This window comes from Oxyura jamaicensis, chromosome 4 (assembly GCF_011077185.1).
Source record: "Oxyura jamaicensis isolate SHBP4307 breed ruddy duck chromosome 4, BPBGC_Ojam_1.0, whole genome shotgun sequence".
NCBI classification, from domain to species: Eukaryota; Metazoa; Chordata; class Aves; order Anseriformes; family Anatidae; genus Oxyura; species Oxyura jamaicensis.
The window spans coordinates 12,291,047-12,363,135 of record NC_048896.1 but is presented as its reverse complement, the minus strand read 5'-3'; the positions used below and the strand labels follow the sequence as shown (position 1 = coordinate 12,363,135).

Genomic DNA, 72,089 nt, shown 5'->3' with positions numbered 1-72,089 from the left:
TATCCGAAGGTGAAATCATATTCACCATTCCTCCTATTTCCACAATTGTAGCTTCAGCTAAGGAAACTCTCCCCAGCCAATCCTGTAACACACACTCACGCTATTTACTCACAATTTTGATAAAATATTAAGTAGGAGGTAGATACTAATTACAGAAGCTGGCTTCCTTTTTTTTTTTTTTTAAAAAAAAAAAAAAAAAAAAAAACTGCCTCATACTAGAACTGTTTTCCCTAAATGAGGTCTGTGGGGGAAAAGTGTAATTTAAGGTACATGCACAAAATCCTGAGCTAGACAAAGGAGCATTTTATAATCAGAAAACCATTCCACAAATGCAAAGGTCACCTTACATAAAACTGAGCAAAACTGAAAAGAAGTCATCTGATAAATCAAATACAGGAGCAGATTTTTTTTTTTTTTCCTGTTTCTCATAGAAATACACACACACACAAATGCCTTACGGCCAGTGTCTGAAAGTAAAAAAGCAATCAGGTGCAACAGTTAAATCCAGAGGAGTTTCCCATTTCAAGTCAAGCTCACTGCAGGGAAAACAGAGCAAACTAATTATGATGTAAATCCACAGTGAATGATGCTGAAATAGTATGCAATGTAAACAATAATTTTGAAATTCCCAGTTTACATCAGCACTGATCTGTTTTATACACTCCAGAAGTATAACTCAGAAATTATATTTTTGCACTAATGAGAGACTTCTACTTTTTAATCAAAGAATAAATTGAAGCATTTTCAAAAGCATGCCAGCCTCATTAATTAGTTCCATTAAAATGTAAAAGATGACTACATACATTTGCTTCACTTCGGGCTTGCAGCTCTTTACCTTAAATATCCTATCATGTATTATTACAGGCATGCCTGGAAATAACATCTATTATTAATATTCCTTGATGTTTCTCATTAGAAGATTCTGTTTTCAATTGTTTAGAATTTATCAAAATTGTAACTATTCGGGATAAAGCTTTCACAGTGGGCATTTCAGAGATATTTCAGCCGAAGTGTTTCTGCCTTTTCAAGGAAGTGATAGGGAATGTAAAGTATTTGTGGCAAGAAGTTCTAGCAATTGCTTCCTGAACATAAAAAAACTAAATTTATCCATTAAAAAAAAAACCACAACCCACAAAAAAAAGGAAAAGGTTTGAAATCTAAGAGAAGGGTCCTTCTCACTCACCCTATGAAAATCCATAGGCTGTTATAATCCATCCTGCTTTTCACAAACCAATGTATTCAAAGGTGGGCTAAGTCTTTAAGCTTTATTCCTTGATTGCATGAACCTGAAATGAAGAACGAGGATGGGAATAATGCGCATCACCCACCCAGATACGACTTCCACTGCAGGCTCCCTCTCCTACCAGGTTAGGATTTCCATTTACTCCTGAGAAAGCTCCTGTCTCCCTGTTCAGGAGAACAGCTTCTCTTAGCTGAAGTGAAGGAGATCTCTGTGGATTTAGGCATTTCAGTACTTTCAACCTACTGATACTTCCAGCAGGTATTAGGACAATGCCTTAGGACAAAATTGCTACATATTCCGCTCTCTTTTCAAAAGCTATAAAATCACCTTAACAAATATCCTTACACAATTTTCTGAAATATCTTTGGATGGCCACACTTATCACTCAAAAGTGAGAAAATGCTAAATTTAAGCTTGCTTCTGCAACCATAAGTTATTTCTCTTTTTGTAAGAATTACCCTAGTCTTGCTATTTTTCCCACAGGGCCAATTTCATCCAGTGCACAGCAGGAGTCACGTTCACTAAATGAGCAACGATTCAATAATTTCTCCTTCTGTCACTGTTCATTACTGGTCTAGAGCCTTATTTTTTTGCATATTATTTAGACCAACTTCTAAAACCAGTGTTGTTTCTTTGTGTTTGCCAGTGCAGTATCGGACCATTTCCAATACACTAATTGACTTATTTTCACAGTTTCCCTGCAAGATGAGGGGGTTTATTATTCTCATGTAGAAATGGCAAACTAAGGCATAGAGTCCTATTGTGTGTGTGGCATAAGCTAAAAGAGGAGTTGTACAGTATAAGCCAAGTGAATAGTGCAGGGGACAAAAAGAAATAGCCCACTATGTTAAACTACTGATCACACTCAGAAATCGGGGAATTGAATCCGTGTCTAATTCTGCATTTCCATACAGAATTAATTGAACCTGCAGAGATCCAGGCCCCACTGTCTGCATACAAGTTGCCAGTAGCACTGGTGCACCAAGGCTAACAGTCTGGTTTGCAAAGCTCTACCAGCTTGTGAGGACACATGCTCGCATGGGAAATGTACTGGTGTTATGAAGGGGCAGAACACAGAAAGTTGCACAAGATCTGCTACAGCCTGAAAGGCAGCAGTCCGTCGGCAAACACAGGCTGAGCAGTTTGCAAATCAAGTCCTCAGTGGAGCTTCCAACCAAACAAGTGCCAGCATGGCTTGATCAAAATGCCCAGCAGCTTGCTTGAGTTCTTCTATGTGTACTTTTCAACTAAGGTCACTTCTGGAGGCCACCCTGGCTGCTCAGGACAAGCCTTGCTCCAGCTCCAGAGCCCCCTCCCGGCCCATGCAGGCACGCGTGCTGCAGGCAGGGCTGGAGCAGCTGTGCTTTTCACGAGAAAGGCAATTCCATTAAACTAACAGCTGTGAATGGAGCAAGAATTTACTTTGCTCTGACTTTATTTTCTGTGATTCTATCTACTTATCTTTACTGAACAGAGCAATTTGAGTCTGATTTTATTGTCTCATTGGTCAGACTAACAGGTGTCCCAACTGCACGAGTCACCACAGGACACTTCTCCACTGAAACTGAAAGAACAGCTTCAGACGTTTTTTGGTGCTGTATCAATGAAAGGGAATCTTCAGAGAGCATAAATCAGCAGCGCAATGTTTGTTTATTCCAGTATTAGCACCAGACGTTAATTGGTAAGAGTGGCAAACCCAACCCATTGTTAGTGTAAGTGTAGAAAGAGTCTAAAAATGGAATCTCCATGAGCATACAAACACTCTCCTTGTGATACTAAGCCCTAGTCTGTGTGGGCTGACAGTACCATCACATGTACCACATGCTGACAGCTGAGTTAAGAAGTGTAACACTACGATACAGAGGTGTCAAGATTGCTGAAATTAATGCTGGGATGCGTGGTGTTTAGCTTGTTGACTCAGCTGACTTAGGTGTGTTAGATGAGTGGTATCATATGACAGTAAAGGCACTGCAATTTAGCATAAAGTAAAGCTATTTCTTTTGGGAAAGACTTCTGATGCTTTCTTAGAAAATGTATATTTTATACCAGTTCAGGAAACTGATATCTTCAGCTAAAAGACAAGCATATGTCTGTTATTACAGATGGAGAAAATGTCACAGAGATGGAGGTACTCAGGAGAACGGCCAAGTGAATGATTTAGGATGCTGAATTATGATTCTCTACTCCATCCGCCCACTCCAACCTAAAGGCACTGAGCCTTCGAAGACAAAGGCTTTTAACTGTTGCAATAAGTGGTATCTTTTTAGAGCTCAGTCATTGTCACCGAGCTGAGATGAGTAGGGACCAGACCGTATGATTTGGGAGAAAACCCTGAACCTCTTTGTCAAAAGAGTACAAGTCTACTGCTTGATCAGAGAGACTGCTCAGCACATACAATCGAGGATATGGTTTCACATTGAGCCATTCCAATGCCATCCAGCAGAGGCAAGAGTAGCTCTCTACCACACAGCTTATCAAATCAAGCCTTGCAATGGCTTTACAGACTCTATTAAGATTAATGGCAAAAGGACCTTGATACCTGAAGAGCTCTTAACAGAATATTCCTCTTTCTTCCCTTCTGACAAATTAGATCAGTCTGATGTGAGAGATTACTAGAGCATCTTGATGTCAGTAAACACGCTCAAGTAACAAATCTGTTGCTTTGAACCACATAGTAAATACAAAATTGTCTTCTAGTGAAATTGTTTCACTATAGATGACTCAAAATTTGTAGAGGAGGAGAGTGTAATCTCCTGTCTTACCCAAAGAACTGTGAAATGCTTTGCATTTGGTTTGCCTCACAGACCTCTTGAGATCAGCCCAAGTCTTGGGAGAACAAGAGAAAGCCTTGGACATCCACGACACTGATCTTACTGAGTTACTGGCATGAATAGCACAGCTTCCTGTGGAAATAGTTTTCTTCCCTTCCAAGAACACTAAATTCTCACTGACTAAACCTTAGAGTAGGCCATCTTTTAATGACATTAGCATAAATGCTGACCCTACTGCAATGAACTCCGGTATTTCCTCATCAAATTGTGAATAGATCCATGCAGATGACGACTTTCCTCAGAACACCCATGTTTCAGAAGAGCCTGCTGGGAGCTGAATCACCTCGGGCTGAGCAAGAAACTGAATGCAAATCTCTCAGTCTAGGTATGTGCTCTGCCCACTGACTGTTGTGTAAACCCCTCTACCTTGATGCCATCCTTCTGGGTTTGTTTTCAAAGAGAAGAAAGCAAAAAACAACCCACTATCAGACTTCTTCGCCACCCACTGGTCTCCAAACAGCCCACCCAACATATATAGAGTCTATTTACAGAGTCTTTCCCTGAGTCCCAGAGGTATTAATGTAACCGTATTAAGTTTTTTGCTCATTCAGTAGGTGTTGCAAGCTCTGCAATTCATTACTGCTTCAAAGCAAGAACCTTACAACCTGATCTTGTATGCACTGGAGCTGACGACAGTATTCCCATTAGCCACTAAAGAACTAAGACATTGCACAAATCCCATATTAAGGGTCTCCATGGAAGAGGATTCAACTGGCTCAACCAAGATTTTTTTGCAAAAATGCAAGCCATAAGAGGCATGCTTTGCTACTGTCTATCAGGAGATTGTACCCCATTTACTAAATACAAACCATGAGGGCTTTAGCAAAACTGGATTTTATTTTCCCCCAAATTACTACTTTTATCACTTATTATCCAAAGAAAACATTTTCCACTGAGTAACTCTCAGAACTGCCTCCAGAAAATGTTCTTCTGGCATTCAATTTCTCAGGATCAGCTTGAGTCAAGAATGTAACCACCTAAGGAAAAGATGAGTAGGGCCCTCCTCTTACCAAAGTCAGAAGGTTACTTAGCCTGACCAGGTGTATCAGAAGTGATAACAAACTCGTAAAAACCACATTAATATAGGGCAGATTTTTGTTGTTGTTATTGTTAACCTGACATGAAGGTGATTCATTTCTTCTCTTTACGGTTAAAAACACTATATACCTTTCTAGCTATTTCAACCTATATCTATATATCCCTATCTATCTGTATTTACGCTCTACTTATATTTTTCTTCTTGGTTTTGAAATATTCCATTGGGCTACCAGTTATAGACAAAGGAAAATTAACAAAGCGTCTCAAGTCCCTTAGCCAGCCACGTGTTTTAGCTTATCATAAAATACCTGCAGAAAGATACTTGTGTACCTGGCTCTACAACAGTCACATTTTGGTTTTAAGTGCATGTAATCTCCAGACAAAGAAATCTGAGGTTGTCAGTCATTACATTCATGTTACCTGAACATCTTGCTTTTTACTAGAGTTTCCATGCACAAGCAGTATCAACATCTGTTTCAAGGATCTCTGCTGGAATTGGAGCTTCACACAGCCAAATTGCCTATGCTTCCACTGAGGAAACGGCTATTTATTTTATGCAGCCATCTGGGCTCTAAATAGCATGTTTTGTCATTTGTGGTCTTGTTTTCCAGGGTCTCTTGTAGGAAATTTGATTCCTTCATAACTTATTTCTTCCGTAAATGACATTTTTTAGTAATCAAAGTTGAGAATAGATGTTTCATAAAAGGCTTACACCATCAGTGTCAATTCATAAGTATTTTGGGTCTAGAGCCAAATGCCAATTGCAACAGCTTTGATGATCTACATTTCGCTGCACCCTCCCCGCCTCCCCCCGTGGAATCATACAGAAAAATTGTTCTTACAAAACCCTCTCCCAGTTAGATAAGTGACTTGTTATTGCAGAGTTTAATAATTCAGGATGATACTGGTGAGTCATTCACACGGTCTGAACACAGACCCTTGGAGTCTCGAAGCCCTCACCCCTTCTCTTTAAAGAAAGGAACCAATGGTAATGGCTAACAGCAAAAACATACCTACAAACCTTTACCTACAAGAGAAAGGACATGACTATACTATTTTTTCTCAGATTACGATAAAAATGCAAATGTTTCCTCCCACACCCCTTCCCCCAATATCATATTTTCTCAGATTTTTTCCTCAGTTGATTTTAGTCTCTACACATTGTTATCTGGGAAGTATCAGGGACCTTGGCAGGCCTCTTACAGAGATGGTAAGATCCCAAACCACAGATGAGAACAGCTGAGTTTCCTTATCCCTGTTTGCCACACTCACAAACTTGTTTGCGTTTTGCCATGGAGCTCACAGACTCATTCAAGGGAACCAGGAGTTGAAGCCCAGGCACCCTCAGTTCTGCTCATAGCTCTCCTGACACAGAACCAACATTCCCCTCTTACCCACAAGAGTCCTCTGTAACGTAGACCTAATGCTCCACCTTTCCATGCGAGGAAACCAAGAAAGCCATCCTTCCAGGTATGCTGACACCACAATAATCCATCCTCTGCATATCCTTGTACACGTCTTGCCTGGCCACAGCCTCCAGCAAGAGAGGCTTTCTCACTCTTCCCCTCAAGAGTTAATTTTCTTCCCACTGTTACTTGCTCTGTCAGTCACACAAACAGGGTAACGCTAACCAAGCTGCCCTTCTCTTTCTGGGAAGGGATGAAAGGGTTAAGCAAGTAAGCCTATGTCACAAACCGTACCATACTAAAGACTATCGAGAAGCACACGGCTAAACCAGGCAATACCAGCTCACCCAGTTTACTCTCCTCCTTGTCACAGCCTAATAATAAAGCAGAAGAAAGCCCTATTTTATCCCCTCTTCGTCAGCTATGATGCATCCACTTCTACAGGCTAAACATAGGCTTCAAATTTTAGGAGACACAGAAGAACGTATTAGTACCAACTCCCTAGATCAATTTATTTTGTCCATTTACCTTGACCTTCACTTTCTGTTACTTGTCGTCCTTACAAACTCTACGCAATCCGTGCTGTTTCTGCTCTCAGGTGTTGTTTATCTTCCTTTCACTCAGGCCCAGTGGCCTAATCATTAGGTTTATCTGCTTCACCTGGATCAGCCACCAAATCCATGGTGCAATCTCAATCTCTTCCTGAAAAGTATTTCTTAAAATCTCTTCTTAAAAAAATAATATACATATATAGTATAAAGTATATATATATGTACACAATCAGCATACCTTCAAAGACGTGGTACCAAGCATTAATACAGAAAATCCAAAGCCTATTACATTTAAAAAGAATGAAAAAATGAGGTATATAATGAGTAACTTAAGAATGGAAGAGTTATCCAGAAATTCCACAGCATTCCATAATTCAGTAGTAACTTTTCCTGCAGCTGGCTCATGGTGCCCATTCCTCTGAAGAGCCACTGTTTCAAACTGTACACTTCCAATCTGTCAAACCACAACAGGCAAAGAAGGAGGAAGCTATCACAAACTCAGAGTATTGCATTAATAGTAGGTTTGCTTACAATGCTCTCAGCAGGTCCACAGGATTTGCACAGAGACAAACTTGTAAAGAGACAAAACCTTTTTCTGCCAGTTGTCTGAAAGGGAACCTTTTTCAGTGTTTGTCTGAATGAATCAAGAAATAATTATTCTTTCCTCTGAGGTTAAACTCAGCCAGATTGGCACACTTCTGTCCTTGCTCAGCAGTAGAAAATATGGGTAAAACATGTCTGCATGGCTCTTTGCCACTTTAGGAGCCTTGGCTGTAGGAAAAGCTTGACCTCTCTTTACTTTTGCCTGTGATGGAAAACACCGGTCTCTTAGGCACCGCAGTACTTTCATTTATCTGAAGTCACTGAGCTCAGGAAGGCAACGGCTAGGAGGAGGCCAGCATTCAGTGAGATGCAGAAAGTCGGATCAGACAATGTAGTTCACACATCAGAAGATAATTAACAGCTAGGTGAGCATGTGAAAGGCACATGTTGGAGGGCTATATGATGCCTGCCAGCACACTAGCTGGCTCAAGCAGGCTGTTCCCATTCACTGGGATACAGCAAATTCTCCTTAAGCTAGAATATACTGGAGGCAAGAGCTCTTTTTTATTTTTTTTTTATTTTTTATTTTTATTTTTTTGACAGGAGAGCACAATAAAAAATCTGGAGCCCCCAGAGACAGGTCTTCCAGGTAGCACTAGCTGAGCTCCAAAACCAGAAGTGGTGATGAAACAACAAAACAGCTGGAGTAGGTAAGTATTAGAGTTGTTACTCTAGTCACAAAGCTAGCTGCTAGGATCTGAACATCAGCCAGTGTGGAGATGGCAGTCATGTAAACACTCCCCTGGATAGTAAAGATATGCCCACAGAACAAGGAAAATTCAGTTGCTAGTTATACCCCTTGCTGCTGTTCCAAATAATTGCATATATGTGAGATTTGTTCTGTAACTACCATCACCTGTCAAGATGAACTACAGGTGAAGCTTTCAACTTACGTTAGCATTTTGTGCAGGCTTTGCAAATTTTAAGTGTGTCATTCAGTATTGGCTGCATGCTTCTTATTAGCAGTGTATCGAATAGAAAAACAATTGTTTAAAGGAAGAAATGAAAGTTTTTTGAAGTAAAAGAATAAGAAAGTTGTTGCAGCACATCACCGGAATTCCTTTGGGTTTATCTTTGCATTCTTAACAGTATTTATTATTTAATTGAGAGATTATAACATCTCATTTAGAGCCACTAGGTTCATTACGCGAATATGTGGTCAAGAGCTCTTTAATGTGCAGCATCACTACTACAGACCATGACGGCTGCTTTGGAGGTGTCAGCCTAGTTTGTCACAATCTATTTTAATCTGAAAAAAATCTCAATTACTTTGTAGCTGCCAATGGACAATTTAAACTGATTGCTCTGTGTCATAGCTGGGCACTGTTTGAACATGGGAGGTAAAGTACTAAAGCAACTATGAGGAACACACATGGCTGTCTTCAGATGGGTCACAGGAGAATCAAATTCAAAGTTAATAACAGAGATACTCGCCCTATGTTTTCAGAGGACAAACAATGAGAAGAGAGAGGATGGGTCACAGAGTATTGTTTAACTCTGTCCTCAGCTAGTTTAGAAAACTAGAAGGTTATGTTTGTAGTTAGCAGGCAGTAGCTGCTTGCTACTCAACCCTTCCCTGCTCAACTGCTGCTGGTGAGCCTGCTGGGAAAGAAAGTGCAGCCCAGCGCATCCATTGCAGCAACATGGTTGGATCTCACCAACACACTGAGAGTTTACATCGTGGTATCTCAACAGGAAAAACAATTATAGTGTGTCCTTTTCCCATGCTGTGGCCCTTTGACACTGCACTTTCCTTCTCCTCTGCCTTGTAAGTACAGATGAATGGTTTGCAAAGCTGGTTACGGGGCATAACTTTGGGCTTAAGACATGCACGGAGTTCAGAAAGCACATTTCTAGCTGTTCCTAAGCGCAGGCAAGAACACGTTCAGAAAACCAACCTCTGTCTCTCACTCTTTGCTCAAGACATGATTCTCTACAATCACGTCATTCAAACGGACTTTTGCTAAGTACTGAGAGAAAAGTGGCTTCCTTTGGCGAGGGGAGAATAATGCCTGTTGCTGCAAGCTATCCATCATCTTAAAGTCTAAGATATACTAAAGCTCCCTAAATTTTTATTCCCAACAGAGCCAGTGTTTTCTTGACAGGCATTCCTCCCGTGTCAAAACCTACTTCCCAGCACAGTTTTGCAGATATCCACTTGCCTGCTAGGGTGGACAATAAATAAATGTCCATCATGTCTTTAATGTCTTTATTTGAGAAAGATTTTCTTGTTGTGCCACCTTGTCTTTTTTTTCTAGGGGGGTGGAGGCTTGGTGGGTGATGGTGGGGGGAGCACGGTTGTGGAAAGATCCCCTTCCCCCCAGCCAGGAAATACCCATTTCGAGGTAAGACCTTAAAATGGATGATTTTGAAAGTTTTCTCTACTGCCATGCTGTTCTGCTCCTGCATTCCTGCGGTGCCAACAGATGAAGTTGTAAGCCTGCTCGCCTCCCTGCATCTAATCCTGATACTACTCAGCAGCAGGGAAGGTGGGCAAATGTTCACTAGCAGTTGTTGGCAAAGAAACACAGCAGGATTTAAACTGGATGACGCCACTGCATGTGTAAAACAACCATTTGAGCAAATGCTGCTATAGTAGCATCTTTAACCAGTAAAACAGAATTTGCTGTTAACCTTTTTCTTGCTAGCTGCACTGATGAGCTGTGATTAATTGTAGTTGTGCTGGTTTTGTTTATCGTGCAACTGTTGATAAAAAAAATGATTAATGTTTGTAGCATTTGATGTGACAGACTTTTATATGTGACCACAGTAACAAAAATAGATTTTAAAAGCCAAACTGGAACGAGATCCTGCTGCACTCTGGTAAAATGCTCCACATCGTTTTTCACATGGTTATTTTCCCCTTGATATTCCTTCTCTTCCTTTCTAGCTGGCACAGCCTAATCTTTAGTTGACATGCCCCCAGCCCAGATGTTTCACAGTTTAACCATAGTCATTTTATAGCATTCTAGGACTGTTGTGAAAGAGGGGAGCCAAAACAGTAATTTGCCATGCTTATCCACTGTTCAAGAGCTAGATCTCAGTCACCTACTGTGTCATCAAGATAACTGGTCAACACCAACCCAGTAAGTGCTTTTCCCCAGGCTCTCAGGTTTCCTTGCCTTTGACAGTTGTTCATACAGAGCAGCTTTGATAAGAGATCTCTCTCTTCAAGCTGAGATCTGCCATTCTTTAAAGCTACTGGTTTGGTATCTGAGAAATATAACTTGAGAACCTGAAATATCAGCTGCCAATGTGCACGGCACCCCATTTTAGGAATGAGAATTAAGTTTTTCCTGCCGTGCCTTGAAGAAGACCGATAAGGATGGATCGCATACCCAACTGCCATTCTTTTTTTATGTGCTTAGTTACTGCAATTCATAAGGCCACGTCTGACTGAAGAACTTGCCTTTCAGTAATGCTGCCACCTACCCGGTGCATCTCACTGAAGCAGGGATTTCCTCTTAGGAAGGGTATGTAAGAGCTTTTTGTGGAAGCGTGTTCCTTCCCCTGATCCCTGAGCTGTGCTGTAAGTCCTAAGCACAGGATGTTATCTGTCCTGTGAGTTGGTTTAGTTCCTCCACACCACATTTAGATCTTGCATATTCGCGCTAGATCTAGTACCTTAATTAATAAAATGGAAAAAGCTCAGAAAGCCAGTAAAAACCTCAACTAGAACCTGGGCAAAAGTGCAGTGCTAAATGGCAGGCCAAGTAGATGCCTCAGAAAATTAATTTCTACAGGAAAATTATTTTAATTATTTCACTTCAACTCAACTGATGGTCTACACAGTAAGTAGAATATTGAACGGCTCCAGCCTTATAGACTGAAAAATCAAATACTTGAAAAATCAAGGAGATAAGGGCGCTGTAGGAATACAACACGTGTAGCCATGCTGTCTTTTAGATGGCAGCTCTATATGGAATTGCCATTCACCTTCCCAACATCATCCAATTTTCAGCTGACTGCCAAACTCAAAAAGCTTCCAGGATCTGATGGTGGTTGGTGCTGCAGAGAAAAAGCTGTTGCAGAGTGAAGCTCTAAGGCACTTACCTGTTACACAGAACAGAACAAACACATCAGCTCAAAGATTTATCAGCTTGGATGGAAGATGTACGTAGGGCAGTGGATTCTGCAAGGAAGCAGTGCTGTAGGAAGCATGCCTTTTGTGAAAGAATTTGGAAGAAGTACAATGAATCTCAGAAGACTAGAATAGCACAGCTGTGGACAGTTTTTCCACTTTCATTTCATCTGAAACCATTTTTTTTTTCTAGTGTTTTGTGAGAACAAAAAAGTTTGGAGCAGAAAGATCAGAAGCAAAACTGAGTTGGACGGAGCTGCTCACTCCACCGGGACCTTAGAGGAGAACATGAAACACTCTTTCCAGGGAGACCTTTGCACTTTATTTTTGGTGTGCATCCAAGCCTAGTCCGGCAACGGATCAGAAGACTCCTATCATTTCAAAATTGCGTCCCTTACATGGAGACAAGCTGGAAAAATATTTTTGAGCAATGAAATATATTCTCCTGCTACACCTGCACTACCTGGCATTGCATGAATCCCAGTGAGGTGAAATACGTCTCAGACTTGAACCTCAAGCCTTAAAATATGAGTCAGGTTCCCCAATCACAGGGATTTTGTTTAAATAGATTTCTATTTGGCTTCGGATTTTTGAGCTTTACACAGTTCAAATCCATCCTCTCAATGTAACTCTCATGCCATAGAATTTAAGTTCAATTCTTATGACCTTGAAGGCTGTCTGAAGGTCAGATGGAGAGAAGTACCACAGTAGTTGCCTGTAGCATGATGCAGTCATTTCATACTGCTCTAATGCTTTCAAAAAATCAACTCAACTCCTTCTCTTCCTGTTACAGAACGCGGTTAAAGGTGTGGGTTAGGTTTCTGAGGGAAGGCTGAGGCATACCCTTTGTCATCAGACCTCTTGCAGGCGCTGGGCGATGCGCTAAAAGAGCTGTACTGCTGCTGAAGCCTTCTCATAGCTCCTATCTCTATGGTAGCAGCATCCACTCTTGGACATTGCTATTTTGCAGTAAGTCGGGTTGTTCAGCTTTGTATTTATTTAATCTTTGTGAAGATAAGGAGGGATGTTCCACTGAGTGCTCTTTTGTTTCATTCTGTATCAGTTCAATAGGAGGGAGAGCAGATCTAAAGCCACCAGCAATGGTTTGTATATCTTGTAAGTCTCCTAAAGCCTTGTCATCATATGCCGCATTATGTTGTCTTTTTTACTGAGTGACCATTGCTCTATTGTACACTGTCTGCCTTCTTGTGACTTGATGAACCACATTGTAAAAGGCAGAAATCAATAAAGTTCTCCAGAAACCAAAACCACTGAGGGAAAAATGTTTTCCTGCAGCACCATCTTGTGGTCCTCGGTTTTAGTACGAAAGGTGTCTCCCTCCCCTTGCGCCTGGAAGGCAGACAGTCTGCCCTGGCAGCCTTGGAAGTAGTGCACAGCGCTGAGCAGCTGCTTTCACTGACCACAGAGGCACTGCCAGGCTTGTAAGAGCGCTTGTGCCTTCTTCCAGCTGACTGGGGCCCTAACCCAGTTCTTTGGAGGAACAGAAAGGTCAAAGAAAAAATGAATTTGGCTCAGCAACGTGCAGCTTGGTATACAAAAAACACGTCAACAGTTTGGGCACTTGGGAAAAGACATGTTCAGGTAGGTCTAGGTCAACTCCCTATTGACATTTTTCTACAGTACACTTAAGTCCAGGAGTATGGAACAAGGAAGATAAAATCATGATTCTATGAAATCATTATCAAAGCAATTGTTCAGAAATTTTAAATTCTCTTTTTACTGGTGGAAGTAAGCAGCCGATCAAAACATCCACTTGTATGTGATGGTGTCAATATGGTTAGCATCACTAATCCATGAATGAATATTTGTGATGTGACCCTAATGTGATAACTTTGAGCCCCCCAGTAATAATGAAATAGGTATTATGACACTTTAGGCAGAGATAGCAGTTATTTCTGCAATACTCATGCTGGACAGCTGTTGATTCAATGAACTGTCAAACCAGTATAGAAATTACGACTTAAAATCAGACCTGTTGTCTTCTCCAACGAAAAAGCATAGTTAGCTTTAAGAACATCTTTACTCTTAACACTGTACTCTTAGCTACTGCCCCAATAGGGGAAATATAAGCTTTTTTGGGTCTTTTCCATCTCATGTCCTATTCTTACAATGCATGTATTTTGCTTATGCTCGTTTTGTTCTGGTTCTGCCAGATTCGGTTACTGCAGATGTGTTGATTGCTTACTGTTGTTTTATGTGTCCCTTTGTCAGAAAGTTATGTGACATTGAAAGCATTTGTGCTGTCAATGACATGTAAACAAAAGGAATTTATCAACCTACAAATCAAACTCATGAAGCTCCGTACGAAAGCCTGACTTTCTCCAGAGCACAACTTTCTCTCAGTCACCATCAGCCGTGAGGATCTATGTGGTTTGCCACATGCACATTTCAGCTGTGACAGTGCCCCTAAATTCAGGCAGAAGGAAATTGCTTTCATCGTTGATAAAATATCTATAGACATACTACACAATTCATGAAAATAACATCAAGAAGCAGCAAACACATCAGATTTGGAAGGCAAAACACAGCCCTTTTCAGTCCCCATCCTTCTGCTACTCCAAATCAAAAACATTATAATTCTTTTGCTTACAAAATTATATCCCAATCATCTCTAATACAGTGTTACTGGCAATGGTTGCAGAATCAGGCTTTAAAGCTCCTGCATATGGTTATGTCTGATCATCAGTATGTGCTCTGACAATTTCACGAGACTGCCCATATGCATACTCCACCTCTATTACACTTGGGTGGTCTTTTTTTTTTTTTTAATTTAACAAAACTAAAAATGTTCTGAAATAGGGAATTCTGTAAGTACACAGTTTCTGAGAATCACTAATAGCATTTATTCTCCAGTTTATGAGTAAAGATCCACTCCTCACAGTTGCAGCTCTTGGAAATTCTACTGCATGGATTTCACAGAACCAAGGAAAAGGGACCAGTGACTGCATTACTGTTGTGATACTGATTATTGTTGACATTTTAGGTGCTTACCCTTATTTTATACTCAGCTGTTCAAAACTGTTATGTTTTTTTGGTTTGTTTTAATTTGTGTGTGTTACTCTACAGGGAGTAATTTTCAAAATTACATTTTGAAGTCCCCTACCTTGGGAGACAAGTCACCTAAAGATCAGAGGAAGTTCTGAGGTGCAATGATATGCCATGGGCAGAAACAATAGCAGCAGAAATGCTACCACAGGTTCCTGAAGTTCTTCACATTTTTGCCCAGTATGTCTTTAAAGGAACTGCCCAACCACAGATTACCTAAATCCTCTGCAGCGTGGTAAATAATTAGTTGTTCTCCTCAGTAAGAGCAGCATTGCTGTGCTACAATGTTATCCAAGGCTGGAACACAGTAAGCTTGCCACTCAGTACCGATTTAATGAATGGCAACTATCTCTTCTTAATCCAGATAATACTTTAAGACTGACCTCTAAACTATGACAGGCACTTAACCGGTATCTTCATATCCCTCCATAGGGATGCTGTATTAAGAGAAGAGTGGCATTCAGGAATTGCCATGAGCACTTTTTGCCTTTCAGCATTACCATATTTTTCATACAGGAGATATGGAATGAGTATGAAGAAATAGAAATGAACAACTTGTAATACAAAATCAATAGCATTATCAAGGGTTGACAACACTGTATTACTTTGATACTAAAACAAAGCATCTCATTTTCTAGAGCATACTCAAGTAATCCTGGTGTCCTTCTCCTGCTTGAGGTCTTTAAAATCAGGTGGGTGCTCCTCTACACCAAAAAAGAGCAAAAAAATAATAAAAAAGAAAACCTACATATCAGTATAACTAGATTACTGGATTTATGGACATCTTTACAAATTTGTTAAATCAATGCCAAATGAATTCAGTCAAATTTCACTGAAATAGTTCCTTACTATCTAATGACCTCACTGACGCTTTTTTTTTAATTTGATTGTCACTTTCAGTAGGCTACAGTTTGGAACAGTAAATAGCATTTAATTTCCATATTACATTTATTTCAGCAGTCAACTGCAGTTTAGCATTAAGTAATAATGGCAGGATGCAGAACTATGTGAACACATCAACATAAAACACCCGTTTCCATAGGAAAGGAAAGATTTCTCAGTGCCTGGGAATGGCTCCTTGTCTCCAGCAACACAGTTTGCTAGGACTCAAACCTAGGACTGCAATAGTGTTCATGGCTTGCTCTGCTCTCATTCAGCATCCCAGGACAGGAATAAAATTCCCGCAGACTCATTACTTGTCCCGCAACAGAAACTGAGGGTGACTCCAGATAAACACTGCCTTTTTGACAAAGTTTACTAGACTGTGAGCTAGCAGGCATTTAGTTCTGCACGTCTAGTACTCTGTATAGAATTGATAGTAAGATAACAATACTAAACTGAAAGAACCAAGAAATACAACAAATTTAGTTTACCTTTTTCTTGTGTTTATGGTCCTCAGAGTCTTTAAGTTATTCCGGTAACAACCTATGCATATCTTCACTACGTGCTCTTTTCTTCTGCAGAATTTTCTCTATTTTTTTGTTTGCCCTTCGTAAAGGATTGACACATGGACTGCAACATATTAAAACAACAGCAGAAATTGGTTGACTTCCACAGAAAGAATTTAGAGAAGATCACCTAGATTTTAGCTGCAAAATTCTACCTCCAGTGAAAAAAAAGTCAGATACAGCTGATTTCAGGGGCCATGACATGATTTCACAAATAGAACGTACACTGAAAAGGCTAGGAAAAGCACTTTTTTCCCCATCACTTTCTTCATGAATTTCAGTTGGCCTGCTGATTCCTAACAATGCAACCATTACCAGAAAATTCTCAAGTAAGTAATCAAGCAAAATCAAAAGCCTGCTTCCCACAGCTGTAGTAGGAAGTTTCAGCAGAAGAAAATGAAGACTTTATTAAATCTTACTCTGTTTTAAAAATCTACACAATGTTACTCAAATACAGGATCAGTTAAGTGCACCTATTTTCCTTCCCTTCTCTGTCTTATAGTACTCATCATGGCTTATGGATGTTAACGAAAAAGACACTGACAAAAGAGAGAAGGAAGATAGGATAATACAGTTACAGGCATAACAAAAACATCAGAGAATGTCTCAAGAAAAGAGCCTTTGTGCTGATAACACACAAGAAGAACTGCAAAGGAATGGGCAGAATTAGCTCATGTAGATACTGCTTTCTGTATAAAAAATAACACTGAAAGAAGACAAAATACACAAGTCATCAGTGAGGGTGTGTAAGTAACCCAGCCTCGCTGATTTGGGACCTTACCAGTGCTGTGGCAAAGAGAGGAGTATTCAGACTGACACTAGCCACGTAACTTTGCTATTGTAACTCAGCCTTGGAAAGAAGATTAGTAGCTCCCTTTAAATTTTTTACAGGAATTCTATGTTCCTATACATATATATTCTCCTAGCCTGGCCACATCTAGTCCTGGGCATCTCTAGACAAAGCCACCTCTAGCAATACAGCTCAGATGCCTGCAAAGACCTTCTATGGATAGTCACCCCAGGTTGGAGTCTCTCTCTTTTGCCCCTCTCTTTCTCTCCCTCTCAATACAAACTCCCATGGGAAACCTTGGAATTTGCTCTACAAGAAGCGCAGTGGAATTAATCAATCATATGTTTTTATTAGCAAAAGCCCTCTTGATAACTCTAGAGAGCAATTTTTACTTTTGAGTATGCCCACTGCAGGACAAATTTTGCATTGTACTTAGGAGCCTCTCAACATTGACCGTCCAGCATTGTTAATGAAAACAAAAGAATTTCCATTCACACAAAAGGTTTTATTCTCTTTAACTAAATCCTTTTCAAAGCCACATCTTCTATCACCCTAAAACTGCTAAACCTGATCAAAGCTACTACGTTATAGGACTGCTTCTTTCCTAGAACTCAAATATATGATGTTGGAAATTAAAACCATTTAGCATCTGGTTAATCACCGCATTAAAAAAACAACAAAACAATAAACAAGTCATAGCAGAACAGCAATATTCCTAGTTTCACTGGCTATGAAAAAACACAGAAATCATCATTTAAACATTAATGTGAATTCTCTCAAAACAAATACATATTAATTTGTTTTCCAGAAAATTTATGATAATTTCATGTTAATTCTTTGCCTCTCGTTTTCAGAGTCACCGATGACTCAGTGTAGCTATCTGTATGCTGAACATCAGCTGTTGAGCACAGGGTAAGATGTAACGTGGAGATTTTCACAGCAGGCTTTGTCTAAATGTGGAACTCCATAGCAAATAGCCATCTGCTAAGCAGCCGCATTAGTAAAGTCTGTGTGTGTGTGTACGTGCGTGTACGTGATCCCACACAGCCTACTAACATCTCAGCAAAGCAAAAATTTAACACTTGGGGAGAAAAAAAACAAAACAAAACAAAAAAACCTTCACAGAAAAAGACAATTCTGTCATATTAACCAAGCTATAGCATTAGCCATACAATATGAACCACCACATTAGAAAAGTAAAGCATAATTATGTTAATACATTCCATCTCAGTTTAAGGATTTTGATACTGTGCAGGTTATGTTCTCCCCATTATTGTAAGACTGTATACACATGCCAAAACTCTTTTCAAAATCAAACACTGAACCGCTTGCATAGTCCATATGGGCTGTAATGTGCCCTACACATCAAGGAAAAAAGACAACTAGCACCACCTCACTGCATGTTGGCATTACAGACAATTCACTCACTCTTACCTTAAGTATAGTCCTGGCCAATCTCTGTCTGCTAAGGCCTAGTAGGTTGTCCCTCCATCATGTTCTTACTGCATAGTTCTGTGTTAAACTCACACAGAAACACATTTCTACTTCTTGTTCTTTACAAGTTGCCTTTTCTCATTCATTTCTTCCCTATTATCTTTCAGATAATTAACCCCTGTATGTACATGTCATTCCCTCTGTAGCAGTCAATGTGACTCTTGAAGAAATATCTTTGGAGATAGGGGTAAGAACAATATTTGTCTCCCTTTCCCCTGTGGTTTAGAGAGCAGGCACGTGGCTGGAAGTTCTCACCTGTTTCTGTTTAAATGTATGGTATGAAGTGAGATGAACTTTTCCTCAAATCTTTCCCCCTTTTTTTATTTTAATTGATGTTCTTGGTTTTGGAACATATTTTGGGTAGCCCAGGATATAGTGTCATAAGCAGCCCTATAGCTTTCTTTGCTCTTCAATCTCATTTACCATGTTTTTTGCTTGCAACTAGTAGTTGGTGCTCCCTTTCTGCCAAAGAGATGAATGACTGAGAGCGAGAGAGACTGTACAGAAAATTGGAGAAGGGAGCAAAAGCCTGGCCTTCCATACCTCAGCATATCTGCCCAGGCCGGGATCCACTTCCTACAGGAACTCAGGCTCAGGCCCTACAGCTCAAGCCCTGCCCCACCGGGGCCTTCAAGTGGAAGCTTCTCCGTAAGCCTGCAGGCAACGTGCTTTCATGTCCTACGTGCAGCTTCCCAGGCAACGGAAGTAAGACCAAGTCCAAGTTCTTTATAACTGGATCTTTAGAAGGACTACTGGGACACTAGCACACTTCTTTTCCTCAAGCCAAATCAATTATGTTTTATGTAGCTTCAGAATAGGACTTTTTATGTTGGCACATTAGCTTCTTGCCTTTTTTCCTCCATTTTTTTTTTTTCTCCCCTCTCTGGCTTTAAACATGGTAGTTGTCCATGTTTTCTGCCTTTAGAAGTGATATATCATAAATTTGTTTTGGTCGTGCACTAACGCTTACCTCCTTTGCAAACAGACACAGCAACACAATGGCAGACACCCCAAAATAAAAAATCCTACTGCCCCAAGCAAAAACAGTCGAAACGCCAGTTGCAGATCTGTAGAGTCAGAAGTTTGCATTAGTTACAGATTAGTCCAAGATAATATACTGAAAGAGAGAGATGACATAGATTAGCCTCTAGAGTCACACATGTATTTCAGCCAGCAACTTAACAGAAAACAGGAAGTCCAAGAAAAAATGCATTGATATAGGAAAAATCAACTCTTAAATTTGACCACCAGAGTTCAAGCAGCCCAACTATTCGATTAGTTCAGAAGCAACTGTTGAGTAACCCAAAGTGTGCAAAATCAGAGTCCTTTATAGGACTATAGAGCTTCTTAAAAAAAATGAGACAAAATCATGCAAATTCATGCTATTTATTTCATTTCAAACCTTTTGTAGCATTTTCCAAAAGCCTCCTTTTATTCCTACTTAAGTTCAAGAAAAGACTCCCAAATAAGAACCATTCAAGTGTGTAGCCTGTAACAATCTAACAGAAATGCAACAGCCATGAGTCTAATGTCTGTTAAGTGCTTCTATTTTGTCAACAGATTGCTATGAGGCAAACAGCATGTGCTCCCAGGGCAGTAAATGTTTGTATTTTCTTTGGACATATGTTGTACGTCCTGGAGCATTCGAGTAGCTAATTAATCTATGAACAAATAATTTGGTAAAATAGTCAGTCCTTGATGTTTATTTTCAAACAGTAAAAGCTCAAGTGGAATGGGAATCAAGCAGTCACAGCTGAATAAGGATATCCAATTTTACAATTTGCTCTAGTATATGTCTTAACTATGAGTAAAACAACTACAATTTTCATTGTATAGTTTTTCTTCTCACTGTAGTTAAGTGTCTTTTATACATAATATAAAAGCCCAACTGAGGAATGATTATTAAAACATTTTATTTCTTCAATATTCTCCTAACAGATTCTTCACACTAGGTGGTATGTTCTTCTATCAAAAGTAGCATAATAGTTATGGCTGCCCTAACACTGGACCATGGTGCTGTTCAACTAGAGGAGAAATTCCAAAGTTTAGTCCTTACCTCTGCTTGCTTCTGGGCAAGTGCAAACAAGCAGAAAGAGAATTCTCATTAGCTCACAAGTATTCCCTTGGGATTTCATATATCATAGAATCATTAAGGTTGGAAAAGACCTCCAAGATCATCTGGTCCAACAGTCCCCCTACCCCAGTATTACGCACTACAGCATGTCCCTAAGTAACACACCCAACCTTTCCTTAAATAACCCCAAGGACAGTGACTCTACCACATCCCTGGGCAACCTGTTCCAATGCCTGACTGCTCTTTCTTTGGTAAAAATAAATTTCTCCTAAAGAGGAGAAAACAAAACACAAGGAATTGCAGTGTTGGATAAAATGAGGTAACGTTTCTCTCTGATCCTATTAAAGTCTCTAACAAGTATTCAGGGATCGTTCTAATATTTTGACAGTTTTGACATTGCTCTTAACTAAAAACTATAGGATGTATCTAGCGTCAAGATGAGACAAAGGACAAATTAAAACAATTCCATCTGAGCACAAGATGGATTTTTTATTTATTTTTAACTGTGAGGGTTCTAAAACTACAGAAGGAACAGGTTGTCCACAGGGGCTGTGAAGTCTCCATCTTTTGATATATTCAGTGTTTGGGTAGACAAAATTTGAGGTTTCCCGAAAACCTGCTGTAGCTGACCTTCCTTGAGCAGGGGCAGTTGGAGCTGTATGATCTTGATAGGTCCCTTCCAAACTCTCTGATTGTGTCTAACAAGAGCCTCTAACTTTCCACATCTTTCAGTTTATTGAAGCAAATTCACAATGAAAAGCAACAACAGTTTCTAAAGGGCTGTACAAACAGCAAAAAATGACTAAAATTCAAGTTGGATTCAACCCTTTTAGTGAAGCAGAGTTTACCATGGAGTTATGTGCAAAGGTAGGATCTATAACAAGATTCATACAAGATTATCACCACTGTTACATCAAGTAACCTGTGTCTTTGGCCAAGCCTAAAAAACCTTAAAGGACGGTGACCCCATCACCTTTCTGATGACTTGTTCTAGAGGTTCACTACTGTTGTAATGAGGTTTTTCTTTCCTAGTATCCAAGCTGAATTTTCCAAGCATCAATTAGTAGCAATTCCCCCTTGTTACCTCATCTACCAGTTTGGCTCCCTCATCTTAGTTAATGCCCTTCAAAACAGTCTCTATAGCTATTAAACAACCATCTAGCCTCCTCTTCAGCAGATTAAGTACATCCAGTTCCTTCAACTTTTCTTTATAGCACTTTCATGGAGTCGCTTCTTTGGATTAAACTCCTCACACACCCTTTCCACAAATAAAACCTTCACTCTGCTCTTTGTACTAACCTACATAGCTATGTCTATTTGAATTTCATCTTATGTTCTTTGCTTGTGTTGAGGTTGACAAACAATTCAGACAATTCTTTATCAATGAATTGTTTTCTGCGTTGATACGCAGAAATAAATGCTAGCTCACACTTTGAAGAGATTAGTGACCTGAAAAACTAAAGGGAGAAACAAATGAAAATCACATTGTTTAACTAGAAGAAGCATATGGCTATGAGGCAATTTACAGAAGTATACTTACTGTCTTTAAACGGGACATAACATGTCAGTTCATGGCTGTCTTTGGAAGGACAACATTTATTTTCCAAGCACTCAGTTCTGTTAATGCTCCCTCCTACAGCACAAGGAACCAAGGTGCCTTTTTCTTTGTGACGGCAGGCTTTAAAAGAAGTAAAATGTGAGATTTCTGTTCCAGGAACTATATGCAGATAAAGGAAGGTTATAATTTTTATGCTCCCTCATATGTTTTGAAAACGTAAGTCTGCTAGAAAAGTAGCGTCATGGACTTTCATGTAAACTTGCTCACAGAAGTTAATCCGTCTGTATATTAAAAACAAGAGAAAAGCTAAAATCATGTCATATGAGATCTTAAATAATTGGGTTTATTTCAGTAACAAACATTCACAAAACTGAATGTAAACTACATTGTGCCTTTTTTTGTATTTAGGTTTGTAAAGCTGAAAGAAACTATGTTTTCTGACTGGACTGTTTCTAATTTAAGAAAAACACAAACAGACATTAAAATACCTTGTGTTTTTTTGAAGGGCTCAGCATACAACGTATTACAGCTAGCCATCTCTTTGTTTAGCACTAACTGCATGTTTCTGAAAGCAGCTGTTAGGAACAAAAACCTAAGATACCCAGTCCAGTTATTGAACACAGCATTCAATATTAAAAGTTTTCTATTTAATAATAGATTTATTAACAATCATAAGATCTGTGGGAAGAGCTATATTTTGAAACATTTATAAACAATAATACTAACACCTGTGAAACTTGGTATTACATCTCTGATGTGACATTGTCACAGAAGCTGCAAAACATCATTTGCTTCCAACACCACTCCCAAGATTGGCTGCACTGTCAGTCACACTTTTATCATAGACATCACTGGTAGTCTGATTTAATTAAATGTGGGGTCAGGCACTTTAAAAGACCTGTGTTTATTTAGGCCTAGGTAGTAATAACAGTGTACCTTCATTGTTATTGCTAATAAGCTGTATATTAAGTGAAGAGTGGTATCTCTGCCTTCTGTTTGTCCATGAAACAATTATAGAGTCAGGCTTGAGTTAATTTTTGTTATATTTTTGTATATGCCAAGCTCTTTCTGTAATCATGGATTTTATCTTTCTTGTTGATATTAATGAATACATTCCATTTTGATTTCCTTCTCAGTAATTTTCTCAAATAATGAAGCTCTCATTAATTAACTTCAGCAGTCCAAAAGGTGAGCTGTTGAGCCTAAGCTAATGGCCCTTCCTTAGTCAGGAGAACTGGAAGAGACCATTACTGAGTAAAATCCATCTCCCACTTAGAACATACAGAATGTTTCTTCTCATGTTTACACAAGGAGACTGGAAAAGTAGTTCACATCAGATGCAACATGGTTAGGGAAGGTGAATGCTCCAAAGTACACAACAATAATGATGACAATAATGATGAGTGGTTTTTATTGGCAATACAATAGAAGCAAATTTATGATCGTTCCAAAGGGGCATTTTTTTTTTTGATGAGAACTAGTGAGTTTTACAATGTCAAACGGGGTGGAAACAAGTCAGTAGTAGAGGAACAGGGAAGCAGTGCTGCAATGACAAAGTGGCACTTACTCACTGGCCTGAAGAAGGTTAAAAGAGCCTCAGATACATCTTTCAGTATTGTTTTAACTTTGCTGGGCACCTCTTCACTTTTTTCTAAAACTTGATCAGTTGGTGATGTAAAACCTGAAAGCTCATAATGATTAGCTCATTACCATCAAAATATCCATAATTAATTAAATGGAATGACATTTTCATACTGATTATCTTTCATTATGAAGGCATTTATAGTCATTATGAATTGTGACTACTGATGGCTAGCAAGGTTAAGCATAGATGTCTTTTTGTTGTAGTCAATTATATTACTTCAAATTGCTTTATGAACCACAATGAGTAAAGACCTAAAGCTGTGAAATTTAAATTAAGGGAACAATTCATGCAGAAATTGTCAAGAGAAAAAACACTACCATTCAGATACAAGGTGCAGGTTATGGGAAAAATCTGTTACAGCTGTAGATGTATTTCTCTCATGTATGCAAGTACAACTTTTGGCCTTTAGATCAAGATCACATCCCAACCAAAACACAGACACATTATAGATGGCAGCTTTATCAGGTACAACCAAACATGCATCTATCCCAGTATCTTGTTTCAGATAGTGGTGGATGCATAGAAAAAAGCAAAACACCCATGAACGTAACGCTACTGGAGTATTTTCCTAAATTAGTGATTTGTTGCCATGGGACTTCTCAATCATCTTTCATCTACACTAGTCTGGAGAATGGATCATCAGTAAGTCTTGTTGTCTCACTCTACCTCTTTTTCATTAACGCACAAGTGCAAATCACAGTGGGGCTCCCCTGGCAATCAAACACTCCACAATGCAGAAAAAAACTCAAGTCCTATTTGCTTGCCTTTTTCTTATAGGGGAATCTTAGCCATCATGACTCTTTTTAATAGCTTCCAGTGACAGAGTTTATTGAAAGACATTTCATGATTTTACAATGCCTCGTGAACCACAAGTGAGATCATGGCTTAACCAAAAACTAAGGTATTCAAACAACTTCATTTTTGGGGGGGGCAATACGCCAACTAGGAGCAACAGGAACCCCAAATACATAAATCCACTATTTCTCCTGGAACAGAACTTGTTTTTTCAGTGCCATATTTTCTCTGCAGAAAAGAGGCATTTGAATAGGCAAACCCAAATTCACATCAAAATAGGTACTCATATTAATGCATAACAAGAATGTGACCAGCAAAGCTCACACTGGCAGTTACGTCACCATCTTCCCATCTGCTCCAGTGAAAAAAATTAATGTTTTTCAGTATTTTTCAATCACTCCAAGACAATGAAATTTGTAACTTTAATTCTTGCTAGCAAAGTTACTTGCTTCTTCTATGAAAATGCTTTTCTCCTTGCAAAACTCACTTGAATTGATGCTATGAAGCAGTATCAATATCACATAGCTCCGTGCTAGATGAACGCCAATTACTTCTTGCAGCATTACTGTAATAAAACCAGCAGTGATAAAGTATGTGAGTACATGCAGAAACTTCTATTGCTCCTTTAACTTTGTATTTATAGATTAGAACAAACATGACAGTAGATTGCTGCACAGAGCAGAAGGTCTGCTCCTCCTCCCCTTAATTAAGGAGGCAGCCAAACCCAGTAAAACATTTTGGCAATGTCATTCTGAAGGAACTACTCATTTAAGAGAGCTTAGAGGGATGCATCTTGTTAACAGACTAGCCAAAAAAGTATATAAATACAACCTCTTAAGTGTTCTAGAGCTGGATACTTGACACCTTGAAGGAACACTTTTAAGTGAGTGTTTTAATCCAGGTATAGTGGACAGAATCAAGACTGAAGAATTAATCTTTTTTGTAAGTTTTCAATAGAAGTCTACTTTAGCTTACTGAGTTCTTCAGTCCTTCCAACATCAAAGAAAGATGCCTTGGATAAAAAAAAAAAAAACAACATTTTTGAAAAGTTGGTCCAAAAAGGGTATTATGGATAAAAATACTTTTAAAAATCCCTGAGTCATTCATAGCAATTTAACAGCAGGTTTAAGTTGAGTTTTACACCTCCAACCACCCCCTGGAAGATTGCTTTGCCAGATTGCTATATTTCACTTTGCCTGCTGCTTCTGTTCTGAAAGTATCTTTTTCAATTATTACAATATATATTAAGAGCTTAAACTAGACGCGATTTTCTTAACATTGGTAAGGGGGCAGAACCCCATTTTCTTAAGTATTATACAGAGAAAAGATTGCATTTTATACAGGTATTGTCCTTTGAAGGACCTGTTCTTTTTGCACTCCTGCTGCTAAATGAGCAAAGCTTTCCTGCAATTCAAATGTGCCTGTTTCATGAAGTGATATACAAATACATTCTCTGTCCCAAAGAGAAACTTCACTTTGGCGGGTAAGCACAAAATTCTTTAAGAGGGCAGGAATCACATTTTCTAAGACACCTATTAAAAAACAATGCCATTCAGGACAAATTGGGAGCAAAACATTTCCTGGGAGCCAGAAAAACAAAGGAGATAAGAATGTAGCCCTCCCCTGCCCCTTACATGCTTCTTTTTCCATACCTTCTCTGTTACTGTTGGAACAGGCAGATCACAGCTACCCGAGTACAGCAACCCCAGGCACGTTACGCAGGACAGCGCGGAAGCAAGGCTCATCACAATGGGCTGCCCGTCCCCTATGATGCAGCTCAGAACAGATGTGTAACTGCATCTACCTACTGTGTGAGGGACCAGAAAAAAAGTGGCATGTGCAGTTTGAAAAAGTCAGCCTCCCACACAGCAGACTGTTAAAAGCCCCCATCTTTAATTCACTAAGGCCACATTTGTGTCATTACCAATATGCAACACAGGAACATGGCCTTATAGACAGTAGTGCAGACCAGGTAATAGATACCTCAAGCCATCAAAATACACTCCTCAAAACAAAGTTTGGGCAGAGTGCCCAACTCAGATTTCTCAATAATTCCAAATAAACTCATTATATAACACGATTTTCCCATGAATTCATCAAATCTCTCTGTTTGTATCAAAAGTCTAACCTCAACCTTCCTTCTTCTTAGAAATGTCCATTCCTTTTATTAATGAGGTGTTCTTTGAAAAGGTTAGGAACTTTTTTTTTTTTTAAATAGAAACTTAAGTAAATGTTGACTATCATCCCACTGAAAAAATCAGAAATAAAAAAAAATAGTTCTCTAGTCTGTTATGCTTTAGGGGAGGGAGGGCGAGCAAGGACACATACAACTGCCACCTAAGCAGGTAATTGTCTTGAAAACGTTATATACATATTCACATGCAAAAGCTTTTTTCTTGGCATTTTAGTTAATTAATAATTTTTTTTTTTTTAATTTGCATTTGTAGGCAGCATTAGCTTGCTAATGTAAACGTACAGCATCCTCAGTTTGTTTCTTTCACTCTGCACACACTACACACAGCCACTCCCAATACATGTGAGTAGACACTTTGAAACATAATATGGAATAAACATTCTTCACTTTCTGAAGCATTTGATTTCACATGCAATTGTGATTTTCTGCATTGATTTCTTTCATGGAACAATACGTATATGATATGATGCATTTATGATGTACAAATAAGGGACTCTGATTCAGACTGCTAAAACCTGAGAAAATTGCCCACACATTTTATGTTGACTGCTTCATTGATTTTTGTTGTTATTAAATTCAGGAGTGTTGACTTTTGTTGTTGTGACTAGTCTGTACCTAAGACTCATGCTAAATCCATCAGCCAAAAAAAGGCCATCTAACGTGCCACGTGACCCCAACCTCATTATACTATTTCTACAATGGTCAAAGTTCCTCATCATTTATAGAGACTACATCCATGGGATGCTTTTTGTTTAAATTAACTGCTTTTATTTTAAATCAGTTTCTTTTATTCAGAGAAAAAAAAGTCATGTCTTAATGAACCCTCGGCAGAAACACAAGGCTTTCATCTATTTTTTTGTTTTTATGATGCATTTTCATACAGCACTCAAATTACTACTTTTGAAATTCTTTACAGTAGGCAAACAAAAGGAAAAAAAAAACAGTTAACTACTTTATACTCATAGTTTAGTAGCAATTATCTCAATCAGGAACTGCTCAAGATCAATGGTCTTCATAACATGAAAGCAGGAGTGACAGACATGGGATACATATAAAAAAGATTGTTAGGAGTAGGAAAAGGTTCATCCCCTGATGTGGGCACAAGATCCACAGGCTGCTGATGAAAGACTAATACTTCTGGAGTTAAAAGTTGATGCAGTAAGTCTAATCCTTTTACACTGTATTTACTGCTGAAAATGTCACATGAAAGCTAAACTGCAAATAATTAATTCTAGCAAAACTTTTGCAAGGAGAATCCTGCAGATGAAACTGGAATCCGTTCAGAACATTTAACTCAGAAAAACTCATGTCAGTTTTCATAACATATATAAAGCTGCATTATACTTGAAGGTATTAGAATTCTTCCAGCCATTGTGATTTTCATGGATGTGAATATAGCCGGAGAAGGTTATTTGACCAGCATCTTTTAAGATGAAAACCTAAGTACAGTTATGTTCAAGTGGATGATAAGCTCATTACATGCTACTGCAAAAGCCTACATCAGGTAATAGAACCAATATATAAACAAGCACACGCTGGTCTTCCATTACAGGTGCTACTGTTTTGAGAAAGTTTTCAACAATACACAGGATGATTAAAAAAATTATCTAAAATTAATCTTTCAGATTAATACAGAATGCCACTTACCAGAACCATAAAGAAGGGTTCTTGAAGTGACTGAGGAATACTCACTGGAAGCTAATCTATTCCCTTTTGATATTCAATACTGAAGAGTTTTGAAGAAAAATGCTGCAACTCAGGAAGTTACCTTTCCTAATACGCACTCCTACAAAGAATGCAGAGTGTACAGTCAATATCATACTTGGACTATTAAATTTGTTTCTGGCTTGTTGAAAGAAACAAGCATGGTACATGTTTGATTTTAGAGACAGCAAATAGCAGAAAGATAATTTATAGCTAGGCAATTAAAAGTCTCTGTACACAAGAACTAAACTGATTTGATTCCTGAACTCATGAATGTTCATCATCAGAAACAAACAAACAAACACATTTCAAACAAGCTATATAGAGGTCTTTTCTTGACAAGATTTTATACCAACTCTGAAAAGTAACAAACACATTCAGTAAAGAAAGGAAACACTTTCTATATTTCATAAGCATTTGTTAATTTATAGGCTTTGATGTTAACCCTACTGAATTTAAACTTTGGCATCATTAACAAATACCTCTCATTCTTTTTAAAGAACTTTATTTTTAAAATAACTTTAATTCATTAGACCATACTTTATAAGTTACCAATAGGACGGACCTGAACTCAAGCATCAGACATTGGTTGCACTTTCAAGTTTTTTTAAACAACACATGATTTTTCAAAATAAAACTGTACATTTAGATTCACAGTTTAATTTGTTGAAATTTAATAACATTTAAAAAACACTGGAATTTGAATTGAAAGGGATACATGTTAAGCACACAAATACTGAAAGGTCATAATCCCAAAATGCACTTGAGAATGGAATGCAACTAATTAGTCAAGACTGTAGTAGTTTAGTAATTTCACATTTAACCTAGTTAGCACCTTAGTAAACTCAACCACTGAATGTAAGAAATATAGTGCATATAATGTGACAACTCAACAGGTTATTGTACCATTTCATAGTGAGATTGTTTCTTGAGCATTATGTGCCATATTTTTTGAAAATTGGTAATATTTTAAGAAGTTTTCTAGAACGTGTAAGTAACAATGACTACAGTTAAAGTCTAAACAGAAATATTTTCTCTACTTGTTTTGAGATTTTTAAAGCAATCATTTATAAGGATTGCATCAACATCAGTTAGCAGAGGAAGATCAAACTTTATTGAAACTGCTTGCATACAAAATATATTGCACTATAACCAAACAAATGTCAACATAAAATCCAATCTGTTGTAGCTAATATGTACAGAGAATATTGCCCAAGAGCAGTTACATTACAAGGTCAGTCTACCTTGGTTAATTATCTACAGTATTTTAAACCAAACAGCTTACAGATGATGTGTGCAAGGTACCAATTTCTGTTTTCAAATACTATACATTCCCAAAATAAATAACTAGAAATCAACATTAATGTTTGGCAATACCTTTTAAGACATTTTTATATTTGTTAAATCATGTGCAGTTTGTTGCCATTTTTAGTTTGCTCACCTGTATGCAAGGAAAACAAAGAATGAAAAAAGCAAAAGAAACAAAACTCACAAAATACATCAGAGGCAAGGTCAAGTTTGTACAATTCTGTACACAATCAGTGGCTCTCCTTCTGGAGTAATTTGAATAAAATGGATTAAAATGTCCTTATATAGCTTTGCCCAGTGAGTTTAATGCATGACCAAAAATAAAAGAAAGCACAGCTCCTCCCACCACTTCCCACCCTTCCCTGGTGTATGACTGTACTTTAGATCAAATTCTGCATCGCCTTCCAATGGGATGGTAATTCAGACCTTGTACCTCAAAATAAGATAGATTTGTTCTACCCCCAGTATCTCCAGTTAGTACACCTGAACTTTTGAGATTGGTGATTTTCTTCCTACCTCTCCTGACATAGTCCCCAGATTAAAATAGAAATTCAAAAACTTTTGGGACAATGAAGAACATTAGCGCTTTAAACTGGTCATCCGGCCAAATAGCAGGCACACATTACTAGCTTGTGAACGAGTTACATTTGTTCCCTCAGTAACAATGAGTTTTTTAATTTTCCACAGTGGAAAGTTTTTTTTTTCATTTTTTTTAAAAAAAAAATCTGTACTGCCTACAAAGAAAAAAGTTACACCCCTTTTTCAATTAACACTATTTGCCAAATCTTCAGTGCAAAATTTCCTATTCTTATAACTGCCTAACCCAATGCTTATGTAAGGAAAAAATTATGGAAAGCATGCACTTGTCTATAAAGTACTAATGTCTGACAAGGATTGCTACATATATTTTACATTTAGTGTTACCAACTCATCTTCCCTGATTTCTGCATCCAAATATAATATTCCTACCTGCCAAGATATAAAAAAGGCACAGATCATACAACTTTTTTGCTAATGAAAATGACAATTGTTACATCACACATTTTTCAGGGTCCACTAAAATACTGAAAAAGGTGGACCAGAATGTGAACTGACACAGGACATAAAACGACATAGCATTTCATGAAGAACTTGTAAGTTAGATTGAAAACAGAAGCCAATTTGATTACTGCAAACACTATTTATTCTGAAAATTGAAATTGAGCAGTGATTTTGACCCGATGCGTTAAAATGGTACAACTGAACAGAAAGTTTACCAATGCACAGCTCAGTATTTTTAAAACAAACAAAAAGATTCTTTCATTGTTTGAAGTGCAATATGTACTTGAAAGCGATTTTCGGAAATTCAGATATTTTTATGCAAATATTTGAATAACTTCTTATTCTGAAAACAACTGCATACTGTTGATGTTAAAAAAGGCTAACAGAGAACATATGTTCATTTCATGCCCTGCGCCATCTTGCCTACTATTTGTCTTTGGCCTAACAAGTTTCTCTAATGTGGAATAGGAATTACTGAAACAGTATAGGAAATATGACTTTAGAATTATGCAGTTTAGGGTACTCCGTTCACCAACGGCTGTTGACCATCTGCGCTGTCCGCTTTCTCTTTCTTCTGATTACGTTCTTTACCCGTGCGCAGCCGACTACCTTCATTGGAGGTATTCTGTAATGTTTTAGTGTGGACACTCCTTTCATTATTGCAGTCAATTCTGATCTGGAACAAGTCAGAGTTATATAAAGCATTCTCCTCCTTTCATCCACCCCTTACGCATTCATTACCTCTGCAGCCTGGCAGGAGTGCTGTATATTAAATCATCAGAAGACACGAAATAGTAACACACCCTTAAGGCTCTGTTAAAGGTAACTAGCTAAAATGGAGCATGTCTGATTCTTTTTGTTTGAAAATGCCACGTATTTTTGGCCATAAAAGAACAAACAAACCCCCACAAACACTTCAGTCTACCTAGTCTTGGAAAGCTCTGCTCCCTCACCAAAGCAAAAACATACTATATTTGTGCAAGAGCAAGTTGAAGAACTTATAGTACATGGAACTCTGAACCATCATTTCACTTTTACTTCAAGTTTCTAGTTGTTATATAGAAATATTTATTTTTGAAAAAATAAACACAAAAATCACAAAGTGATACTAATGCTCCAAGAATCTTCTCAGCCACCTAGGGAATCCAAAAATTATTTCATTTAATTCAGCAAAAACTTATGTGGCTTTTATAAATGGCACTAAAAATATTCAAGAGAGCGTTTTGAAAGCAAGATTTTTATGTTTGTAGGGAGTAAGCTCTTAAGCCCATTTCTGGCTTATTCCTTAAAATTTATTGCAACTTGATCAGTCAGGTTTCAGTCATATGTAAGTACTGATTTTAGGATAGAAAGAGTATCATCTCCTCCAAATCTCAGAGTAACAGACAGAAATCATGACTTTGCTAAGTTCCTTAGTTGTTTTTTTTTTCCTTCTAACATCAACATTCTCCTTTATCTGCTTCATCCTCCTTTATTTACTTCAGATTTTGCAATTGAATTGCTGATTAACTGTAGAAGTTTTGTGGCCATGTATGTGCATTTTTTTTATGTACTATTTGTTCGTGTTTCAGATGTGTATTTCCATCCTCAAGTTCAGCACTCCCACTTTGAAAACAAAGCATTTGGTCACATGCTCCAAATTTTTCCTTCCCCCCCACCCTTTTTTTTTTTTTTTTAAAAAAAAAACAGCCTAAACCCTAAACCAAGACATTGAGAATCATCTGAATCTCCCTCCAGAACCATGACTCCTTGTAACACCATATAGAAGGTGGCAGCTACAGCTGCTCATTATTCCTCCCTCCTAACACAGCTCATCTTATGTGGTAAGACATGGTAGGTCTGCACATTAACACAAAGCATTTCCGTCTGGGGAAACTTAACATATATACATAAAATATCAGCATGAATAATTTCACCCAAAAAAAACATTGGAAAATTTTCTATCAGTATCTTTATAAAAATCTATAGACATTTCAACATATATCAATATTAAACTGTTTCTCCATTTATATTCTTAACGTGCTTTCTAGATTGCATAGCTCTGAAATGAAAATATTTAGTAATAAAGGTGCATTTAAAAGTGTAAACTTTCTCACTCTGGAGAGTTTGGCTACAATCCAAGCACCCCCCCCCCCCTTTATTTAAAGCATTAAGTATTCTTTCTGCTCAGTTATGCTACTTCATTTTGAAATGAAAAACAAGAGCAGAAAATACTGCGACAAGGGAAAGTAAAAAAAAATTAAAAAAAGCTAATTACAACAAAGAATGAAATATAGCTGTCTAGTAAAACCTTAGGACTCATGATCCATGTTCTAACTCAAGGGAAAGCTAAGTCCCAGAAACAAGCTCTATACTGTAATTTGCATTGGGGTCAGTCTGAGCTAGCTTCAGAAGACAAGTTTGTCATCTCAATTCACTTCTAAAATTAAAATCAAACTGCACTATTCTGAACTTCTAAAAGCTGTCAGCAAAACAACGGTGTCAGTTCCATATTAGGAAGCTGTATCTTTACACAACTTGAGATATCAAAGATCCCTGTGAATAGGATGCAAAACAATACAGATCTCTGCTATTCCTCTAAACATGATCAGGTAACAAGGAACCAGAAGGCTACTGTGTCAGCTGCAGTTTTGAAGAATCCCATGTTAGTATATATACTAACACTTACGCATCTTTAAACAGTGCAGAATTCTAAGAAGAGGAAAAATTACCTGAAGAGATCCATCTGCTGTTCTCCCTTTTGCATCTCTTGAATTACGCTGACGGTTATCTGTTCGTGACTGTTCATCGTTTCCTGTAGAAAGAATTAATCAACTAGGTTTTTCCAGTAAGAACATAAAATTTTCTTGTATTCAAGAAATGCACAAGCATTACAGTTAATTACTTGAAAATTTTCATCCTAAGGGACATGAAACAAATACCCTTGATAACATAACAACAATGTTCAAACTATGGCCCAAGTACCATCATAGAAAATCTTTTCATGCAGTAAATGACAGTAGACAAAACCATCGTTTAAAACCAATACAGCTTAAGAAAGACTTTTTTCTTAGTTGCCCTCAGGAGACAAATGTATTTCAAAACAATCAACCACAGCGGAGAAAAGCACAGTCAACTTTGTTAAGCTTTAACATATTTACAGATCTTTCCAGGATGGCTAGGAGGCTAAAGCATGTTTTAAGACAAGAGGCTGAAGAAACTAAATTTGCTTAAGGATAACATACATCGCTAACCTTCTCTTCTTCAAATAGAAGTCTAGATTTACCTTTGAATCCTCCACGACCCCGTCCTCCTTGCCCTCTTGCACCACCTCCACGTCTTCGCCCATCTCCTCTACGTAGGTAGTTGTCTCGCTCCTCTTCTGCTGGGGCTAACGACCAATCGCTAAGTTCATCTCTGTGATCAGATTCTGTTTCAGAAGCATTTGATGCTTCAGAATTAGTTCCTATCAAGAGGATAAAAAAATCCAAAACGTGCCAGTGTAGCTAAGCATGAAAATATTACAGTAGAACGGAAAAATACATCTGTACACTTAGAGATTTCTCTTTTTAAAGCAGTTTTGAAATTTTTGCCTCCATACATAATACAGAGGTGCGTATAATAATGCATTACTTCTTCAAAAAAAGTCAATATAGACATTGTATGTTAAAAGTACATTTCAGGTTAAATTATCTGCCACACTTTTATAGTTAGTGTTATTACTATCCATTATTGAATTTTTTGTGCAAATACAGTTAGTAAAAATCACATTAGTCATATTTAAAAAACTGAAATTCCTGAATTTAACTTGTCCTGCCCCCCCTCAGCCCACCATGAAACAGCCTGTAACACACACTACAGAAGCAGAAACTGAAGTCAGAATGCTGCAAATGTATCAGATTCAAAATAACTGTCCATTACATAATTTTTGTAGTTAACAGATCACTTTTGCTGGTAAAAGTTCATTCTTTCGCCAAATTTTCATTTTCCTTTGCCCATTATTAGCCAGGTGAACTCACGTCTTTTAAAAATCATAAAAGAGCTTCACCAGAATCACATTAATTCTGTATTACATTGTGTGCATGTCATCAAGCTCACACAGACAATTCAGTAAGTGCAAACATCAGCTGGCCTATACTCTGGATACCGAGGTAACAGATTGCTCTAAAGAAGCACGTTCCTTATAACGATTCATAAATAAATTATACAAGATATAAAAGAAGAACACTATGTCGTTGACTATGCTCTTCTAGCAAAAGCACCCAAGTTCAACTTAATGAGGTAAACATCTTATTTTCACTTGCAAGTATTTATACTAAGCTAGCCTCTTACAGAGTCAAATGAAAACCACATTTTATTAAGAGCTGTTCGAAATGCAGATAAATTAACAATCCTTGCCCTTAGTAGATCATGATATAGAAGACAGGCTATACTGTAAGAGACAGAATCTGCAGTAAAATAGCGCTAATGTAATCTAACCTATTGTCATTCAGAATATTTTTATAGCATAAAGCTCTAAATCTCCAAATATTAGTACTTAATTGAATTTGTTTGAACATCTGTTTTCAAGTTCCCCCAATATCCAATCCTTAAGTATTAACCACTTACAGAATGGTATTCAAGAAAGCAAGAGACCAAAGCAGCATCCAACAGGCTTCTATTAAAACTGTAAGCATGCTTCTAGTTACCTACCCGAAGCGTAGCCTGGACCACGTCTGCTATGCCCTCTGTTTCTGTAAGGTCGACTACCTCGTCCAAGTCCTGGACCATCATCAGTCATATATCCTTTTTCTTTATCTGTACGATTTGGTGGTGGCCTAGAAGTAGCTCCGATCTGTCGAAGCTGCTCATCTATTTGCAGTCTTTCCAAACGTAGCTGGTCCACTTCCTACTCAAACACAAGCATTGCAGGTGATATAACCATATGAGAATGTACAGACACGCATTTCTCAGGACAAAAAAAGAACTAAGGTATTGCTGTTGGTAATGTATTTAATGCTTTGTAACTCAGCATGGGAATAATTTGTTTATCAAAAAACTCTTTCTAATGCTTAAAACTGCTGCACAGTTAGCAAGCTCTCCAGTTGTTATACAGACAGGTGAGTGCTGTTATATGACCTTCTGTTCAGAAAGGTTAGCACAGCACAAAGAAAAAAATCAACTGAATTAACTATGAATTGAAGAACCTAAGAAAAAAAAAATCTGAGCTATTGAGCTCCTTCCACTCCCGTGTTAGAAGCCATTTAAGAATCAAAGTAGTAAAACTTTTACAAGAAGCCTTTAATGTAGATTGTGTAACAGCCACTTTTCAACAGCCTTTTGGGCCTGAAAAGATTTTGTTAATCATCCTGTTGTTACCTTATTATGTATTGTTAGACAGATTTCACTGGTAGAGCAGCATCATTCTCCTCACCTTTAAATAATTAAGATGATAATCCAGAAGAACAGTTGCATTAGTGATGCTATCCTTGGTTCCCACAAATACGAATGGTACCATTCCCTACAACACAGTAACATTAAACCTATGATTACTGATTATGCATCAAATACTGAAGACAACCAAAAAGTATTATAAATTTAAAAAACTTTTTATAATATGCATAAGCACAAATTCAAAAATGAAACAATACTGTATGTATTTTCTGATGCTGACTAAAGGGAATTATTTTTTATGCAAAAAGATAATCTTGTTTAAGAAAATTTAGACATCAATATCAGCATTTATTATTCCCATCAAGTAAAATATTCAAAACACTTCAGGGTTCCTCCTTTTCCTTCAAAACTAATATCACCTTTGCTGATTATGTCTGTGCTCTCACACCAGCTACTTTGATGCTGCAGGTCAGTAAAGAAGCCTTTGAACTTTTTTAAAAAGTCAAATCAACACCGCCACACAGCAAAGCTTGCTCTTCCTTAAGGATCTCTCAAATGGTAAAAGGCACATAAGTTATTGCATCAGGCAACAATTACTAGCTTACATGCCTGCTCCCTTTCAAATATTAACTGATTTGTTAGTTACCTGTGAAATGTAGGCCTGGAGTTGATCAAGTTCTAATGCCTGAAATTATGACCCTTACAGATAAAATATCTAAAGACTAACTTAGGTGGTGAAAAGTGGTCTAAGAAATCTACCTAAAAGCGTCCCAAGTGCTGAAAACAGATAAACTTTAGCAGATACAAGTATAATTTCCGCAAGGATAACTCCAGACTAAAACTGGGCTAAGCATCACTTGAAGAGGTGGGACTAATACCCACACAAACCTAATGAACTAAATTTAAACTACCTGAATTTTGTACCAGCTGAAGCCTCAGCACAGCAGTACAAGCTTCATTGTAAACTGCAGAAGTCAACCTAAGTCTTGTAAACACTCAGCTGCTGAAATCCATGCATGAGTAGACAGAGCTCAACTACCCCTAACTGAACCAATAACTTTTTTCAAAGTTACTGTATTAGCTATCTCATCATGAGCTCCGAATACCATTAACAATCACTGCACACGTACTCTTCACAGGATTGCATTCAAAAGATTTTTTTTGTGTCCCTCCACCTGCCCCCAGCAACCCCCAAGAGTGAAACAACTGAGGATAATCTCTCAAAAAGAGAAAAATATATTCACAAGAGGGTGAAGTTCCTTAAAAGCAATACTGAAGTGGCATGCCTCTAATATGACTTGATAGATCTTACACATATTAAAATACGTGTAATAGAGCTTCAGAGATCTTTTAGCCACTGGTGTGGTCCACTGAAATATATTATCTGAGTCATTTTGTTTCATAAGTATTCAATATGACTTGATGAAGAGTAACTACTTTTACACTAAACTGGCATTAACTAGTATATAGTATCAATTTTTAAAAGACAAGACTACTGACTTAAAATAGCATGTAAGAAGACATTGATGCTTGTCACGTTCAGCGGTGAACTCTAGGTATAAGAATGAATTCTTAAGAATAAGAATTCTTAAGAATTTGAGCTAGTGGCAATGTGAAGTAATGTTAGCCCTACAAAAACTCCAAAGTGAGGCTTATATCTGCCTCCAAAGCAAAAGCGCCTATCTTCAACTTTGTTTCAGTAGTGAATTCTTATGCCCATAAGTCATCTGCCCAGAAATTTAGAAATAAAAATAATATATACTTCTATAAGAAATAAAACCTACTTTAAAAGCCTAGAGACCTCATATAAAATTATGGAAGTTATGGACCACACCCAAATTTTATGGGCAGGATTTTGAGATCTCAGTCTTAACAGAAAGAACCCAATACTGTATTAAAAGTGGCCTACTGTTCTTCACAAAAAGAAAGTCTGCAATGTGTATGTCTATGCACTGGAAGATTCCTACACATTCATTTCAAATATAACAGAAATAAGATCACCGGTACTAACTTTTAGCTGCCAAGTTTTGACATCAATTTCTTCTATTTCTCCTGCTGTAAAACATGACCCAACTAACACCTAAAGCAGCATAAGGAATGCCAGCGTTAGCAATTTCATTATCAGGAAAAAAAAAAGAAATAGGAATGCAGAGCTTGGCAGGTGAAAAGGCTTTCAATTCATCTTTAAAAGATGTATTTTGGATTGAAGGACATCAAATTAGTTTTTTCAAGACAGAAGAATGAAAAAATCTGAAATCCAACTGGAGCCATGACTTAATCTTTTACCCAAATTTTCTTCAGTAGGCAACATCAAAAACTTTGAAACTTTTAGCCTGGAGCAAAAGCAGCACCCTCTTGCTTATTAAGACAGCTCAAGAATTTTAGAGTTGTAAGTTTATTAGAATTCACATTCGAAATATAAGTGAATCTTTTAAATCTAAACACTGAGCTGACTCTCTTACCTTTTCAAATAGATGTAAAAAAAAACCTCACATAATTGCTTAGCCACTTTTTACAGAAAGAAATTGAACTCTGGGTCTTCCGTAATAATTTAATCATGATGATACAAAAGATGAAAAACTACTGAAGCAAGAATGTAAGTGTTCTAGAAATCTATTTCATGTCTTATTCAAAGGTTATTTAATGAGTACATATTAAGATTTTCGGGTGAAAGAGTTTGATCTTTAAAATTCAAGCACATTTCACATTTGAAGTGCAGGGACTTTTCCTGAATTGAGATGTTAAAACCTTTTTGCTTAAAGCTTTACTTTCAAACCTGCAACCTTTCCCCCACAACATAACCCCACACAGAAGTGCCTTAAGTTGTCAAATTACGAAGTTCAAGATTTCATTAAAGCCTTCTACAAGGCTAGTACATAGAAAAAAAACATACAATTTCAGATAGCCTTTCTGTGCAAACATGGCATTTCACATCATTCATGGCTGTTTTTCCTTTAAATTATAATTCACGTGCTACTGTGAATTCAGATCATGTTTAAAAAGAGGGCTTAGGGGTTTATACACAGAATACAAACTGTCCCTTACAATGAAATGACTTACTAGAAAAATTGAAAGCAGGAAAAACCCCAAGAAACCAGTCTCAAGGCAAATTAATGAATGGGAACAGGAAGAATTGCATATACTTATTTACAGCTTAGCACATGCCGAGAAACCATATTGCTGCTTCAAACAGGAATAACATGAAATCTCTAAGAAGATGCATCACAAAGTTTCATACAGCATTTTTTTAAAACAAAAATAAGTCCAATTTACATACAAATGCCCCTTTAGCATGAACAGGGAAATACAGTTCCATAAGGAAAAAGAACAATAATCAGAACTTCATCTTACCACTACGAAAACACAAAGAAAATTTCATTTTAGTACTGGGTAGAATATAACCATCAGTTAACATACATAGAAATCACATGAACTAAAAACATACCTCTTCTTGTGGAATATTTTTATCATTTTCAGCCTCAATTCTCACTCTTACAACACCAGATTTGTCCACTATCTCCTGAATCAGCTTTCCATTTTTTCCTATTACTTTTCCTACAGAAAGAACATACAAAAGATTCCATTTTCAGGGTTTTTCCCCTAAAACCTGAGAGCATTACTATATTCTAGTTAAACACAACCATTCAGTAACAGTGCAAGAACTTGTCAAAATGACTTAATACTCCACAACAAAGATTTAGTCAATGAGCCATGTACTATAATGTCTAAGGCAGCCTGGGACGTTAACTTTGGTAATGTTCCAAAGCAATCACTGCAGCATACAGGAAGAGAGGTACTTTATTATGAAGGTTCATAACTGAGTATAGTTCCCTTCCTTTTCAAAGCTTCTACAGAGAACAAAGGAAATGAATCACAGTTTCGTACTTCTGTATTAAATCATCAATCCCATTTTGAGAAAGGGTAGAAAGGAAGACCTGGGGAACTACAGACTGGTGAGCCTCACCTCTGTGCCTGGGAAGATCATGGAACAGATCCTCCGAAAAGCAACAGATCCTCCTAGAAGCAATGTTAAGGCAAGGAGGTGATCTGAGACAGCCAGCACAACTTCACCAGGGGCAAATCATGCCTTCCAGTGGCCTTCTATGATGGAGTAAATCTATCAGTCAACGAGGAAAGACCAACCGATGTCATCTACCTGGACTTGTGTAAGGTCTTCGACAGTCTCACACAGCATCCTTACCTCTAAACTGGAGAGATAAGAAGGGTGGACTATCTGGTGGATAAGGAATTGGCAGGATGACCACACCCAGAGAGCTGCTCCAGGTGGAGGCTGGTGACAAATGGTGCCCATCTTTGGACCAGTGCTGCTGAACATCTTTATCAATGACACAGCGGGATCAAGCGCATCCTCAGCAAATTTGCAGATGACACCAATCTGAGTGGTGTAGTTGACACACCAGAAGGAAAGGATGATTTCCACAGGGACCTGGAAAAGCTTGAGAGGTGGGCCCATGCAAACCTAATAAGGTTCAACAAGTCCAAGAGCAAAGTGCTGCACCTGGGTCAGGGCAATCCCAGACGTGAGCACAGACTGGGAAAAGAACTCACTGAGAACAGCCCTGCAGAGAAGGGCTTGGGAGCTCTAGTGGATTAAAAGCTTGACATGAGCAAGTGGTGGGTGCTTGCAGTCCAGAAGGCCAACTGCATCCTGGGCTGCATCAACGCAGGCACAGCCAGCAGGTCTAGGGAAGGGATTGTCCTCCTCTGCTCTGCCCTCATGAGGCCCCAACTGGAACACTGCACCCAAGTCTGGAGCCCCCAGCACAAGGGTGCGGGGCTGTTGTAGTGTGTCCAGAGAATGGCCACAAGGCTGATCAGAGGGCTGGGGCACCTCTCCTTTTAAGAATGGCTGATAGAGCTGGGGCTGTTCAGCCTGGAGAAGAGATGGCTCCAGGGAAATCTCATTGTGGCCTTACAGTACTTGAAGCGGGGCTTTTAAAAAAAAATATAGTGACTTTTTACACAGGCTGATAATGTTAGGACTATCATGAAGGGTTTTTGACTAAAAGAAGAGAAATTTAGATTAGAAGATAGGAGGAAAATCTTCACTCAGAGGGTGGTAAGGCACTGGAACAGGCTGCCCAGAGAAGTTGTGGATGCCCCATCCTTGGAGGTGTTCAAGGCCAGGTTGGCTGGGACTTTGGGCGGCCTTGTCAGGCAGGTGGCATCCCTGCCCATGGCAGGGGGGTTGGAGGAACTGGATCTGTAAGATCCCTTCCAAGCCAAGCTATTCTATGATTCTATGATCTTAGTTACAGATCTATTCATTATCTTGCATGCTTAAATTTATGCTTAATTTATGTTTAAATTAACTTCAGAGTCATTTAAGAATAAACTTTGTTGGTTACATATTTTTTTTAAACTTTTACAATGACCTACATTTGCTGTTTCATTACTATTCAGGTAGAGAACAAAACCAAACCATTGGTTAGTTTGTTATAAGAAATTAGCTAAGGTTTTCCTTTATTATAGATTCTTAGAAACTGAGCTTTTCTTTGTAGATAGTTGAAAATAAGTTATAATTCATTAAAAAGACAGATTAAAAACAGAAAAACTATACTCTAATGTCAATGCCTACATTTATCTTCGGAACCACATTCTCATTTGAAACAACAGAAAGTTTAGTTCTGTCCAACCTGAACAAACTAGCTTGTTGTCTGAAAATAGACAGGATAAATGAGCTGCTTGGGAGGTGAGTAAGAAAAGGCCATATATTGCAATCACAAGAAGAAAGAAAAGCTTAGAAGAGTGCTATCAAAGATGCTATCTGCATAGAACAGGAATAAAGAATCTTAAACAAAACTGCTGAAAAACTTAGAATGTAACATTTTCGCAGGCACATTACTTAAATAAGGGCAGAAAATACTGAATACAGGACTGCTACTGTTTTGTTGGTACAATTAATCCCTGGAGAGCAAATTAAAACCCTCTTTTAGTCATACAGGACACTATACCTATCATTCAAAGCTAAATAAAGTTTCCTAAATAAAGTTTTGCTTTTGCATTTCAATTTTTCTACCATGAACTTTTAAATCTCTCATATTTGTAGAAAAAATGATAAGAGATGGACAGTAAGCTCTTCCTTGATCACAAAGGCCTGCTCAGAGAATCTAAAGCTGATTTGGAATACTTTATTCCCTTACGCACCTTCAGTGAATATAACAACAGCTTGCTAATAAATATTGAAAAACCTTGGTGGTGTATAGAAAAGTCAAGTAAACCAAAGCACAAAAATGAACATTAAATTGCTTATGCCAATGAAAAAATATTTAGTATTTATTTTTAGATAGAATTCATCAACATACACAACATTCATTAAAATTATGGACTACATGCCTACATTTTGTAACCTACATTTCAGGTTATTAATTTCCATGCAGACTTCAAAAAGAAACATTTTTTATGTTGATTTTTTTAAAGGATAATTAAGTAGAAAAAACAGATGCTGAATTTTGTTTTATCTACAGAAAATGCAAACATTTCAGAAAAGGGCCTTTTGCCTTTTTAATGAAAATTATTTGTTTTCTGGCAAATCATTAGAAGTTAGAAAGTAAATTACCAAACATTGCTTATTTTGGATATGACATATGGTTGGTCTAATTTTATATTAGAAGGGATCTAGGCCAAGAAAGAGACTAGAAATGCAAAGCTGCCAAAACCGGAAGTAAGTTCAGAGATCTAAACATAGAACAGTAACAAAGAAAATAAAACTTCAAATTAAAATAATGATGGCAGCCTATCATTTCACTTACCACCAGTGGAAATGGGAGGGAGTGGGATGGCGAACTTACCCTAAAAGCTACTGTTTTTATATCAACTCCAGAGCATAAGTACTTGTCCCACTGCAGAACTCCAATTGTTTCCACACCAAATTTCATATACTGCTTCACAAGCTATTAAAATTACCTATCTTTCAAAGTACATTACAGTGTATAATATTTTCCCTTCTCTTATCTACTGAGTTATGCTACGTATTTTTAATGTTGCTTTACAGCAACAGAAGCTCATTAAAATGATTTTATACACACACACCAACAAGTGCTGCATGCATTCTTGTGGACTGTCTTGATATACTTGATAATGGAAGTCATTAAATTGTCTTTTGAGTTTTTTCTTGACCTCTGAGTGCCTTAACCAGGCCTCCAGTTCATTCCACACTGCTGCTTCTCAACAAACAATATTGTAGAAGTAAAAGCACAGGAGAAAAGACAAATACAAGTCAGAGCAATAATGACTCATCTGCTGTACAGCTGAACAAATCTCTCCACATCTTTGGAGGAAATTAATTCTTTGGCTCAATCTAGAAACTACTTTTACTACTTCGTATTCAAGTATAAGCATACTGCTTTTAGTTTAAGATCTTTCTGAACCGCAAACCAGTAGGTAATTCCTTAGTGTAAACTGAGGAATTTTCCAGCAGAGCTGGAAAAAAAAAAAGCCCCAAACTTTGTACCACCTATGAATTATTCAAAGAAAATACATTTCTTGTTGTTGTTGTTCTAAAAGTAAAAACTTGTTCTATAAAGGCATTTTTCTTTAATGTCACACCCTCCAGAATTGACATACCTACTAAGTTTCTTGGGACTTGTATGACATCTTCAGCAAATTCAAGGTAACTTCTTGCCTTTTTCACGGCATCTTGATCCTAAAACATAAGTGTATGAGAGAAATGAGATGTTTTCTTATTGTATTCTCTTTTGAAAGGGTAAGGAAGGAAACTTACCTCCCCGTAAATATGGAATGTACAAGTATCTTCATCAAGATCAATAGCAGTCACTCCAGGGACTTTTCTAGCTTGCTGAATATTAGCACCATGAGTGCCAATGGCCAAACCCATTAGGTCTTCACGTACAACAAACTGTTCATGAAATCGTGATGCAAGTTGTCTAGAACTCTGAAAAGGATACATATATTTATATAGATTATCACACCAAATCCTATGATCTCTGGCAGAAAAATGCACCTATTTCAATTGTTAGGGGGAAAGAACAGTAACTCAATTAATAGTCACAAATAGACACAGAAAAAATGTTAACCATATAGGTATCTACCGTGCATAAAAGAAATAAAATGAGAAATCTGTCCATGCAAGACAACACAAAATTAAGGTGTAACAGCAATACACTGCTTGGATCCAGAGAACACATTAAACACGTACTGGAATCACTTCTACCCATACAGAAGGATCAACCTGAGAACTTAAGATTCATGCTACTAAGACAAAATCCCCTGCTCCACCAGGGCAATAAGAGTTACTAAAAACTATACCATTATATCAACTCTCAATCATTTTCGAAGCTCAGGTAATCTCAAACACATGGTTTTGCAACCCTAATCACCTTTGCATGAAGCTGTTATGGCGTAGCTAAACGATACAAAATGGCTTACACGATTTTAATGAGGATGTCCTATATGAAATAAGACACCAAGAAAAAAAATAAGTCAAAATAGCTTTGAAAAAGTATTGCTAAAGATCTGGATAAAACTTGCAAAAATAACGAAAGGAACAGGTTAAAGATACCTCTACTGACCACAGTAAACAGTTTTGTAAAGCAGCCCTAAGCTTCCAAGACAGCTATGTTACTGAGCTCCAACTTACAGAATTATGCATAAACATGCCCATACATAAAACAGTTTCAATGTTTTCCTGATTATATGAAGCTTCTGTCACACAGCACGCATGCAGAAAAGAACTGAGAACACAGGGAAGCTTTTGAAAAATATCTTGCAGCACATTGCAGGGTTGTATCATGTTGAAAACACTCAAACATGTAGGTAAGGTAGATTTCGGCAGAATCATACAATCCTGTATTGATGTGAACAGCTTCTGCCCATCCCAGGTACCTCAGATTATTAGCATGAACAGACCTTGTGGATGCAAAGAAAAATACTTGGGAAATGCTGAATTGCAATCAGCAACCCATCAAGCAAGCAGAGAAGCCACTAAACATAAATGGTGACTTATTTCTAAACAGGAAAAAAAAAAAAAAAAAATTACTTGTTTATGAAGACTAAAACAATGACTGATAAATTTCTCCTACACATCCTCTTCATACTTTCAAAAAACAGTTTTCTTAAAGGATGCCTGTGCTATATGAAATGGGAAGATCACTAAGGTTGGTTACCATGAGAACTAAAAGAAACATATGGAGAAAAAACAGTAAAAGATGAATACACAGAATAACACAGACATTGTTTATGACAATGAAGTTGTCATACATTTAAACAAAGTTACAGTACTTAAACCTACAGAGAAAAGCAAATATAAAGTATGTGAAAAAGTCATGAATTGCTAGAAAAACTATGTAAAAATGCACATGCCATCCACTAATGTCTGACCACAAGACCATGTAACACTGGAAAGTAACAGCTTACAGCATCTACAGAAGATACACTATCACAGATGGAAAGTCTGTATTAAGTCAAATGGAAAGAATGTTTTGCAAGAAAATAAAGTGAAAGCTCTGTATTACCTTTCCAGAGTCAAAATATAATTCTGTACATCTTTCTGCATTGCAATCAAAGTGGTGAAGGCGTGCACAGGTGTACTTTAAGTTAGTTTGGGTACTAACAGCAGTTTAACCTCAGCAACATGAAAGTCTACAGAGGTTGAAAAAAATGATAGAAATGCACACATAATGGTCTACTCTGTCCCATCTGAATCACTACTGTTATCCAACCCAGTCAGTTTAAAGATGATGATAAATACCCCATGGAAAATCACTGTCAGAGAATCTGCTACAATGGATATGTAGTAAAGTATCCAAGTGTCATGAATACTTCACATACTTGGGGACCTCTGTCAAGCAGTTCTTTAACTAGATTACAGACAACTCAGAAAGCAAACATCATCTGCAATGCTTACAGATGTACATTTCAACTGATAATCCAAAAGCTGATTTACTGTTTGACATGTTAAAGACCACCAAATAAGAGTAGAAAACAGGACAATCCTATCAATCAGTCCTTTACACAGCTACCTACGATACACAGAAAATACGGAACTACATCACTCCTAGGGACCTTGACTATGATGGTCACGATGCAGTTATATAGCATGTACTAAAATATCATTAGCTTTTTCCAGAAATTATATATTACAAGATGTACTGCACCTAAACACAGCAAAATCTTCATCTATTTTCTTTGGACAGATTAATGAGAAACAATTATGCAAATAATATTTAAATACCTAGATAGAGGTCATGTCTTAACTGCATTCAGAGAGAATAAGATATAAACCAGAATGCAAAAATACATTTCCAAATTTGGGCTTTTTTAAAAAAAACATTAAAAACACATCTAAGATACACCTACTAGGAAGGGATGCAAACAAAAAATAACTGGTTATTTTACTTGATGCTCTAAAAGCCGTATTTGAGAAGGAAGACTATGCAAGTCAAGAAGCTAATATGCAGAAAAGAAGGTACAAAATACAACAAAGGGAAGGGAGGAAAAAAAGCTGGTATAGTGATTATAGCTTAGATTAATAGTACTCTTATAGATTACGAGCACAAGGCATGAAAATGAGTTTATTAATGGTTCATTGTTTCCATCAAATAATAATGCAGTAAAAGCCCAAAGCATTCACTAAGTGTTTCCTCTGCAGATGGACGTGTGCTGTCTGTATGTCAGTGTTTCAACAGAAATTCTGAGTATGATTTTTAGTATCTGAAGTTTTTCAAATTTAGCTGAAATTGACTTCATAGTTCTTGACATATAGGAAACAAATGCCAACATGAAAAATGTCTCCCAACGTTTATCATGCTAATTATAACCATATATATTTTTCTCACAACAACCTTAATTTAAGTACTGCTCATGTAGAATAAAGGCCTTCCAGTCAGAATCAAATCAAGTTGTCCAGTCTCTCACAGCAGGAAAAAAAAAGGTTCAGTCTTAGAATGAGAGCAAGAATCCCACATTAGTTTGGGAAAGGAATCAATTACAGCAGCTGCTGGTGCATGCATTTGTGGGAGCACATACATAGAAGTAGCTCTAAAAAGGCTGTTGTTCTTCCCACCTCCAAAATAATACTTTGCACTTCAAGAGGTAAACTGCCCACACAATTGTCAGTTCTGGAGGAAGACAGAGAAGAATGGATTGTGCTCAAGAAGGAACACCAATGAGAAGAGACTAGTTTTCTCAAGATCAGGAAGAGACCAAGACCCAAAGAAACTTGGATCGCACCTCTCAAATACAGAAATCAAGAGACTTATGAGAGTAATGGAAGGAAGAGCTTCTTGTACCCAGTAGGTACGCACACAGCTGCTTACAGGAGTCCTGAATGACTACACCACATCCCATTTCAAGCTAAAACCAAAACTGGTCTAATCCCCGTTGGGGTCGTGGCGTGGGAATAACAAAATCTGGCTCTAAAATAACAGAGCTGGTATTCACCCAACGTAAAACTTTAATAACAATAGTTCTGGTGGTACTTCTAGTTCTTGCTGATTAATCTAAAAAGGTTTTTTTTTTTTTTTGAAATGTTGCTATTTTTTTCCAATTTGTAGATAGGAGTAAAAACATGAAGATATGTTAATTCTACTGTACAAAGATCCCCTGATTTCTTAGCCTACTCCTTTTTTTCCACGGACAAGTATGAGTCAAACTTCTTGCCAGTCAACACCCACTCTCCAGTTACAGGAATATCAGAAGCTGTATCTGCTGTAAGACAATTTCCTAACATTTTATCTAGAGACAAACCATTCCATTCGTACGTCCTACCAACATCAGTCTCACCCCTTCCTATAGATCCACCTCTCATTTTCACTGTTTGTTTTGCAAGATTCAGTTCTAGTCCATTTCACTATCAAGCCATATTCACTCCATCTATTTTTAAGAACAGTTACTCAAAGCTATCAAATATGTGGCACTATTCATGCTATAGTGACTATTCTATGGTTCAAAATACAAAATAAATGTGTGTGTATATATCTATTTATGTTTAACATAAGATCCTGCTGATGGGCATGACTGGATATAAGGCTGGATAAAAATGGTTATTTGTAAGAAGAGGCCCTGTAACTATGAGCCTCTTTGTTAGGGTTACATCTTCATCTGCATCTTTTTAACACTAAGAATAGTATCAGTAGATAATTACTTTCATCCCCATACAAATCCTAACAGCTAATAAATGCTCGTGTTTTCTTTTTTTAAAAAAAAAGAATACTTCAGAGAAAAACAACGTACCTCCAGCTGTTTGCTAGCTTCTTCATTCCTCAAAATCAGGGATAACTTGGTACGAAGACTTCGAAAGTGCATATCAATCAGCATATTTGCCCGCTTTGTTGTTACATCATTGATTGACTAAATTATTAACAAAGAAAACAGTGTTTTACATATGCACCCTTCAAACAGAACACTATATTCAGTATAGTTAAATCTTCATACTTACTAAAATAATAAGCTGATGGTTTTCAGAATCATATGTTACAGAAAAAGCTCCAACTGCCTTTTTGAAGTCCTTATGTGCAGACTCTTTGGCACACCTAAGAATAAAATGCAACATATTTAAAAATAATAACTGCTGCATTTATGGTTCACTACCAAAAAAAAGATTATTTTCTTAATACAATGAATCTTAAATCATATATCCAAGTCCTCCCTTTTAACACAGGTATTGCTTCATTCTGATGTAATTTCTTTTAATCCTTTTAATTTCAGTGGTTTTCACAACAGTAGAATCAGAGCTTTTTTTTTTTTTTCCAGAAAATTTATCTGTATGTACATCTAAGAAATGACAAACCAGTTAAGGAAAACTTCACATTAAAAAAAGCTAGGATTGTCACATCCAGCAAATTTGAGTTTCAAACACACCATGAACCAGTATATGCAAATTCACTGCATCCACTGCATCTCAAAAAAAGCATGAATTGATTTGAAGCTAGAGGGGAGATGGTATTAATCCAGGTTTTAGAGCTATGTTTAGAAGAAAATGACATGACAGCATTGAAGAAGAAAAACAGTTGTTTCTGTACCATACTATAGTAGGTTTTATAATTCCCCAACTATTTCCAGAGCTATCACCAAAAAATCTTCTGCCCTACAACATAGGATAATGTTTTCTATTGTCATTAAATACCAATTTGCATAGATTGTCAAATACTCTTTCACTGATAGAGTGACCATTTGCAAATGATCGATAAAGTTGACCAAGAATGAATTCATATTAATTGGTGTACATCACTTAACAAGAATACAAATAAGAATACATATTGTAATGAATAAAAATCTTAATCTATGCTGCATGTAAGTTTTAAAATCTTAAAGGAAGTATTTCCTCCTGGAGGACTAAACTGAATTTCAAAGATCATTTTTATATTTCTAATCACGTTCACATTTATATTTTCTACATTCTTACATGACAACTGTAGAAGTTACTTTCAAGCAGTAAGAAGCATTTTTATTCCTTCTCATGCTCAAGAAGTTACCCATGTTTTGAAACAAGTTATAAATAAATTCTTACACTTACATTTGCCTTAAATCCTCTGGAACTTCCAGTTTGATTTTATGAAAAGTATCTTTTGTTGCAGGTTTATTGGGGTTCACAGATCTCAAACGCTCAATTGTGACAATTTCGTTGTACGTAGCATCACAGGCTGCATATTCTATTACGTAAAACTGATATAAAAATAATAAAATCATCCAAGACACACATTTTATGACAAGAGTAAGACTTATACTATTAAGTGAAAGGTGCTTTTGTTAACTCTAAAAGTCAAATTTGAACTTTTTACATTGATGTTAATGGTAATTGCAAGTCTTAATCAAGAAGTTATTTGAAAGTGAAGAGGGAAAAGCTTATGTTACTGCACATCAATATAAAAGAAATCAACACAAGAAAAATAGTTTATATAAGTAAATAAATATGTACATATGCATATTCCTACCTCACCCTTTATCATTCTCACTTTAGCCAACCACCAGCAGCAGGGTTCTTTTTCATTTGCCCTGGAATAAACCTAAACAAAAAAAATATATTACACATTTGTAGCATTCTTAAAAGACATCACTAAAGCTGATATTGATTAGTATAATCATCAGCTCTGTTATGGGTGAAAACCAGCAAGATATACTGATACTTAAAGTCTCCAACCTAGGTACTGCACAGCGTGCGTTAACAGGTTAAATATCTACTGCAAGCGAAGGTAGGATATAAACTCATGCATATTATATCATAAATAAAAAAATAAAAAGAGGACATATATCTATACTACTTTAGCATATATATATTGGCCACATCTACAGAAAAGAATTGCCATCTTATTTTTCAAATCAAAATAAATAGCATGCAACCAAAATATAAATGCTGGAAGTTCTCACTTCTTTTTTAATAATAATTATTAAAAAATATTTTATCATAAAGTGGGCAACTTTTAGGAACGTGTCATATTTAAATCAGACTCTCTCTACATATACATCAGTATTTACATAGGTATTTTTATATGTAAATGTATTTTGTATACATACACATGTAAGACAATCTTCCTCATTCAGCTTTAAGTTTTATGAACATATAGACATTATTAAACATCTGTCTGGTTAACAAGTTAAAAATTAAATGTAGTCAAAGAAGTACAGTCCAGGCTAACACAGCAAAAATCTCTTTTGATGACATGCATGATGTCATATTCTATGTAGTACTTGGGATTAAAGAAGTGATGCCATGCAACATGGAGGCAAGCCTTACAACTGGCGAGGCTGATATTTTTTTTCCACCCCAAGTTCTCTCACTTCTCAAATCAAATTCTGAGAATGAAGCATACGTACCTCTACTTCATCACTTTCATTTATATCTTTATTATAGCCTGCAGGTGGAGGAAACCTCACATCGTGGAATGGTATTTGTCTCTCTGGTTGCCAGCTGCAAATAAAAATACACTGAATGGCCTATTCACATTCCTTTTTTTAAAAAAAAAAAAAAATTACTGCTTTCAAAATCCATTAATTTTTTAAGTTTTTCAGAGCTTGTGCACACAAACATCTATAGAAAAGGTAAATTAATGTTTGGAAGAAACACCTGTAAGTGATCATTCAGCAGCTTAAGCGATAGCTTGATGCTACCTGCACCGTTTTGTACAAACTACTGCTGGAAGATTTCTGTTTACCGTTATAGGTTTTACTCCCAACTTCAGAAACACAGATTAAGAAGTTTCATAACCCTTTTGAACTCTTCATTCAAAAGAAGTCTTACTTCTTTGGTTCTACCTATAGCTTATGAAAACATGATCCGGATTCAGTCTGAATTCAATTTGAATTTTCAGATTCTTTAACAGAGACTGAATAAGATAAGTATGACAAAAAACTTGTCTTTAGAGAAATCAGAAAACAATTTCCAAAACCACAGACGATGCCATAAAGATTGACAGGAAAAAGTATATAGGAGCATGTTGTTTCCCTACTGAAGGAAAAAAAAAAAAAAATCAGCTGAACAGTATAATGGAAGGCTAACTTGTAATGCCCTTAAATGATGAGGAAAATTCGAGCTAAGAAAACTGGCATTTATCACTTATCTATAAAATACATTTGGATTAATGTAATTTGGTAAATTAAAATAAGATATTCCCATGAGACAGAAGCAGTCATGATACTACTGCTTACTTATATTGGTTGTAATTATGTAAGTTCAATAATATGCTCATCTTTCTAAATCTCACACCAATATAGTATTGTACTTAAAAAATATTTAAACAAATAAAAGCATTTACAATAAAATGTCACAATTAAAAACACTTCAAACATAATTCCGAAACACACTAGCAGCAAGCCTATAGTATCTAAAAGATGCCAATCTCCATCATTATTATGTTATACATAAGTTAATCAAATTCAGGATGGCAACTCTGCCACGTTTCTAGGTATAACATCAGCAATATACTTACTTGTTTTCAAATACAACTGTTATAGAATCTTCATGTACGTCCTTTACGAATGCCTGTGAAGAAAAGAAAGATATAATTACGATCTGCCTGTCCATATTTTTTAAAAATAATTTTAAAACTCTTCTTTTTTTCCTTTCAGAGATATCAGTAGAAGTCAAAACCTAAGTATGCTGTTGACTCAGCCTTTTTAATTTTGCAATAGTCCTATATAAAATGCATACTGAAAGTTGATAACCTTGAATTCATGTCTGCCCGTGTACAGACACAATGTCCAAGCCATACACACATTCTCTCCCATTACTTATAAAAAGTAGAAAGGTCACTATCAAATGGCAAGATCATTTTGAATAGTGAGTTATAACTTGATTTTAATATTTTATAATGAACATTTTATGCTTTCTGTCAGGGAAACTATGGTGTAGAAATAAAACCAATATACCTAGAAAACAATCCTGCCTCTTTTCTCTTTTACTTCAAGGTAAGCTTAAATATCACACCAGCAAAGTTTGCTGACATCCATTCCAGCACAATTCTCCCAGAATTAGTTTCATCACAGTCAGCTTCCTTAGCACATAAACTTAAGTTAAATGCCCTGCAGCCTTCCTTCGCTTTCCTTCTGGGTAATGGACAGCAGTTGTGCTGTCTCCCACACAACCTTGAAGCAGAATACAGAACTAAGACTCAACCCCAAGTGCTTTTCTACATTTATGCTACTCAACTGATTGACCTTTGAACAACTCTCATGTTTATGCCCAAACATCCCCATCTACAGAACAGCAAGATCGAGACACTACTTGAAGAGCTTTGGGATTCACTAATTAAAGTATTTTTTACAGCCTCAAATTATAGAGGTCACAGAACAACCAGGGCTGAAAAGACTGCGGTTTGTTCCTTTTTAAAATACCTTTACAAACTGCTGAAACAGACAGGCACTGACAGAGTGCTGAGCATTCCACTGGTATTTGTCCATACATAAATGTATATTATATATATCATGCCCTTGCATGGTAGATGAAAGTGCACTAGCAAGAGAGATTATGGAAATGTGTCTTAGCAGATCTAAAAATTCTCAGTAAGTTGGAAGTAACTTAGCAGTAACTAACTTCTTTTGTAATTACTGAACTATGGAACTTTTCATTCCCTTTCCCATTTCAAGTTACTAAGACAAAAATAACTGGCATCTTACACAAAGGTAAGAATTCGCTAGCTATGGAGTTTAAGTGGTTAAAAAACTTCTCCCAACACTTTCCTTTATGAAGTATTCCCAAGCCTTTGCTAAGTTGCAGTAGTAACTTGTAGAATCAAACCAGAGCAGTACCTGATATAAGGAAATTAAGTGGTATGTGTGGACAAGTACATGTCTACAGGTGCACTGAGAGACATTCAATAAAATAAAGAGGTCCAGTGCTGGTTGATAATCTGAAAATAACTAATGCCACCTTGAGCAGAAGTCAAAGCCAAGTCACAAGGACAATAACAAAAGTGTTTTATACCTGGCTCATCTCTCTGAATACTGTAAATAAAGTTAAAAGGAAAGTTTATTACTACTAGCATCCAAAGGAAATTTATCCAAGAAGCCCTAAGATTTAGAAATGGATTTAACAGAACTCAGGTAATTACTTATTTTGAAGTTCCAAGATATTCCTTCCAAACGGATTACAAACATAGTTGGCATTTTATGAAATGATGTAATACAAAGTAGATCTAAAACCATACCTCTGCATTATGTTGATAGTATAACAGAAATACTCTTTATATAAAAAGGCAACAGAACTCCCAGTTGATCATTATGACCCCTGGACACTTATCTACTGTTTTATATTGCTGTCTCCTCTGTAAGAGGATCCCTGAACAGAATATGCACTTCACAGATAACTAACATAGTCCTGACTTGTTTTGCAACACTACACATCGCTTTCAAAGGCTCTTCCCACATTTCTTCCAATGTTTGGTCATGTGCAGCTCTGACGTACCTATTCTTATGGATGTAGCAGAAATGGATGCCTTTAATACCTGAAAAAATACTGTAATCGCTACCGAATATTTGGCATAACTCTTTCATGCCATGGAATGGAAAAGACAGGACTTAGTATTATTAGTAACATTTCAGTATGCAAAAGCAGGGGTTATTTTACAAAGCAAATCCTACAGAAATGCTACCAAGAGCGCTGAATAATCTCAGGGGAAGGCAGGTAAGAGTAACATAATTCAATGTCTTGAGACATAACTTGTTCATACCTAATTTTCTCATATTCACAAAATAGCAAAAATTGCTGCTGTTCTGAAAGATGCTTTTGGAGAAGTCATCCCCTCTATGGTAATGAAAACACCAAAAGATACTCCAAATAACACTCTGTAAAAATTATGGGATATGACAAAGAAATGCACCAGCATAGCAGTAAAAGGCAAGACTATGCCTCATATGCTGACCTCACAGTTCCTAACATCCAAGCCATCTTGAGTACAACCTAATGAGTGCAGCAACATAACCAACTGGGGGGATTAATGCTAAAGCCTACCATTAATAACCAAATCAGATGGTGACACAACAAATGTTATCAAACTGAAGACTAACCTAACACCTTTAAACATTATAATACTTTAAAAATCTGGAAAATGTAAAATACAGCTAATTAAAATAATATTTAACTATGGGCAATCTTTGCCTTAAACTTGCAGCACTGCCCAATTTAAAGGCTGAAGGTCTAGTACAGCAGATGCAGAGGTTTTATCATTCCTTTACTGTGACAGACACAGGGACTGAGGGACTCCACTAGGCTGAAGAGGATTCCAACACTGTGCAGATGTTTACAAATTAATTATTATAGTGTTTTATCACTTTCCAGCTACTACAAAAGCTCCTCTTAAGGAATAAGAACGTCTTTGACATTGCTTAGTCAACTCAAAACCAAAAAGACACCTGAACCAGTAACACTAAGGATAACTGTTAACCATACACAAGTAGCATCAGTACAGATTCTCAATAGTGAATATAGTAAAATTGACAGTTTATTTCATTTACACTGAGTTCATAAATAGATGGAGTACCTGCTTTCCTCCAGCCTAGCCAAAAATGTTGATGGGATACCTTGCAAAATACCTCATTTCAAGTATACAACACTTCTGCTACTTCCATAATGAGTTTTATGCTTACAAAACAATTACCCAGACAAAAAAAAAAAAAATTAACAGCCTTGATGTACTGTTGCCTAATCCCAACTAATCACAGAAAGCCATTTGTCCTTGTTCTGCAGTTACAATCTTGTGACAGAGGAAAAAAAATCCGATACACCTTGGCCAGTACATTTTTCTGAATCCATGTAGCGTTATTTTTATTTTCCACAGGTGTAAGAATTTAAACCTCTGTAGTAAGTAAAATTAATTCATACCCTTTAAAGTTTGAACACTTAAGTCTTTGTACACTTCTAAGTAGAAATGTTTTGAGGCATTTAAATTTATAAGAACCTGTAAACAATAGTATTTTGTACACTGCGATATGCATAATACTACACACAAAGCTAAAAAGAAGTGAGAGATCATTAACATCAGAAGTCAAATTCACAGTAACAGGACAAGCCAGTCCCACATGTCACTGAAGGCAGAGAAGAGACACTGATTTCACACTGAGTATTATGAAAAGCACAACAAGCATTCATCAGGCTTTCTGGAAATAAGGAGTAGAAGTTGGGCATGGAAATTTGAACCCAAAGGTGCGTATATCTGGCCTTGAAAGGCACACTCAAGAAGGGACAGAACACTGGCTATGATAAATGTAAACACATACATGAAGAAAACCTTAAAAACACAATGAAATCAGATGGAACTCAAATGAGAAAACAGGACACTGAATGACTACAGCAGCTGTGATATCACTAACACAAGCAGTGATACCAAATAAGAATACGCAAGAAAACCAAATCACCGAGAGGTTTGCTTTTGCAAGATGTGCTTCTGTTCACAGAAACAATGACCAAGTCTGCTTGTTCCTTTCTGTGGTGAAAGATTCAAATGTGGTAAGTTTCCTACACCAAATTTGACTTTCAGTCACATTAACCATTAGCATTTATCACCATGGTTCAGACATAATTAAGTAAAAGAGATTATCATCGAACAATGGCATGTTATGGTCTTTCTCACATAAGACCACTCATATTGTAAGAATGTTATATGCTAAAGATGTGGTCTAAATTGTATGAATTATTAGATACAAAATGAGAATTATTGGGAACTCCAGTCTATCTGTTATTTTTGTGCTAAATGGCATAACAAACTTCAAAGGAACAAAAAGGCATTAGCTGCCATGAAGCTTTTTGATTTTTATTATTATTATTTTTTTTAAGTTTTACATCAGATGTGAGCAGCGCCAAACATTTCAGTAACAGAGGATAATATAAATTTATTAAGTGAGATTAGGGAAAAAATGCTCTAAGATGAAAATATTATGTTTATACCAAAGCACATTTACTGTTTGCATAACTGTCATGTACCATTTGATACCTGTTGGAAGGAAGGATGGCTACCAAATCTGAAAACAGGCACGCCGCCATACAAAGAAATGGACCAAGAAACAAGAAAAACAACAGAAATAACAAAATCAGGAAAAATGGTACAGGCTATCATCCTCAGAAGGACTGAGTACATGATCAAGAATGTACAAAGAGACTGAAGATACTTATTTGCTGAGGGTACATCTGTGTGGAACAGTGAAAGCAAAGAAAAAATGGTATGGAATGCAAAGGGAGGCCCTGAGTACAGCTGTTAACAGAGACATGGAGTAAAAAAGAACTCAGATAAATGACATTGTCAATTGCAGCTTCAACAGAAAAAAAAAGTGAAGTATCTAGCAAACTAATGAAAAAATGGCAGAGTGCTGAAACTACTGGGATAAGAAGAGCTTGAATATTTTAACAAGGTTATAGAGCAAGAAGTGGCTAAACGATTACAGAGAACATACAGATGTTAACCAGCAAATATCTGAAGCCATCTGCCTCAAACAGGATGCTTTCCATCTCTAGCAGAAGATACACGAGAATCACTCCCAAGCTGGGAAGAGTACAAAAAAATCCCATGCTGGAAAAGCATCCAGCACATGCCCTTTTACAGAGAAAAAGTATCTAAAGCTAATACTTGAAAGATTAGACAAGGGACTGTCTATTTGTCCTCTGAGAACAAGAGCTTAAAAAACCCATTTACCACACCATACTAACCAACAAGATGTGAAAAGATATGCCCTAACAGCACACATCTTCAAGATTTAGTTACTTAGCTGTGAGCTCCAAAAGGGCAGTTCTCTCCCCTTAGGATTTGCAGTCCTGGCTGTTTGTTGGACTATTCTTAAAATAAATAAGGCGATTTAATCTTTTCTTTCCAGGGATTCTGGGCCAAGCGATACATCAAGTCATGACTAAGCATCTCTAGGTACTAGATTACTGACTATTCCTGAATCATGCTTATCGACTGCACTGCACTTCCCATAGAAAAGTTCACATGGGTAAGGAGAAAAAGTTCATGAAACTGTGATGCATTCATCAAATAATACTTGAATTAATGCATAAAGGAATACATTAAGAACTAGTCTCCAGTGCGGCGATCAAACCAAAGCATTCCAGAACTCTGTGAACCAACGCACCTGACCAGTATGAAATGTGAATTAACATCTTCCACGCGCTGAATGCATGCTCTGCCTCCTGAGGTATCAAAACCATCTCCTGTGTTTTGTGCGGAACATGATCCCTTCAGATGCATCTCAGCATGTGCTCTGGATCAAGTCCCACAGGTAACACAAGCAGAGAAAAGCCTGGTTTATGACTCTCAGTAGAGCTTAGGTGCCAATTAGACACCAGTTTTATACTTTCAAGATCAAGATGCTGCTGGGAAAACTCAAAAATGAAACTGTTTAGGGACTTGAAATCACAGGGTCTTAACAGAGAGTTACAAAAAGGCTATGAAAATCTCAAGTGGCTGTTAGGTACCTACTTGTATCACACCGTCCCTTCATGACTCCAGCAGCCTCATATTCCTCCCCTCCAAATCCTAATACCAAGATGTATGAACTGTTTTTCCAAAACACATACATATTTTAATGAAGATCATCAGAACAATTGAGAGCCAATGAAACTAAATATCAGTAAACCATGAGATGAAATAAAAAATGTTTTGTTTTGCAACAATAACACTCTACACATTTCTTAGGATGCTGCTTAAAGAAACTTGAACAAAAATAAATAAAATCTTGCCATTAAGTCTGCATTTAACATCATAACACTTCTTGTTATGCTGGATCAATCAATTCATTTTGTAATCAAATTCTGGGTCTGCAAGACAGGCATAAAACTCACAAGAACACATTCTAACAAATTCCTTACTAACAGTGTGATACCCAAAGATTATGATGAATTCCAATTGTAATTATTTTATTTAAGTAATTCAGGCTAGAAGAAAATTGCTGATGTACACCGAATATTACTGCATGAGATTTCTTAATTTTTAGTTTATAAAGATCTGTTGCTCAATTTATCTCAAGTTTGATGCTCCATCTAGACAGAAAGTAAATGTTAAGAGTCCCATTTAAGTCCCCTTAGATAATTGAGCCAAACCCTCATGGTTAGATAAGATTAAGAGGAAAAAAAAAAATCTTGTATCTGAATTTCTAAAAGTTAAAAGGCAAACATAATATACAATGTGGAAGCAATGTCTGTGTGTACTTAGATACATTAAACCACACTAAAACATAATGAATAAACCCCCATGAGTATAAATACGCTCATCTGAGATTGCTACCTAAACCACAACCAGAAGTATGTTGGGAATTTTATGGAAGTCAAGGAAAAAGGACATCATCATGTCAAATCTGGACAAAAAAAAAAAGTTCCAGAAGCTCTCAGGTTTCTTTAACAGTATTGACCACTAGAGAATGTACAGTATAATTTTTATCATCTATTTTGTGTAAATATAGTCATGAAATTTGATAAAACCCTTGTCAGAAGTTCCCTCAACCAACATATTATGCCTTATGTTTCTTCCTGAGCAAATACTGCATCTTCAAAAATTTAGAACTGATTTTTCTAAGTGCTAAATAAATTTAATTCAAGGAAGCAATATATAGATCCAGGACCATGGCTGCAACACTGCAAACCCGCAGGATGCTCTGTGTACCATGTTTACAAACTTCTCATACTTACCTTTTCTTTATCTTAGGATCTTTCCAGAATATGAAATTATCTCACAGATTTTTTTAAAAATTGTCTTCATTTTCTTTAAAACAAAAAAAAGGAAGAAAGCCAGCAACTCAATGGTGTTGGAACTCTACCATTTGGATACCAACCTGCCCTGCCACACTACCATCAGAGTGTGAAATTCTATCTGTGCCTTCATCGCTAACATAAATATTGGATGTCGCGCAATAGCTGGGCCCATATTTTAAAGCACTACGGCACCTAAATGACGGTAAACTTGCAGAAACTGATCCACGACAGTTTCTGGTACGTTCATAACAGGTGCACGTGCCAGTGAGGGTAGGCCCAACCCCAGTGTTCAAACTTTGATTTTCTGTGCAGAGTGTAAAAGCACAGCTTACACCCTATTAATTAATAGGCCCTTAATTAAAACACCCCAACACATGCAGAGCTGCAGCAGCACTACGCGGCATTAATAAAGGCATTAAGTGCTCGGGGTGTATATGGAGGACTTGGTGACGGCTTTATTCAGTACAAGGGCTTGGGAATGAACATGGAACGCTACAGAGCAGTCCCTGTAAGACACACGTTAGATAAATAAAAGCATTCGGCGACTCAGCACACGCATTTTTGGTCAAGCAACGCTCTTTAATATCCGCAGGCGACGTCCCCAGCCGCGGCGCTGAGCCTTGAGGCCGGCCTTCGGGCCCGGCTCCGGACCTAACGGGCCCCTGCCCGCCCGGAGCGGCCGCGGATCTCACCGCTAACGGCCCGGGCCTGGCCTGGCCTCGGCGCCACGGAGAGCAGGCCCGGGGCCCTCCCGGCCTCCCCCGCCCCGGCGGCGCGGGGCCTCCCCCCCCCCTTCCTCCTTTCCCCTCCCCACAATAGGGGAGGCCCGCGGCCTCCTCGGCCTCCGGGGGCCTCTCCCGGCCTCCCCCCTCCCCGGCCGGGCCCGCCGAGCCCCCGGCCGCGGCCCCCGCCCCTCGCACACGGCGCGGGCCTCGCCGCGGCCTCCCCCCCCAGCCCCGCTCTCCTTCCTCCTCCTCCTCCTCCTCCCTGCCCCGGGGCCCCCGCTTTCCCTCAGCGCGGGGAGGAGCCGCCGCCTCCTCCTCCCCCTCCTCCTCCCGGCCCCGCTCCCTCCGCGGAGGCCCGGGCGGGCCGCGAGCAGCCGGTACCTTGTAGAAGGCCCCGTTGGAGCCCCGCACCTCCACCACCAGCTCCTCCATGTTGTGCGGCGGCTGCTCGGGGCGGGTAGAGCCAGGCCCGGCGCCTCCTCCCTGCCCTTCCCTTTCTCTGCCTCGGCGCAGGAGGAGGAGGAGGAGGGGGGGGGAGAAGAGGAGGAGGAGGAGGAGGCGGAGGAAGGCTGTGTGTGTGTGTGTGGTGTGTGTGTGTGCGCCGGGCGGGGGAGGGGAAGGGGAACCTCAGTTCACTGCGGGGGTGGGGCCGCGGAGGGGCGGGCCAGGGCCGGGGCTGGGGCCGTGCCGTGCCGGGGGGGCGCTGCGGGCGGCTCCGCGCCTCCGCTGCTCGCCCTCGGCCGCCCGGAAGTGAAAGCGAAACGGGCACCGCCGGGCGGCGCGCGCGGCCCCGAGGGAGGGAGGGAAGGAGGGGGTGGGAGGGGAGGGAGGAGGGGGGCGGCGCGGGGGCGCCCGCTTCGAATGTAAACACTGAGCCCGCGTCACGTGACGCGCCGGGGCGGAGCGGGGAGCGGGCGCAGGCTGCGCGCCCACCGCCTAACGGCCGCGCAGCCGCAACGGGGAAAGGCAACGGAAACCGGAGGCCTGCCCCTGTGGTTGAGTGACAGCCCCGCTGGCCAATCGGATTGCGCTGTGTGCCTCGCGTGCTGACCAATCGGAAGGGGGCGCGACCTGCACTGTCTGGCCATGGCGGGGGGGCGGGCCCGTAACGGCCACGGCAATGGCGGCGGAGGCATCATGGCGGCGGGAGAGCGCCAAGGGGGGTGGGGCTAGGTCGAGATCTAGGCCTGTCGCCTTTCGTGGGACCCCCATAACACCCAGGGAATCACCAAGAGTGGAGTGAATCAGAAAATAAAGTGTGAATCAGAATCGTTGTGCCAGTTTTTATTGGGTTTACCGTGGTCATGGTGAAGGACCCGAACGCCTTGTGAGGGGGCTGAGGCAAGACAAGCAGAGCAGCAGGCCTGGACAGCCGGTGTGCTCCTGCTCAACACCACAGCCAGGCCTTGCTCAACAAGCCAGCTCTATGTCTGCTAAAAAGAGAAAAAAATATTCACCATTTTACATACACTATAATTTACTTGAACTACAAAATGTCACTGGAACTGTATAAATGGTTCAACACAAAAACATTAAACAATTTGCTTGGAGAGGTAACGCCTGCTTCTAAAACAAAGCTAGCTGATATTGGCATTCTTTATTACAATTATTCTCTAGTAAAGCAGACTGCTGTCACACACGCAGGTTATGTCTGTGCAGACAATATAAGGATGGCTAATTTAGCTCTGACTTCCACTTTTGATTTCACCATTTACCCCCGAGCTTAAAGCTGCTGTACTGTATAATCTTCCCTAATGCTTATTTTTTTTTATTTCCATTGCTTAAATACAACTTTTTTTTTAATTATTATTTTTATTGTGTCTTGACTAGTGAATGTTCTAATCCTTGTCTACTTAATGAGACCAATTTACGTATTTCCAGAGCGTGCTCTTGTTTTTCTGCTGATTGATACTTAACCTTTCCTCATATTTTCCAAATTGCTTACTGTTGCTGCTATTTTACTTGGAACAATTTCAGACTGAATTGTCCATCCCTTCTGAAATGTAATGTTCACTAATTAACTAGTTCCTACATAGATTTACCGAATTCTTTTAAGTGTGCCTATCTGAAACTCAGTGACACTAAAAATAGATCTCAGTAATTCCATTACAGTATTTGAAAATTATATCTATCACATTTATTTTTGTAAATTTATTATGTTTAAATAAATACCGTATCCATTTAAAATTTCTTCCATCAAAAATTATGTTAAAATATCTACTGATCACCTTTATCCACACAAATTTCAAACTTTTGCATGTCTGACCCCCTTTCATGATCAACACCTTTCTCCCATCTGAAGTTCTGAATTTATAATCGCTTTCAAAACCAACTGGAGTTAATGTTCCACAGATGACTTGTCCGAACACTGGACCAGCTGAGCCGTGCTTCATTTAAAATCGAGGTTTATAGTTAAAACACATACACTGGTTTTGGTTGGTTGGTTGCCTTTTTTTAAATTTTATTTTATTTACATAAAAGTATGGAAACAAAGAACAGGAACTTTTCGGCCAACACCAGGTATTAAACTTAATCAGCATCACCTAGCTGTATCTGCCTGGGCAGAGTATGATTTTGTAATCATATCTATAACTCAACAAATTTAGACTCTTACATGATATGAGTGGAAAATGAAGCCCACTACTGAAGCTTCCTTTATGAAGATTTTGCACAGAAGGCTTCTGCTGACAATTAAGGAAAGATAAATGAGCTGATAAGAGATCTGTATTCTGATGCAGTTCACATTTCTTTTCTTGTTGGTGTACGATGTAGTCTCAATAAAGTGCCTTTCAGTAATCTAAGTGAAATGGTAATGTTATAGTAAGTAGGTCAGCAATTGGAAGAAACCGTTACAATCAATAGAGATGTAAAGATGAAAAACTTCTTGGACAAGGTTGCTTATGATTAATCAATAATACCTGAAGGTTGATTATCACCATAGAATTGCACTTTTATTAGCATGTCCTTGACTAAAATAATACCCAGAAATGACACATATCCAAATCACGGTATAGAATAGTAGGTATTCCCAGAACTTCTGAAGAGAAGCTGAACTAAAGCAGAGATTTTCAAGCCTTAGTTTGTGTGTACAAGAAATCAGATTGTTATGCCTGATCATTCAGTTCTTTCAATAGATAATGTGAACTTTATCTGTTAGTCCTGATAAAATCCTCTGAAAAGTAGTGTTCATGTGGAAAAACAATCAAAGTATAGAATCATTAAGGTTGGAAAAAAGCTCCAAGATCATCTGGTCCAACCCTACTACTAATGTCACCCACTAAACCATGTCCCTAAGTGCCAGGTCCAACCTTTCCTTGAACACCCTCAGGAATGGTGACACCACCAGTTCCCTGGGCAACCCATTCCATTGTCTACATGTCTACAAGTCATCACTGACTACTCTTTCTGAGAAGAAATGTCTCCTAATTTCTAACCTAAACCTCCCTTGGCACAACTTGAGGCTATTCTCTCTTGTCCTATCGCTAGTTACCTGTGAGAAGAGGCCGACCCCCAGCTCCCCACACTTTCCTTTCAAGCAGTTGTAGAGAGCAATAAGGTCTCCCCTGAGCCTTCTCTTCTCCAGACTAAACAGCTCCAGTTCCCTCAGCTGTTCCTCATAGGACTTGTGTCCCAGGCCCTTCACCAGCTTCGTAGCCCTTCTCTGGACATGCTCCAGGACCTCAATGGCTTTCTTGTAGTGAGGGACCCAAAAATTAACACAGTACTCGAGGTGCAGCCTCATCAGAGCAGACTACGGGGGGGATGATCAGCTTCCTGGTCCTGCTGGCTACACTATTCCTGATACATGCCATGGGCCTTCTTGGCCATCTGGGCACGCTGCCGGCTCAAGTTCAGGCGAGCATCAATCAGCACCCCTAGATCCTTTTCTCTGCAGAGCTTTTGAGCCATTCTCCCTCAAGCCTGTAGCGCTGCATGGGGTTGTGGCCAAAGTGCAGGACCTGGCACTTGGCCATATTGAACCTCATCCCATTGGCCTCTGCCCATCGACCCATCCTGTCTAGGTCCCTCTACAAGGTCTTCCTGTCCTCCGGCAGATCAACAGTTCTCCCTAGCTTGGTATCATCTGCAAACTTACTGAGGGTGCGCTCAATTCCCTCATCCAAGTCATCAGTAAAGATATTAAAGAGGATGGGCCCCAGCACCTGGGGAACACCACTGGTGACTGGTTGCCAGCTGGATTTCACTCCATTCACCCCCACATTCTGGGCCCGGCCATCCAGCTGGTTTTTAACCCAACGAAGAGTGTACCTGTCCAAGCCACGGGCTGCTGGCTTCTCCAGAAGAATACTGTGGTAGACCATGTCAAAGGCCTTGCTGAAGTCTAGGTAGACCACATAAACAGGCTTTCTCTCATCCACCAAGTGGGTTACCTGGTCATAGAAAAAGGTGAGGTTCGTCAGGCAGGACTTCCCTTTCATTAACCCATGCTGACTGGGCCTAATCCCACAGTTGTCCCACATACATGGTGTGATTGCATTAAACATGACCTATTCCATCACTTTTTCTTGCACCAAGGTCAGGCTGACAGGCCTGTTGTTCCCTGGGTCCTCCTTACAACCCTTCTTATAGATGGGTGTCACATTAGCAAGTTTCCAGTTATTCAGGATCTCTCCAGATGACCAAAACCACTGATAGATGATGGAAAGCGGCCCAGCAACCGCAAACTCTCTCAGCACCTTTGGGTGGATCCCAACTGACCGTATGGACTTACGACAATCCAGGTAGAGTACCAGGTCTCTGTTTCCACCTGAACTGTCATTACAAAAAGACAAAACCAAATACTGTAAAGTTATTTAAACCCCAAATCCTTCTTTGCGTGTGTAGACCTGTGGGTAGTTGTCTTCAATGTTGTAAAAATATATTTGCAGTAAAAGCCAATTATTCTGCATTGATTTTCTAACATAATTAATTGAGCTGACCTTTGATTAAAATTTTATCTTTCTGTATTTTTTTTGCCATCAGTACTCCACCTCCTTCTCCTACAAAAAAGGGTTCCAAATAGTAAGTTAAGAATGGATATGGATATGGATATCCAAGGTTCATTTTTGGGACAGATTACACTTTAGCGTAGATATATGTTTCCAGTTGTGGTTTTCAGTTTTTACAGTATACTATATCTTCCCCACTTGAATCTGTAATGAAGCCCAGGGGATTTAAATCTATGTTGTACCTGCAATTCAAAAGCTTCCCCGTTTCATGAGGAGTCGAAGCAAATATTGGAATCTAAACTTCAGAAGGCTATTAAAATCAGTGACTTACAAAAATGCAGTCTTTTTAAAATAGGTATTCTGAAAATTCTATGAAACAACTATCAAGCTCTGGCTCAGTTCTATCATCCCCCCCTCCCCCCCAAAAAAGTCATTGTTACTCAATTCCCCTGTGAAATAATTGTCTTGGTGGTTAATCTCTTTATTATTTGCTCCATGTTATGTTATTTTTGGAATAATGTATCCTGTTTAAAATTATCAGTAATTTCTGCATTCTTCCAGAACAGTTTCTCTCTGTGCTGTTGCTGGTCCACAACTTTCAGTAATGCATTTTCTTTTCTTCTTTTTCAATGTTAAAAATGAATTTGAAAGCATACCATGCAGAGGTCTGTTGCTTAATTATTCGGTTTTGTCTCCTGCTCATGCATTTCTATCCATTTCATTTGTAACTCTACAAATTCATTTATTAGTACATTAATCCTGCATGTTATTGGTGTTGTAAATGGTCCATGTTAATAGATGACACATGCATTCATATGTAAAACTGCATGTTAGTTTATGCAGCTACTTTTTTTTTTTTTTTTTAATTAATCATTTACCAAATATCATTTGAGATGAAAGTGAAAAGATTCCCTGGATTATGTAGGTCTTGAAATAAAATAAAATTAAAACAGAAAAACAAACAAAAACAAACAAACAAACAAACAATAAATCACAGACAACCTGGACTACAACTGTTTAGAATGAAATGCAAGCGAAATGTTCAGTTCCTTTCTTGTTGTCAGATAGCATTCATGACCGTAAACATATGGACGCTTCCCTACAATATGTATTATGGATAGATACGTATGAATACTGTGTGGTAATCCATACACTAGTCCTTATTTCAGTTAAGTGAACTGTACTCTGAACAGACAGCATGTAAATAATAGTTGATGTCTCTGGAAAATCCAAAACTTAATGTCTTATGACCCTTGTGACTTGGCATTAAAGTTGCCATTTAGAGAAGAAAAGACTGATATATTAGAAGTTAACTCACCAGGAATAACTTTGTTTCATAGAATTAAGAATCATATGCAAAATTTACTGGCATCAGAATGGCTGTAATTTGACCATCATGAGTGTGAGGCAAGTACAGCCCTATGCTTTTGTGGCCATAAGCAGAGCTTTAGATAACAATTCAGGTGGAGACAGCTATTCTCTAGATTATCTACATTCAGTCCACATTATGCGTCTTTACTGGATTTTTCAACCAGCTCCTGCATATTTATTAAAGGACAGTATTAATCAGCATCAATGTCAAAAATGGAACTCATAAGCTTACAGGTTCTAAATTTCTAGTCAATCTAGAACTTAGTGTTATTTGTACAATAGATAGACATTTATAGTATATTTCATGTCTGATTTTATAACACAGAAGGCAAGCATTTTTTTTTAGCACCCATGGGAAATCAATTGAGCAATCATCAGGTACTGATCCTAGCAGTGCATTCATTCTGCTGTGCATAAGAGCAGGATACTTCAATACTAAAGCTAGTATAGAGATTTATGAAGATTGATTATTGCCTCTCTTGAACACACTGCAGTTTTCACTGAGATTAAACTGAATAGATCACACGACTCTTCCAAAGCCGTAGCAGTATTCCCCATGATGTTGAGCAGCAATAGGTCTATATTTCAAAGGCTATATATGCTAGTACGTTTATATGGCCTTAACATTATTTGTATTGACCCTGATGGTGACTGCTATGGAAGTCCTGTATAAAATGTCATAATCTTGGCAGATTGAGATATTTAACTCCCTATTACAAGCAAATATATCTTAAAAGGTTTGTATTTTTTCCACTAAATTGTTGTAGAAAACAATACTGTAATCTTATACTGTGGCAGCAGGTGACTTGGGGGAGGAAGGAGGCAAAAGCAATCAGACTGTAATAATGGTCTTTCTGCCCTGCTTACTGTTCTGCTTTCAGCTGACATAGCTAGCATTTTGGTTTCAGTAGCTAACATTTTTTCCTTTGCTATTTTGGATGATCTTTGACATAACATTTATATGCTTATACTTTTGTGTCCTGGATATATTTGGTATAGCAGTATTTTTACCTTTTTTTTTCCTTTATTTGGTTTTCAACAACAACAACAACAACAACAACAAAACCCAACAGTATTAACTTGCTTCTTTAGCTTCACAAGTTGCAGAAAACAATGTTTTAAGACAGATCAATAACATTTTCTGAACACCTCGGAGAATTAAAGTGCAATAATTGAATCTTACCACAAGAGGCCCCCCAAAGACAATTTGTCTTGAAGTGTGACCATGAGATCATGAAAATTTGTCTTCAGAATGCTGATGTGTCCCACCTATTTAATTAAGTTTTAAGATTGTTTAAACATTCCACTGTTGGTTTGAAAGAAGATATGATCTTAGTTTCTTTAATACTGACTACAGTGTAGTTCAGGTTAAACAATATTTCACATAAAAATAGGAACTGTATTTGAACCGAATTAAACATTAAAAACAGTAGTAAATTTTAAAATTTCGTAAGATTTTTTTAGTAGATTTTTATTATTACTATTTCTAGATGTATTTTAATTTTGAGAACTGTCCTTTAACCCATAGTCTGGATTGCTCTCCCATTTCTTTAATCCACTCATGAGAAGACTATGAAACACTTTAGTAGTACATGCATAGAATCATACTATGGGTTGGGTTGGAAGGGACCATCAAGACCACCTGGTTCCAACCCCCTGCCATGAGCAGGGACACCTTCCACCAGATCAGCTTGCCTAAAACCCCATCCAGCTCTGGCCTTGAAAACTTCCAGGGATGGGACATCCACAACTTCTCTGGGCAACTTGTTCCAGTGCTTCACCACCCTCTGGGTGATGAAATTCCTCCTAATATCTATCTAATCTAAATGCACCCTCGTTTAGATTAAAAATATTGCTCCTTGTCTGGTCGCCACACTCCAAAGAGTCACACTGACAAAGAGTCCCTCCCCAGCTTTCTTGTAGGCCTCATTTACATACTGGAAAGCTGCTATAAGGTCTCCCCAGAGAGAGGGAGACCTCTCTCTCCAGGCTGAACAGCCCCAACCTCCTCAGCCTGTCGTCATAGGAGAGGTGCTCCAGCCCTGTAATCATCCTCATGACCCTCCTCGGGACTCGTTCTAAGAGGTTCATGACCTTCTTATATTGGGGGCTCCAGAACTGAATGCAGTGCTCCAGGTGGGGTCTCATGAGAGCACTCATTGATTGCATCACGCAGCTTGGTGTCATCAGCAAATATGCTAATGGTGCACTTGATCCCACTGTCCATGTCACTGACAGAGATGTTAAACAGTGCCGGTCCTAATACCAACCCCTGAGGAATACCACTCACTACTGATTTCCACCTGGACTTTGAGCTGTTGACCACAATTGTTTGAGTGTGACTATCCAGCCAATTCCTTACCCACTGAGTGGTCCATCCATCAAATCCACGTCTCTCCAGTTTAGAAATAAGGTTATCATGCAGGACAGTGTCAACTGCTTTGCACAAGCAAATCCTGAAGTTCTTGTATGAACTCTTGAACTAGATAGAACTTACTCTACTTTAATGGTCCTGCCCCTTTCAACTCAGTTCTTTTTCATTTTCACAGACTTTCAAAGAAAATCAAATGTACTGTAAGTTGAGGGTGAGGTTGTGCTCTCTATTGGATTATAATGAAAAGTCAACTAAATGTTCTCATACTACAGGAAGGACTTTGGTGCTGCACTCTTTACTCTTTAAAAAGCTCCCCTTCAATAATGTATTTTCAGCAAAACCATCATGATATTAAATGGAAGGCTGCTGAAGGAACATCCCTCCAATTTAACCTAAAAAAAATAAAAAAATAATAAAAAAAAGTGTGGGCAGGTATCAAACAAGGAACAGAAATTTATCTGAAACATTTAAACTACCCTTTTATGACAAATAAAAAACCCCCTCCATTTTTATAAAATTACAGAAGAATTAAAGTCTGCTTGCTGTTCAGAAAATTTGAAATCACATAGATGAGTAAGTATATGCATAAAACTTAACTTCAGTAACCTATTAAAACACTCTACTTTTGACTACAGAAGAGGCAAATCTCTTATAAAAATATAATATATATATATTATTATATATGTGGTATAAGACTAAGGCCCTGATCTTATAGATAGACAAGACCAGGATATTTTTCACAGAAAATAAGTCACATTTTTATGCTATAAAAGAAGACAATATTCTACTTACACTGATAATCAAGTTAATTAGGAATTAATTATAAGGAATATTGCTAGTGTTCTGTGTTGATTTATAGAATCACTGTGGGTCATGTAACAGTTGGAAACTTTGGGCCTGTGTTCAATATTAACAACACCTGGGTGTTCTTAAAATCAGTATGAATTACTAAAGTATAGTAGAGAATATTTCCCTCAAATCTCTTAATCTGTATATTAAAATATTGATGACATATCTTTGAGCTTAGATTTGACTAAGCATGAGCTTAAATAAATCACTACCATAATCAGTCTGCTTTTATCTACAAAAATACATTTAGGTAGATTATCTGGTATTAATCAGTACTTCTTCAATAGCAAAGTACCAGAAAGTCTAACATGAATCATACTCTTATCCAGATGTATTACCATTTTAGTAGGAAGCTAGGTTTTTGTATGTGTAAATATGAGTAAAGTATTTGACTCCATTGACCAGTCTTTTTTTTATTTTTATTTTTTTTTGCCACTATAGTACAAGACAGATAGGAAGCAGAAGCACTGCTGGACTTAATTTAACAACAAAAAAAAATCCCATGTAAATGCTTGACATGCAGTAGTTATCTTACCTAGAAGTTACTTGTATATTTGACACCTTTTTGTTTAGTGCTTATGTAAGAAAATAACTTGCACAGTCAATAACTTTGTATTTATTTAAAGAATGTTTTTTTATTATTATTATTTTTATTATTATTATTATTTTTTTCCTGTAAAAGTGTAAAATATAAACAGAACTGCTCTTTAGACAGACGATTCTTCTGTTTATGTAGTGATAAATTATTCCTCTTCCCATTCCCCCACAACAATAGCAAAAAGGGGATTGTGAGATGAAGTAGATGACTCCAAGGTCTTTTAAACTGAGATTAACATATGCTTTTGCAAACCTTATTTTTGCAAACCCTGCTTTATACAACATCTGCTTTTAACATCATTGTCAAAACATCTATTCCTGTACTAAGTTAGATTAGCAATTCACACCTTTATAGAAGATTATGCAGAATTTATGTTTGATGCCAGACATGATTATTGATTTGCATTTTAAAGAGGTGTCGTTCACTCAGTGCATCATTTTTCCTTTTCTACTTGTAACATTTTTCAGAAGAGATGGAAAAAGAAGTATAAATTTATTTTATGAGTGCTCTCTTTTGGAACAACAACACAGCTGAATCTGGGAGTTGGTGGAAGAAATGTGTCAAGTATGGAAGGAAATTTAGAGATTTCAGTGGGTGAAAGACATGGCTATTCTTGTAGAGATGTTGTGCCTCTGCACGAGATGCAGATTGCCGTTTCGCTGTTGGTTGGCTGCCTGTGTTGGCCACGTGGCCCTGCCTAGTCTGCATGCAAAATGACAGCCTGTGGTGGTGCCGTGCAAAAAGTCATCACTAGGAATCATGGGCTGTTTTCTTACTCTATCACACACCAAAATAACCACAAATATTGAAGTTCGATGATAAATTTCTTTTTGGTAAAGTGCTCTGCTGAAGGAGTTTTGTTACTGATTTCAGTGAGGCCAGGATTCCTCCTGTCATCTGCCACTGCAGTCTTCAGGAGCTGTTTCCCACCTATGAATGGGATTGCAGTGCATGACCTCCAGGTATGCCTTCCCACCTAAATTATTCTATGATTTGGTAACGGTGCGGTAATTCTATATTCAAACATGGTCATGCCATTGGATGCAACAAGTAGTAATGCCATTGTGGCCAGTTTCAATTAAATATTAAAATGCCACATCTGCTGTTAAAAAAAGTTTGAGGCAATTTAATGCCTTGTCAAAGCTCACCCGCCATGGGGTGCACTGCAGCAGATCTCTGAGTTGGAAACTGTATTACAGAAAGGTTTTAATGTGGACACGTGTTCTGCCATGCAGATCTTATAGAGATGTCAGGTATTGCCAAAAGGTAGCTGATGAACATGGAGGGATAAAACAACAGAAGACAGAGTTAACCAACAGCTGAGAAAAAGTGTATCAGAATAAAAGGAGAATGTCCCTGAAATTATTTCCCAGGAAGAGACAAGTATATCAGTCAGAATCACAAGAGACCAATTGTTCTTACATGACATGATGATGATAGGCATCTGAAACCCTAAAGGAATTTGTCTTAATGAAGTAGTCTGGCAGTTTCATGTAAAGCAGTTTCCAAATGGTATAAAAACAAATTGTTGTACCAGTTCACAGGAATGGAAATGCTTTTATAGTAAACTGTAGAGGCTATCAGTGACTTCAGTTGTGTCACCAATGAAAGAGAAGGGAATAAAAAAAGCTAGAGAATGCTTTTAGGCCTACTGGAAACCCATTATGCTGTTTTCCACAGCCAGAGGAAGAACAGCAGGACTACAGTTACTTGAGGAGAGGACATGAAACACTCTTGCTCGTCAGGTGATTTCTCAATTTGTTATTGAATGGAAAAAGAATAAATAAATCGGAGGCTCTGGACTAAAGTGCTGTGGAAGATGGCTATTGTCAAAACGGTAATAGAGCTTTGT

General features: G+C 38.0%; 1 protein-coding gene across 3 annotated transcripts; it reads right to left on the bottom strand.

Annotated features, from left to right (window-relative positions):
- Window positions 1-29,009: 29,009 nt before the first annotated feature.
- Window positions 29,010-60,705, bottom strand: FMR1 (FMRP translational regulator 1). Of its 3 annotated transcripts, none has more exons than XM_035324497.1 (15): window positions 60,478-60,705; window positions 52,128-52,180; window positions 51,016-51,109; window positions 50,136-50,207; window positions 49,718-49,866; window positions 48,641-48,734; window positions 48,436-48,552; window positions 43,967-44,137; window positions 43,810-43,888; window positions 39,668-39,777; window positions 36,263-36,349; window positions 35,542-35,737; window positions 34,136-34,315; window positions 33,582-33,664; window positions 29,010-31,495 (listed from the first exon to the last, which is right to left on the bottom strand). In XM_035324497.1, the coding sequence occupies exons 1-15, from the start codon at window positions 60,526-60,528 to the stop codon at window positions 31,385-31,387; spliced, it is 1,647 nt and encodes a 548-aa protein (XP_035180388.1). In that variant the 5' UTR covers window positions 60,529-60,705; the 3' UTR covers window positions 29,010-31,384. The 3 variants fall into 3 exon arrangements, with proteins under 3 accessions (XP_035180388.1, XP_035180387.1, XP_035180389.1); XM_035324496.1 differs by having other exon boundaries at window positions 29,010-31,546; window positions 60,478-60,704; XM_035324498.1 differs by lacking the exon at window positions 29,010-31,495 and adding an exon at window positions 31,509-31,541.
- Window positions 60,706-72,089: the final 11,384 nt, after the last annotated feature.

Excerpts from the sequence above, each read along its gene's own strand:
- FMR1 (XM_035324496.1), bottom strand. The coding sequence starts at position 60,528 with ATGGAGGAGCTGGTGGTGGAGGTGCGGGGCTCCAACGGGGCCTTCTAC. Across the intron at positions 48,735-49,717 it reads CCAGAGGATTTAAGGCAAAT|GTGTGCCAAAGAGTCTGCAC; the intron begins GTAAGTGTAAGA and ends TTTTATTCTTAG. Across the intron at positions 34,316-35,541 it reads TGGTCCAGGCTACGCTTCGG|GAACTAATTCTGAAGCATCA; the intron begins GTAGGTAACTAG and ends TCCTCTTGATAG.